General features: G+C 36.5%; 1 protein-coding gene and 2 pseudogenes across 4 annotated transcripts; 1 reads left to right on the forward strand and 2 right to left on the reverse strand.

Moving 5' to 3' along the window:
* Nucleotides 1-23,067: 23,067 nt before the first annotated feature.
* Nucleotides 23,068-28,940, reverse strand: LOC109791500 (disease resistance protein RGA2-like). 3 transcript variants are annotated; one of them, XR_014430504.1, is made up of 4 exons: nt 25,395-28,940; nt 25,208-25,319; nt 24,645-24,707; nt 23,068-23,938 (listed from the first exon to the last, which is right to left on the reverse strand). XR_014430504.1 is itself a non-coding variant. In XM_029269893.2 (3 exons), the coding sequence occupies exons 1-3, from the start codon at nt 28,726-28,728 to the stop codon at nt 24,695-24,697; spliced, it is 3,459 nt and encodes a 1,152-aa protein (XP_029125726.2). In that variant the 5' UTR covers nt 28,729-28,940; the 3' UTR covers nt 24,368-24,694. The 3 variants fall into 3 exon arrangements, 1 of the variants encoding a protein (XP_029125726.2); XR_014430505.1 differs by lacking the exon at nt 23,068-23,938 and adding an exon at nt 24,368-24,423; XM_029269893.2 differs by lacking the exon at nt 23,068-23,938 and having other exon boundaries at nt 24,368-24,707.
* A 2,252-nt stretch (nt 28,941-31,192) lies between these two features.
* LOC145952998 (plastidal glycolate/glycerate translocator 1, chloroplastic-like) lies at nt 31,193-40,483 on the forward strand (annotated as a pseudogene). Its single transcript, XR_014430506.1, has 6 exons — nt 31,193-31,845; nt 31,995-32,115; nt 38,324-38,433; nt 39,160-39,336; nt 39,518-39,647; nt 40,038-40,483. The product of XR_014430506.1 is annotated as a plastidal glycolate/glycerate translocator 1, chloroplastic-like (transcript).
* A 207-nt stretch (nt 40,484-40,690) lies between these two features.
* On the reverse strand, nt 40,691-43,290 carry LOC145952997 (disease resistance protein RGA2 pseudogene; annotated as a pseudogene).
* Between the last annotated feature and the right edge of the window lie 13,331 nt (nt 43,291-56,621).

The following is a 56,621-nucleotide window of genomic DNA, read 5'->3' on the forward strand; positions in this document are numbered from 1 at the left end:
AAGCTCGGCTGACATCTTATACTGGAAGACTTTCGAGCAGCTCGGCATCCCCGAACAGGAATTGACACCTTACGATGAACCTTTGGTGGGATTCTCAGGTGAACGTGTGGACACAAGGGGAACAATAGACCTGTACACCTATTTCGGAGACGACCAGCAGAGACGAAGGATCAAAGTACGGTACGTTGTGGTGAGTGCTAACACGTCGTATAATATCCTCTTAGGTCGACCTTCCTTGAACAGGCTGAGAGCCATCGTCTCTACCCCCCACTTGGCAATGAAATTTTCGTCTGAAGAAGGCAAGATCATTACACTACATGCCGATCAAAAGACAGCCCGCGAATGTTACCTTGCCAGTCTCAAGGTACAACCGACTCCGAAGACGACCCGACGCCGAGACGTCAACGTCATTGGAGATACTGGTCAATACAAGATGGGGGGCTTAGAACTTGATCCCAGAATAGAGGACGAACATAGGGTCGAGCCGACGGAAACAACAATCCCGTTCCAGCTCGGAAAAATGGAGGATCAAGTCACATACCTAAGTTCCCAATTGACAGATGATGACGCAGAGGACATTAAGCGAGTCTTGCTGAGGTATTCCGACTTGTTCGCCTGGACAGCAGCTGATATGGCAGGCATCGACCCTAGCTTCCACTACCACCGACTCTCGGTTTGCCGAGATGCCAAGCCGATTGCGCAGAAAAAGAGGAAAATAGGGGGAGAAAGATCCCAAGCAGTAAAAGAAGAAATGACTAAACTGCTACATGTAGGATTCATTAGGGAAGTCAAGTATTCAACCTGGTTAGCTAACGTAGTGATGGTCAAGAAGGCGAATGGCAAGTGGCGAATGTGCACCGACTACACTGATCTCAACAAAGCATGCCCAAAGGACGCCTACCCCCTTCCGTACATTGACGCGTTGGTTGATGGAGCAGCCGGTCACCACATGTTAAGCTTCTTGGATGCCTACTCAGGGTATAATCAGATACCCATGTACCCCCCGGACGAGGCAAAAACTGCGTTCATCACCGATTCGGCCAACTTTTGTTACAGGGTAATGCCTTTTGGTTTGAGGAACGCAGGAGCGACCTACCAGCGCCTCATGGACAAGATTTTTCGTCGGCAGATTGGGACATGTTTAGAAGTATATGTGGACGATATGGTGATCAAGTCCACTTCAGTCGGCGATCACCTAAAAGACCTCAACACGATATTTGAGGAAGTAAGGCGTCACCATATGCGATTAAATCCGGCAAAATGCACGTTTGGGGTAGCTGGCGGAAAATTTTTGGGATTCATGTTGTCAAAAAGAGGTATAGAGGCCAACCCCGACAAATGTCAAGCTATTATCAACATGAAAAGCCCTCGCAACATAAAAGAGGTGCAAAGGCTGGCTGGACGCATCGCTTCATTGGCTCGTTTTCTCCCCTGCATGGCCGAAAAGTCAAAGCCCATAATGTTCCTACTAAAAAAGGCTACCAAGTTTTAGTGGAACAAGGAATGCGAGTCGGCTTTTCAAGACTTGAAGACAACACTAGCAACTCCACCGTTGCTGACCAAACCAGACCCTCAGTTGGACATGATCGTATACATATCGGTCTCAGACAAAGCCATCAGCTCTGTCTTGGTGCAAGAAAAAACAGAACAAATGCCGGTATATTTCGTTAGCCGAGTGCTACAAGACGCCGAGACGAGATATCAACACCTCGAGAAGATGGTCTTAGCTCTTGTTCACACTACTAGACGCCTCCGACACTACTTCCAAAGTCACCGGGTGCTCGTCCAAACAGATAGCCCCATAACTAAAGTCTTGCGCAAGCCGGAATTGGCAGGACGAATGGTCACATGGTCCATTGAGCTGTCACAGTTCGACATTCGTTTTGAACCAAGAGGACCAATCAAAGCGCAAAGCATGGCCAATTTTGTAAACGAATTCACCCCACAAGCGCTTCCCGAATCCAACCTGTGGACCCTGCATGTGGACGGATCGTCAAACCAGCAGGGTAGCGGTGCCGACATTATCTTGGAAGGCCCAGGCAAATTAGTGATCGAACAGTCACTACGGTTCGGTTTCAAAACGTCTAACAACCAGGTAGAATACGAGGCCCTCCTGGCAGGATTGAGACTGGCAAACGATTTGGGCATTGCAACAATCCAATGTTTCAGCGACTCGCAAGTGGTGACAGGGCAAGTCAACGACACTTTCCAGGTTAAAGAACCGACGTTGCTTTTGTACTTCCATGCCTTCCAGAAACTAAGAAACAATTTCAAGGACGTCCAAGTCACATACATTCCCCGGGAACACAATACCAGAGCCAACCAGCTAGCCAAACTGGCTAGCACCAAAAAACCAGCCATTTGCGAAGTATGATACAGCAAGAGCTTCCGAGCCCGAGCGTTAACGAAGTTGAGTGTCTACAGGTCGAACCAAGAAACCACTGCTGGATGGATGCCATAACACATCACCTTCAAACTGGAGAATTACCCGAGGATCCTCTCGAAGCTAAAAAATTGAGAGTTAAGGCAGCACGATACACCTTAATTGCCGGAGAATTGTATAAGCGAGGATTGTCGACACCACTGCTGAAATGTCTCACTCCCGAACAAGCACACTACGTTCTCCGAGAAGTCCATGAAGGCGTGTGCGGAACTCACTCGGGAAGCCGAACCCTCGCAGCCAAAATCATCCGTGCAGGATACTATTGGCCGACCCTAGCCACTGATTGCACCGAATTCGTTCGGCAGTGCCAACCATGCCAACAATTCGGTCCGTTAACACGTCAACCTCCAGAAGAGTTGCATTCTATCGCCACTCCCTGGCCTTTCTCCATTTGGGGCATGGACATATTGGGACCCTTCCCACCAGCCAAAGGACAAGTGAAGTTCCTCATCGTAGTGGTAGACCACTTCACTAAATGGATTGAGGCCGAAGCAGCGGCCACCATAACGGCCAACAACGTCCAGAAGTTCTTTTGGAAAAACGTGGTCACACGCTTCGGCATCCCGTACGCTTTGATCACCGACAACGGTTTACAGTTCACCGACCGACGCTTCAATGACTTCCTTTCAGAGTTAGGCATCAAACACAAAATGACTTCAGTTGAGCATCCCCAATCCAATGGACAGGCCGAAGTTGCAAACAAAGTTATCCTCAAAGAATTGAAGCGACGACTCGGGCAAGCCAAGGGCTCATGGCCGGATCACCTACCAGAGATTCTATGGGCATATCGCTGTACTCCCCAAAGTTCTACCAGAGAGACCCCATTTCGGTTGACTTATGGTACCAACGCCATGATTTCGGTAGAAGTCGGGGAACCTTCACTTCGACGACAACAATTTGAAGATGATACCAACAGAGAAGCTCTCAACATAGAACTGGACCTAGTTGATGAAACACGCGAGTCGGCCCTGGTCAATATGGAAGCTTGCCGAACTAGGGCAGCTAGGAAGATCAGAACGAAGGTAAAACCTTGTCAGTTTCACGCAGGGGACTTAGTATGGCGAGTTGTTGAGAATTCCGTTGAAGTACTTTTATTTATAATTATAGATTAGGTTACTTCCCTCAACGGACTCAAACACGGCAAGTGTACCGGCCGTACAAGTAGTAAAAATATCGTATCCACAGGGATTAGAAGGTAAACTAAGCATTCATTGGCTACTTGTGACTTGAGAACAATCCCAATAAATATGAATGTGAATTTAAGAACAAAACTACTGGAATTGTTAAAACACAAATAAATGGATTAGAAATGAAATGAGGTGAGAAATGGCAAAATGGACACTTGAAGTTGTGGGGGTTTGATTTCACCAAAGAAACACTAGTGAATCCTATGTCTCTTGTTACATTCATTGTTCAGTCAACCATAAATTTACTCAGACCTAATTCCTTAGAGAAAGAGCCTAGGTGCAAAATATTGAATATCAATCCCTTGAGTACTCAATACCTCCACCTGCATTACCGGTTAGGGTTTTAAGACTACTAATGGGTCAAGCCCTATCCCTAGGTACAATTCCCACTAGGCACATGTTCAAAACTAGTTTCAAGGATATTTTCCAATACTCAATGAAACCTTAAATCATGCAAAGGGTGATCAAGCCAAAGCAAGCATTAAGCATGGAATCATACACAACAAGGAATGAAACAAAACATATATAACATTAAACACAAAGGGATTACAATAGAGTTTGTTGGTTACATCAAAACCCCAATACAATGGATAGAACCTCTCAAAACAAAGAGGGGAAAACTAAAATAGAGATGGAAGAGGAAAGGAAGAACCGAAGGAATGATCCACCGTGGGAGGCTCCCGAAGCCTGAGAATCCCTCCTGCAGAGCTCCTGGAGGCGCCCCTGGGCGAATGAGGGAGAAAACCCTCGACATTTTCCTTTTATGCAGCCCGAGGAGACAAATTAGGGTTATTGCGCCCGGCGCATTACACTTCGCGCCCGGCGCGGGCTTCCCCTGATGCTCAATGTGCTCTCGGCCTTGAATTGCGCCCGGCGCAATTATAAATTGCGCCCGGCGCGAGGTTCCCAAAGGCTGAGAGTACTCTATTTTATGCCCGCCCGGCGAGATTAATACGGCGCCTGGCGCGGTTGCCTGCTCTGCTCCTTAATTCTTTTGTTTTCCACTCCTTTAACCCTTTTTTTCCTCAATTCTCTACTTGAATACCTGCATATACAAGAGAAACCAAAATGAGAACAATTATATGCAATGATACAAAGAATGGAAGAATTTGATCATTAAATCTTGTATAAGTCTCATCCAAAAAGAGGTAAAATTGAGACTTAACAACTCCCCCAAACTTAGAACCTTGCTTGTCCTCAAGCAAAAGGTAATTAATCAAGCAGATAACAAGCAATGCATGTGTGTCAAATTCCTTATTCTTGGTTCACTTACAATTTCATTTCACAAGCATGAACCTTAAACGAATTTTCAGCCACAATTATTGCAATGGAACATGACAATGTGCAAACAAAAGTTTCAAAAGAGATCAAAGAACTGAGAAAAGCTAATGACTATCTATGAATGCATCCTCACTAGGAAAGTGTTTCTCTCATATGCACACTAGTGTATAGGGGTGAGTGTTTCTCTCATATTTACTACTCACGCCACAGGATTCAACTTTGCTCTTCGTTTCCAAATGAAACCAATGGTAATACACATGCAGGCACTTATCACAAGGGCTTTATTAGGGCAATTTAAGGTAATTAGGGTCAAGCATAGCGGTTTCATGGTTTTTCAAGGAATAAGGGTGCTATAGCTTAAGAGAGTACTTGAAATTTCTTCAATAATTTCTTTCTCCATACCCCAATGTATCATTTTAGCACATGCCCTCAACCAATTCCAGCCATTAGCCTTTATATGATGCATCTGTACACTTTTGCATCTTATTTCATTTTTTTTTTTTTTTATTTTTTTTTATTTTTTTTTTATTTTTTTTTTTATTTTTTTTTTTTATTATTTTTTTTTTTTACTGACCACATACTTCTTCTTTCTCAAATTTCTTCATTCTTCAACTCCCCCAAACTTATTTGATGTCATCAATATACTCTCTTAACCAAAACAAGGATTTATGGTTAATTTTTCAAAGTTGGGATAAGTGGAAGGTTGAGTGTTTAAGCTTAGGAAGATATGGGTCAAAAGAAAAATAAATATGGCTTTTTGGCTTAGGTGGTTATCAAAATATAGAAATGCCTTGATCATGTAAATACACTACACTAGCAAACCACCCGGGAAACTCAAGCAAAGTCTATCATGCAACATAAGTGTAGTTTCTCTCATCAGTATTTAGGCTCAGACCTCACTCGGTTGGCATCCACAGATTATCACACTCAGCTCAGTCTATGATCAACATTGAAACCCGTATGCAACTAATCATGAACTAAAGCTCTAGTATGACTTGAAAATGTCTAAAGTACACACACCATAAACATTAAGCAAACCTCAATCCAAAATTGATCACATACAAAACAAGTATTCAACAAGATTAAAAACCATGCTCTAGCAGGATATTCAAAAAGATGTACCAACCAGAGTAATCCAAAAACAATTAAAATACTGAAAATAACAACAGAAGAATAAATTGCAAACAGAGGTGAACTAAGGTGAGCTTCATCTATTTCCATCAAATTTGGTCATCTTCCTCAGTAAGTGCTCAACCGCATCTGCATCAGCAGCTCCACTCCCCCACATTTAGAAGCCTGGTCCCCAGGCCAACCAGTATATGCCTGCAAGTCCTAGTAACCAGAAGTTGTGAAAGAGTATAATCATGAAGAACATGGTGAGCATTGTATACAATGATGACCATACAATTATATCAAAAATGAAGAACAACCTTAGACCAAAATTAACCACAAAGAAACATGCTTGAAAACAGAGAAATATAGGTTCAGGAGAGTGCTCGCGCCGGGCGCAGCACAAACTCGCGCCGGGCGTCATATCAGTAAAAGGCCAACGAGGTTCAAATTCTGATACCGCGCCGGGCGCAGCACAAACTCGCGCCGGGCATGGTACTCTGAACTGGTTACATTTTGCCTAAATTTGCTTTGAAGGGAACCTTGTAACCAACCAGAACCAGAATTACCTCATATCTCACACTCCAAACAAAGTATAACCTATATTTACTCATTTCAAACATGATTCACACACTTAACAAATAACACAAACAATACATAACACAAACAACATATAACACAAAACATATTTACATATAAACAAACAAGTCACAAATAACTATAAATACTCAATTTGCCATTCTAATCCCCGGCAACGGTGCCAAAAACTTGTTGAGAATTCCGTTGAAGTACTTTTATTTATAATTATAGATTAGGTTACTTCCCTCAACGGACTCAAACACGGCAAGTGTACCGGCCGTACAAGTAGTAAAAATATCGTATCCACAGGGATTAGAAGGTAAACTAAGCATTCATTGGCTACTTGTGACTTGAGAACAATCCCAATAAATATGAATGTGAATTTAAGAACAAAACTACTGGAATTGTTAAAACACAAATAAATGGATTAGAAATGAAATGAGGTGAGAAATGGCAAAATGGACACTTGAAGTTGTGGGGGTTTGATTTCACCAAAGAAACACTAGTGAATCCTATGTCTCTTGTTACATTCATTGTTCAGTCAACCATAAATTTACTCAGACCTAATTCCTTAGAGAAAGAGCCTAGGTGCAAAATATTGAATATCAATCCCTTGAGTACTCAATACCTCCACCTGCATTACCGGTTAGGGTTTTAAGACTACTAATGGGTCAAGCCCTATCCCTAGGTACAATTCCCACTAGGCACATGTTCAAAACTAGTTTCAAGGATATTTTCCAATACTCAATGAAACCTTAAATCATGCAAAGGGTGATCAAGCCAAAGCAAGCATTAAGCATGGAATCATACACAACAAGGAATGAAACAAAACATATATAACATTAAACACAAAGGGATTACAATAGAGTTTGTTGGTTACATCAAAACCCCAATACAATGGATAGAACCTCTCAAAACAAAGAGGGGAAAACTAAAATAGAGATGGAAGAGGAAAGGAAGAACCGAAGGAATGATCCACCGTGGGAGGCTCCCGAAGCCTGAGAATCCCTCCTGCAGAGCTCCTGGAGGCGCCCCTGGGCGAATGAGGGAGAAAACCCTCGACATTTTCCTTTTATGCAGCCCGAGGAGACAAATTAGGGTTATTGCGCCCGGCGCATTACACTTCGCGCCCGGCGCGGGCTTCCCCTGATGCTCAATGTGCTCTCGGCCTTGAATTGCGCCCGGCGCAATTATAAATTGCGCCCGGCGCGAGGTTCCCAAAGGCTGAGAGTACTCTATTTTATGCCCGCCCGGCGAGATTAATACGGCGCCTGGCGCGGTTGCCTGCTCTGCTCCTTAATTCTTTTGTTTTCCACTCCTTTAACCCTTTTTTTCCTCAATTCTCTACTTGAATACCTGCATATACAAGAGAAACCAAAATGAGAACAATTATATGCAATGATACAAAGAATGGAAGAATTTGATCATTAAATCTTGTATAAGTCTCATCCAAAAAGAGGTAAAATTGAGACTTAACAACTCCCCCAAACTTAGAACCTTGCTTGTCCTCAAGCAAAAGGTAATTAATCAAGCAGATAACAAGCAATGCATGTGTGTCAAATTCCTTATTCTTGGTTCACTTACAATTTCATTTCACAAGCATGAACCTTAAACGAATTTTCAGCCACAATTATTGCAATGGAACATGACAATGTGCAAACAAAAGTTTCAAAAGAGATCAAAGAACTGAGAAAAGCTAATGACTATCTATGAATGCATCCTCACTAGGAAAGTGTTTCTCTCATATGCACACTAGTGTATAGGGGTGAGTGTTTCTCTCATATCTACTACTCACGCCACAGGATTCAACTTTGCTCTTCGTTTCCAAATGAAACCAATGGTAATACACATGCAGGCACTTATCACAAGGGCTTTATTAGGGCAATTTAAGGTAATTAGGGTCAAGCATAGCGGTTTCATGGTTTTTCAAGGAATAAGGGTGCTATAGCTTAAGAGAGTACTTGAAATTTCTTCAATAATTTCTTTCTCCATACCCCAATGTATCATTTTAGCACATGCCCTCAACCAATTCCAGCCATTAGCCTTTATATGATGCATCTGTACACTTTTGCATCTTATTTCATTTTTTTTTTTTTATTTTTTTTTATTTTTTTTTTATTTTTTTTTTTATTTTTTTTTTTTATTTTTTTTTTTTTTTACTGACCACATACTTCTTCTTTCTCAAATTTCTTCATTCTTCAACTCCCCCAAACTTATTTGATGTCATCAATATACTCTCTTAACCAAAACAAGGATTTATGGTTAATTTTTCAAAGTTGGGATAAGTGGAAGGTTGAGTGTTTAAGCTTAGGAAGATATGGGTCAAAAGAAAAATAAATATGGCTTTTTGGCTTAGGTGGTTATCAAAATATAGAAATGCCTTGATCATGTAAATACACTACACTAGCAAACCACCCGGGAAACTCAAGCAAAGTCTATCATGCAACATAAGTGTAGTTTCTCTCATCAGTATTTAGGCTCAGACCTCACTCGGTTGGCATCCACAGATTATCACACTCAGCTCAGTCTATGATCAACATTGAAACCCGTATGCAACTAATCATGAACTAAAGCTCTAGTATGACTTGAAAATGTCTAAAGTACACACACCATAAACATTAAGCAAACCTCAATCCAAAATTGATCACATACAAAACAAGTATTCAACAAGATTAAAAACCATGCTCTAGCAGGATATTCAAAAAGATGTACCAACCAGAGTAATCCAAAAACAATTAAAATACTGAAAATAACAACAGAAGAATAAATTGCAAACAGAGGTGAACTAAGGTGAGCTTCATCTATTTCCATCAAATTTGGTCATCTTCCTCAGTAAGTGCTCAACCGCATCTGCATCAGCAGCTCCACTCCCCCACATTTAGAAGCCTGGTCCCCAGGCCAACCAGTATATGCCTGCAAGTCCTAGTAACCAGAAGTTGTGAAAGAGTATAATCATGAAGAACATGGTGAGCATTGTATACAATGATGACCATACAATTATATCAAAAATGAAGAACAACCTTAGACCAAAATTAACCACAAAGAAACATGCTTGAAAACAGAGAAATATAGGTTCAGGAGAGTGCTCGCGCCGGGCGCAGCACAAACTCGCGCCGGGCGTCATATCAGTAAAAGGCCAACGAGGTTCAAATTCTGATACCGCGCCGGGCGCAGCACAAACTCGCGCCGGGCATGGTACTCTGAACTGGTTACATTTTGCCTAAATTTGCTTTGAAGGGAACCTTCTAACCAACCAGAACCAGAATTACCTCATATCTCACACTCCAAACAAAGTATAACCTATATTTACTCATTTCAAACATGATTCACACACTTAACAAATAACACAAACAATACATAACACAAACAACATATAACACAAAACATATTTACATATAAACAAACAAGTCACAAATAGCTATAAATACTCAATTTGCCATTCTAATCCCCGGCAACGGTGCCAAAAACTTGTTGAGAATTCCGTTGAAGTACTTTTATTTATAATTATAGATTAGGTTACTTCCCTCAACGGACTCAAACACGGCAAGTGTACCGGCCGTACAAGTAGTAAAAATATCGTATCCACAGGGATTAGAAGGTAAACTAAGCATTCATTGGCTACTTGTGACTTGAGAACAATCCCAATAAATATGAATGTGAATTTAAGAACAAAACTACTGGAATTGTTAAAACACAAATAAATGGATTAGAAATGAAATGAGGTGAGAAATGGCAAAATGGACACTTGAAGTTGTGGGGGTTTGATTTCACCAAAGAAACACTAGTGAATCCTATGTCTCTTGTTACATTCATTGTTCAGTCAACCATAAATTTACTCAGACCTAATTCCTTAGAGAAAGAGCCTAGGTGCAAAATATTGAATATCAATCCCTTGAGTACTCAATACCTCCACCTGCATTACCGGTTAGGGTTTTAAGACTACTAATGGGTCAAGCCCTATCCCTAGGTACAATTCCCACTAGGCACATGTTCAAAACTAGTTTCAAGGATATTTTCCAATACTCAATGAAACCTTAAATCATGCAAAGGGTGATCAAGCCAAAGCAAGCATTAAGCATGGAATCATACACAACAAGGAATGAAACAAAACATATATAACATTAAACACAAAGGGATTACAATAGAGTTTGTTGGTTACATCAAAACCCCAATACAATGGATAGAACCTCTCAAAACAAAGAGGGGAAAACTAAAATAGAGATGGAAGAGGAAAGGAAGAACCGAAGGAATGATCCACCGTGGGAGGCTCCCGAAGCCTGAGAATCCCTCCTGCAGAGCTCCTGGAGGCGCCCCTGGGCGAATGAGGGAGAAAACCCTCGACATTTTCCTTTTATGCAGCCCGAGGAGACAAATTAGGGTTATTGCGCCCGGCGCATTACACTTCGCGCCCGGCGCGGGCTTCCCCTGATGCTCAATGTGCTCTCGGCCTTGAATTGCGCCCGGCGCAATTATAAATTGCGCCCGGCGCGAGGTTCCCAAAGGCTGAGAGTACTCTATTTTATGCCCGCCCGGCGAGATTAATACGGCGCCTGGCGCGGTTGCCTGCTCTGCTCCTTAATTCTTTTGTTTTCCACTCCTTTAACCCTTTTTTTCCTCAATTCTCTACTTGAATACCTGCATATACAAGAGAAACCAAAATGAGAACAATTATATGCAATGATACAAAGAATGGAAGAATTTGATCATTAAATCTTGTATAAGTCTCATCCAAAAAGAGGTAAAATTGAGACTTAACACGAGTCACAGGGGAAGCGCGAAAAGATAAATCTCAGGGGAAGTTAGCACCCAATTGGGATGGACTGTATCGGATAAGGCACGACCTACAGAACGGGGCTTATAAACTAGAAGAACTCAATGGGAAGGTTATACCCCGCACTTGGAATGCAACACACTTGAAACATTACTTTAGCTAACATATCATGTAATTTTGTTTCGGTGTACTCTTTTCCTTTTCTGGGTTTTCTCCTCTTAGAAAAATGTGAAAAGAGGTTTTCCTGAGAAAAGGTTTTTAACGAGGCACCATATCAATGAAACAAGCTCCTTTTTGAGCAAACTTTCACTTGCCCAGTTTAGTCACAAGTTAAAATCACGAAATCCCTCCCGAGCAATCTCGCTCGGTCAAGGATGAAAAACACTTCCCTCCCGAGTACCACCTCGACCAAGGATGAAAAAAGAATTCCCTCCCGAGCACTCCCACTCGACCAAGGATGAAGACTTCATTACCTCCCGAGTACCATCTCGGCCAAGGTCGAAGTAGCAATCCCCTCCCGAGTACCACCTCGGCCAAGGATGAAAAAGAATTCCCTCCCGAGCACTCCCACTCGGCCAAGGATGAAGACTTCGTTACCTCCCGAGTACCATCTCGGCCAAGGTTGAAGTAGCAATCCCCTCCCGAGTACCACCTCGGTCAAGGATGAAAAAAGAATTCCCTCCCGAGCACTCCCACTCGGCCAAGGATGAAGACTTCGTTACCTCCCGAGTACCATTTCGGCCAAGGTTGAAGTAGCAATCCCCTCCCGAGTACCACCTCGGTCAAGGATGAAAATGCTTTCCCTCCCGAGTACCATCTCAGCCAAGGTTGTACAAGCAATCCCCTCCCGAGTACCACCTCGGTCGAAGATGAAAATGCTTTCCCTCCCGAGCACTCTCACTCGGCCAAAGATGAAGACTTCATTCCCTCCTGAGTATTAATACTCGCCCAAAGAAGAATATACCATTCCCTCCCGAGCACCTCGCTCGGCCAAGGTTGAAAACTCAAATCCCTCCCGAACACCCTTGTTCGGCCAAGGATGAGAACTCGGTTCGGTTATTTAAAGAACTCCAAGCAAAATTCAAACAAAATTCGATACATAACCACATAGCAAGAGAGAAGGTAATATCCAAACGAGAAACAAACGAAATTCATTAAAGGCTCTTTGGCCAAAACGGCTATAACGGCCGAAGGGTACAATGGTTCTATGGCCCAAACGGCCAACAATAATCAAAAAACAAAAGTATACCCTATATCTATACATCATAAACAAAATAGATGTACGAACAAAAAGCAACAAACAACAAAAACTGCCTATTCGGCATTAGTGGTTTGCTCAGTCTCCTCGTCATCATTCACGGTGGTCCCTGGATCCTCTACGGGGGCCGACCGGGGCGATGCCGCTTCATCCGGCTCAAGGTCATCTGGCGCATTAGCAAAGTCCATGAACTCTCCTCGAAAGAAGTCTTTGCTCAGCGCAAAAGAAAAGTCTGCGGGAAAAGTGCCGAAATGGTTGGCTTGCCGAACCGCATGCCAAAAGCCTTCCTCATGTTCCCTCACGATCTTCTCTCCACATTCAGCTCGGAAGGATTCCATCGCAGCATCGACTTCGGCCTTTGCTCGTTTAGCTTCAGCTTTGAGTTCCTTCACTTTCTCCACCCGCATACGCTTAGCATCTTCAGCCGCCAACAGTCAGCCTTCCAACTCCCCGTAAGCCTCCTTCCATCGGGCAACCTCGGCCTCCAATGATGACCTTTCGCCAGATAAAGCTTCTTGTGCCGATAGGGATTGCTGCAGAGCCGACTTGGTATCCTCCAGGCTCTTCTGGAGATTGTGCAAATCGCCCATTGGCTCCAAAGCCATCTTCCGGAATATGGCGGTGGCTCTCACATGCAGTTCGCAAGCCATCGCCCATTGAGCTGAAGGAGTGGCCAAGTCAAGCATGACATGCCCTTGGGCCGATAGAAGGTCCCACGCCATCATCCGGGCCGGCCGAATCTCCTCCGAAAGGAAATCTTTAGCAACAATGGCCGAAGGAATGGCCAAGTCCGTAGAAGGACCCTCTACCCTTCGTTGCTTCGGCCGAGACACTTCTGTACCTGAGGCATCGGTCCTCCTCTTCCCTTTGTCTTTTCTTTTTCTACTCTTGGGATCAGGAAGGGTGATTACCCGGAGGGTTGGCCGAGGAGCGTCCCCGACTTGTGGTCGTTCGTCAATCACCACGCTGCGATGATCTTCGGCGGAGGTCCCGGCAGGGGCTTTGCCCCTCATCAATTGCCGATAGGACAGTCCCAAACCTTGTTGCGCCATCCAACCTGCAAAAATCAAATAGTCACACATCAACTTAACAAGAACAATCAATCAGAAATAACAAAACATACCCTCTAAATCAAAACGAGGACGAGATGACTTGGGCAGCAACACCAAAAACCGAGAGGGGATACATTTCGGCAGTCCCGTAAGAACGTTTAAAGCCGATAACTCGGCTTCGGTCATCATATCCTCCGGAAAGTCATCGTATTTCCGAGGCTGTCGGGTCCAGTAAAAAGGAAAAAGGGGCTTCTGCTCGGCATCATAAAAATAATTCCGACCGGCTACAGGGTCTATGATCACTTTCACAAACCCCGATTTAAAACCCTTAAAGGACGAGGTGAAGGGCGTCAAAAGTGGTCGGTCGGGATTCCGAATTAAGGAGAGCCACTTCACAGTCTTATTGGATGGATGCGTACAAAAAAAATGTAAAAATAAACCTACGGTTGCCTCTATGTAATGGTATTTACATAACACCCTGAACGCTTGCATGTAAGCCCATGCATTCGGGTGCAATTGGGTCGGGGCCACGTTCAACACGCGAAGGACCCCCATCTGAAATTCGTCGAAGGGGAGCGACATCCCGAGCTCTCGGAAGAAACACTCGTACATGTAGAAGAAATCTCCCTGACCCTCCCGCTTCGCAAGGAAAACCAGATCAAGTTCCCCTGGGCCTTCGGCCCGACACCGACGCAACATAATAGGGTAAGGATCCCAACATTCGCATCGGCCCATCGTGCAGAGACCGAGAAGACGTATCACGGCAGCCCTCTCATGAAAACGAGAGAAGTACGCCGCCACCTCACCATCAACCCAATCGTACCTGGGGATTTCGCACGGAGGATACTTCTGCCTATAATCCCCAAGGCTCATCTCGGCGTCAGGCAATTCTGACCCGGATGAAGAGCTCCCCGTTCCCCCACTACGGTCCGGACCCAACTCACTGGGACCCCCAACTACTCCCACCTCAGCGTTGAAAGCCAACATCTCGGCTTCGGCATCTTGCGCCAACACCCTATCACTGGCCGAAGACCCTGACGACAATGTGACACCTTCGGTGGCCATTATCACAAAAATGGATCAAAGACAAAAAACGAACCTTTGGGAAGTATTCGGCTCAGAGAAGAAAGGCTACGAGGGCAATGTAGAGAAGGAGTGAAGAATGAAGCCCCACTTCAACACCTTATATAGACCATGTACGGCAACCCAAAAGTCTTGTAATAAATGCCCCGAAAGGCGAATAGACATAACTCTAGGGCACGAAACCCAAAGGCGGCCATGGCATGCAACAGTCACTATCAAAACGACACACCTCCTGAAGAACACGCCTCCCCAAAAAACCCTAAAAAATCCCGAACCATTTCAACACATGAAACCCCTTCGTCTTTCATCCTTGGGCTCGGGGGGGTAGTGTACTGGTAGGCACCTCTTCGGTCAGACAATAGGCCGAAAGGAGTGCCTGAACCGATAAAGCACCCCAATTAACACCCCTTCGGTCAGATAAAAGGCCGAAGGGGGTGCCCGAGCCGATGAAACCCCCCCCCTTTCGGCTAGAGGTTGGGCCGAACACCTTAGCCACCGCCAAGGACGAACCAAGTATCCTTTCGGTGTTAGGCCAAGCAGCACTTCCTCGGCCTTGGGGTAGGCCGAACACCCCTTCGGCCCTGTACCTGGCCGAGGACTTCAACAAAGACCTGCTCATGAAAAGAAGTGAATACCCAACAAAAACTCCTCGGCCCCAAGCTAGGCCGAACACCCCTTCGGCCTTGTGCTTGGCCGAAGACCCACAAAGAAGGAATCTGAAACTGTTCAAGAAACCCCTCAGCAAGGAACTTAGTTGAACACCTCCTCGGCCCCAAGCTAGGCCGATTTCCCCTTCGGCCTTGTGCTTAGCCGAAGACCCAAAGAGAAGGAGAGCTCATGATAAACACGTGGCAAATTACATACTTATTATGCACTAATTACTAATTACCATGCAAGATTAAGAAGAGATTAAGGTTGATTACATATTACCCATCTCTCAAGACTGAAGGCCCACCAGGCCCAATTGTGTCACTATAAATACACAGGTGATGTGACATAAATGAGGTACTTATTTATCCAATATAAAAGCACTTATTGCTCTACACCGAATACTCACTTGATCGTTGGAGTGCCTTTGCAGGTACCCTCCCCACCCCTCGGAGACGTATTCGGTCGGAATGAAGACTCAGAAGATCAAGAAGGAAGAACGACAAGAGGAGTGTTTCTACGCAGGAACAATGCTTAATATTGAACAAGTTCTGATGCACATGTTGATGATAGGATGAATTATATTCGACGAGAAGATAAATAGAATAATAAAACAAGATAAATATTTTAGGATTGAAAAAATGTGCATTGAAATGAAAAATAGTATTTTAGAATTATATCATTACAAGTTAAAAGAAAGAAAGAGTATGAGGAGCATGATTTTGCATGCAGCATTCGTGCGTGGGCTCTGTGGGATACAATTGCTGAGGAAGATTCTGATTCTGAGGTATTGAATTCTTGCTTTTCCTTCATTGAGACAGCTTTTAATTTATACAATCTTACATAGCAGCAAATAAAGCTTCTAGAGATTTGGAACTTTCAAGTAACTAAAATTGATCCACAACAAATCAGAGCACCACCAAAACAAAATCACCGCCATATCAATGTTTGTCTTATTTTTCAATTTCTGTTAATCCTCTTTTGTGTATCAATTTTACATGTTCAATTGCAGCAATTGAAGTCACCAAAAAAGAGGTCGCGACATGTTCAATTATTTGTAAATGAGACCACCATGATACTTAATTCATTTATTTGTCCTGCTCCAAGCTTTTATATAATATGCTGCTTTCTTGTGTATTGTTTGTTAATTTATGATATGTATGTCTTAAAAAAACCAATTAACGAATAAATCGCGTTTAATGTAGATCAGTTGTCCAAAAACTTGTGAAATCATAAATGGTGAATTCAAAAAATTTTAACAATTTTTTATTCATGTACAAAGTTAAAACTAATTAAATATATTATTAAAATATTAATTAATAAATAAATTAATATCTACTATCACTCTATATATAAGATTCAATTACTTAATTCATCGAAATTAAAGACAATATTTAGTATGGTTAAACATAATAAAATGTATTGTCTTATTTAATATTATTAATATAAAATAAATTTATAAATAAATTAATATGTTAAGTTTTTAAAAGGATCAGATCAAACTTATAAAAAATTTACAACAAATAAATTAACAAACTTAGACTTTAATTTTATAAAACAAACTTGACATGTATATTTGAAATCTAACTTAATTTAACATATATTCTCATATCTAATTACAATAACAACATTAAAGTTCAAGCCTAAAATCATATTATTGATAGTTGATTATTTTAGTTGATGGAAACAATAAACCCAAAAATAATAGTTAAATCAAATGATTAATTTATTTTTAATAAAAAAAAGTGTTTGCTTCATTTTCTAAATATTCAAGTTTTCTCAACACAATTGTTAAAAGGCATAAATTAACTTTGTATAATTTAAGAATGAACACACTGTTATTTACGATAAAAATAAACTGACTTCATTTTGTTAGGGAGAAAAAGAAAACAATTGATCCACTAAGGGACGAAGATGACAATAGCTAGCTGTGTAAAATTTGTTTCTGCTTTATGTTTATAGAAAAATAGCCTTTTATACAAACACGTCTAATTAATTAGAACACGAAGTAGAGATATTTGAATCTAAATTAATCCTTATTACTTAACATCCAGCCAACAGCTATTGAGGAGTCAAATATTTTATCAAACTGAAGACAAATCCAATGAATGTATGACAAGAAAGGAACAATAATGAGTCACTGGATGTTAACAATATTTGCACACATTGTCCACTAAAACATGCCATGACCTCCAAATATTATCAACATTGATAAGATTTGGCCTTTGGTATATGAGACTTGAGCTCCAGGGCGTATTTGATTTCATGGTGCTTCACCTTGAATGCGTGAGAGTGGGATAGGCATTCAATTTGCCTTGGAAAGTGAGATTTGCGTAAGACAAACAAACACACTTAGCAATTGCACCATATGGTCTGGTTCTTCCAACCGGGCTTTATGTTCATTCAGAGATGGCTCCCTCTGTTCTATATTCAGAGAATATGATGAAGCATATTCTCTATTGGAGATCCTTAATGAGATGACCTGTATATAATTAAAGAATAATCTTTCTCAAGTTTAAGCTAGGTTGATAATTCACTTTTTAACATAATATTAGAGTCTAGTATCATTGACATTAACTAGTCATGTTATCGGGCCGTTATTAGATTACCTACGATGTTTGTTCTTGATGTGAGTGAGTGGAGATCAGAGTGTGATTAAATATGAGCTTTCAAAAAAAGATTTTTAGGTGAGAAATTGACTGGTGAGTAGCACAAAATTGTTTTAGAAATGTTTTTTTTTAATAAAAAATTGGAAAGTGAATCAAACATGCCCTAAATGTTTGTTACGATTTCATGATGAGAGTTGAGACTTGTTAATCTTGTGCAGTTGGAGGATGGCTAGCTACACTTTGTGTGGCTGGTTTGACCGCTATAGGTGTAAGGAAAGCTGTGAAGACAGAATTGTTAGATGCTGAGCCGATGGAGAAGCCCTTTATATATCGTATACGATTACGAGCTTGTTGGTTTTAGATAAGAATCATTGCAAAAGCTAAAATTGAACGTTATGAGGCAAGTTTTATCAAAAGGAAAAAATCTTCCTTGTGTCCCAACATTGTTTTTGAAGCAGCATGGTAAATCAAATGAGAATCAATTAAATTTAGAATAAATTTGTTTTTTTCTCTCAAATTTAATATTTTTTTAACCTTGTAATTTGAAAAAAGCTTATTTAGTCCTTCTACTTAAATGTCCTTGAAGAATCTGTTAAATAAATCTCTCTCACTCAAAACTTACTTGAATCATTGTTCGCAAAAATATTATATAAAATCTGATTGATGTTGCACAATTAACTTAATTTACTTAATTTTTCCTTGTCAGTGGTATTATTAGGAGGTCCTGGGGATTAAAACAAGTTTTTCTTTTTGAAATTACAAAATCTACGAATATCAATTTTAAATTTAGGGACTAAAATAAATTTATTTTAAATTTAAAAGATTGAAGAGTGAAAACAAATTTAAACATGTGTTACTATAAGCTTTTTCCATTCTAAGTCATGTTCAAATGTGATTAATCATAAACTTAGTATGACAATTGATTATTGGAAAATGTTTAATCTGGAGCAAAACTCACCTTAATTTGTTTGATTTATGGTCTGGTAACAACATCTATCTATCTATTTATTATATATAAAAAATTGAGTTACATTCTATTACTTCGACATGTTATTATAAAATTAATTTTATATGTTGTCATGTTAGTATATTTGTTTGTGACAAATTCTTTAAACTTTTATCTTCTATCATATTTTTCCTTTACTTTTTATATATTACATCTCTCTACATTTTATCTAATTTATTTCTTATGCTTTTTGTTTAATTTTCATTTCACATAATAATCTTTGTCAGGTACTACTTTTTTCTTCTTTTTTTTATATTACTATTCTCAATTTGTCACACATTTTATCTATAATAATAAAAACATTTTTTTGGTCAAAACAATAATGTGTGATGATTTAAAATTACGTTTAATATGTCATTATATATGAATTAATGATTTTATTAATTAAGAGATTAAATTTTGTTAAATTTTCAATTCCAAAGAAATTAATTTTAATTATAAATAAAAATAAAGCAATATTAATTAATATTAATTGTAGATTAAAATATTCAATCATTAATTTACTATTTAAAAAATTTAATTTGATTAAATTCTCTGTTTCAAAAAAATAATAAATATTATAGTAATTAATATTAATATTAATGTTATAAATCATTATTTATTTATATATAAAAGTTGAGTCACATTCTATTACGTCGACACATCATTATAAAACTAATTTTAGGTGTTGTCATGTCAACATATTTGTTTATGTGACAAATTCTCTAAACTTATTTATATATAAAAGTTGAGTTACATTTTATCAGGTCGGCACGTCATTATAAAACTAATTTAAGATGTTGTCATGTTAGCATATTTGTCTATGTGATAAATTCTCTAAACTTATTTATATATAAAAGTTGAGTTATATTCTATTACGTCGTCATGTCATTATAAAACTAGTTTTACATGTTAACATGTTAGCATATTTGTCTATGTGACAGATTCTCTAAACTTCTATCTTCTATCATATTTTTTCTTTATTTTCTATGTATTACATCTCTCCAAATTTTATCTAATTTATTTCCTACCTGCTTTGTTTAATTTTCATCTCACATAATAATTTTCGTCAGGTACTACTTTTTTTCATCTTTTTTTTTTCTCTCACTATTATCTATTTGTCACACATTTTATCTATACTAATAAAAATATTTTTTCCACAAAACTATGATAATTTAAAATTACGTTTAATATGTCATTATATAAGAATTAATGATTTTATTAATGAAGAGATTAAATTTTGTTAAATATTCAGTTACAAACAAATTAATTTTAGTTATAAATAAAAATGAAGCAATATTAATTAATATTAATTGTAAATTAAAATATTCAATCATTAATTTACTATTTAAAAAATTTAATTTGATTAAATTCTCCATTTTAAAAAAATATTATAGTAATTAACATTAATGTTAATTACAAATCATTATTAGAAAATTGCTTTTTGTCAAAATATAATAATTATTATTAATTGACATTTATATTCATTAATATGAAAAATAATAATTTTTTTATTAATATTAATTTTAAACAACAATTAAAGAAACTGACTTACATATTTGAAAATAATGGATATATGTAAATTTTTTATTATTAATTTATTAATTTGATAAAATATTAAAGTAGATTGTTTTGTAATTTAGTTATATATAAAAAATATTTATTTGGATATATTACCTTTAATTATGTACTTTTTAAAAGATTATTTACTTGAATCTTTTATTTTTTAATTTAAATCTAAGAAAAACAATAAAGGATGAAATATTATATAAATATAAATATAAATATAAAAAATATTTATAATAATATTTTTTCTTTACAAATCCTATTACAAACAATAATAAATTTATTTGTAGTAAAAAATTAATATCAAACTTATGTTACATAATTAAAAATTATATAAAATTTATTTATTAATTAACAAAATAATATTTTTTAATTTAAACAATTTTCCTTTTATCTCCACGGGTCTATATCTAGTTAATGTAAAATTGTGGCACTAAATGGTTTTCCCTTTTATTTTGCTGAGTGTGGTGCAAATCTTTCAATAGACACTAACATCTATGTAATTACTCAGTTTTGATATAATTTTGTTGATTCTTCTTTCGACATTCATAGGATATTACCTTACAAACTCATCGTCTAATCCTGGAGCTGGTGACATTCTAACGGGATTTTTGGGATCTGTTATTCTATCATTTGCCTTCTCTATGTTCAAACAAAGAAAGGTACCCATCTAGATATGTAATTATCACTAGATAAAGCCTATAATGCATAAAAAAGTAAAGCAAACAAAAACAATATATTCTCATTACTTTGCAGGCTGTTTCTTCTGATTTTTGTCAAAGTTAGGCAAGTTGCTATCAACCTTATTCCTGGCCAATGCTTGATATGTTATTTCTGAGTTGTGAATAGTTAACGATGTGCAATAGCAATTCAGTAATAGTGTGTTTGGATCAGAAAATTCAAAGAATTTTAAATTCTTGATATTTAAATTAGTTTGATTTTAATTTTTATCATTTTTAAAATATTTTGTTTGAAAAAGTTAATTCAAATTTTTAAATTTTAAATTGTTAGGTTGGATATGATAATTTAATTCCACCATGATAAAATTGATTTTAAAAATATATTTTATGTTGAGATTTTTAAATTAAATTTTATAAAAATAAATATTAGCTAATTTTTAAATATTTAATAATTTTAAAAATTAATATTAGATAATATTTATTAAGTTTAAATATATTTTTAAATATTCAATAATTAAAAACATGAAGAGATAAGAATAGGATAAAATATATAAGTGAAATAAGAAGAAGAAAAAATGAGGAATTTCAAATTCTTACTCTTTTGGGAGAATTTGAAATTCTACTATTTCAAAGAATTTCACAAATGCTTGAATTTCAAATTCCTTATAAATTCTTCATCCAAACAAGGTATTTCACCTCAAAGAATTTGAAATTCTTCAAATAAATGAATTACTCCATTTAAATTTCCTATCCAAACACACTATAAGTGAATTGAACATATTTTCCATGCCAATAACTTTTCTCCCAATTTGTCCCCAATTCCTAATGGGGCGTTTAGAAAGGGAGAAATTTTTTCATATTCAAGAATCATGATTTTTGAGAATTACAATGATTCTTGAGAATAGCTAAAATATTTTTAATTACTCATAAAAATATCTGGCAATAATCATATAGGATTTTTGAAAATTAAAAATTTTCATATTTAGTTATACTACTATATTCCTGAGAATATAGATATATTTTATAAAAATATCCTTTATTAAAGTAAATTTATTAGATATATTTATTTACTCAAATCTTATAATAAATATGACATTAAACTATTTTTAAAAAGTTGAAATTTATAGTTAAAATTATTTAAATACAGAATTCAACAAAAAAATAAAGAAATAAAAATGCTCCATAATAATTAAGAAGAATAAAAAAAATATATTTTATTTTGTTCAAATAAATAAATTAAAGTATTAACAAATACTATTAAATTATAGAAACAAAACAAATTTTAATAATATTACTATTAAATTTAACAAGGTTAAAAAATAATGAAATACAAGAAAGAGAGAGAAATAAAGATATGAGAGAGAGAGGGAGAGGAAGAGAGAGAGAGGGAGAGGACGAGTGAGAGAGATAGAGATGCAGAAGGAGAAATAAAAATCAAAATTGAGCAAGAAAGAGAAAGATTTTATGTTTTAAAAAAGGATATTGTAGTATTTTTATATGTATTAAACTTTCTCCCTAATTCGAGAATATTGAATTCCCACCCTTCCTCATGAGAATGTTTTTGTGGGAAAGTGAGAAAAAAATGATTTCTAGAAAACTACGTTCCCAAGAATCTTTTTTTTTTTATTATTTAAAAAAAACAACTACCAAACATAAAAAAGATTTTCACTTTTAAGATTCACATAAATGTAAAATCATTCCGCTTATCAAATGTTTCCTAAAAAAAAAAAAGAATGAAAATGCTTAGGATGAAATAATGATAATGAGTTCATTTTAACGGATCTAATAGCATTTGAAAACTTGAGAACAAACACCGAATAAATTAATATTATTATTATAATTATACCATGATACTTGCTTCAATGAGTTCAATCTGCTATTTTCAGTTTGGCTTGCTAATCCAACATTTTGCATGTAGCCAAGCGGGCATCTCTCTTATCTGTTCCTTGTTTCCAAATTTGGAAAGACCTTTATAAGGTTTATAGGATAGTCATTTTGCAAATTACTTCATAGAGTTTGATCGTACTCTGCATGTCTTGTTTTTCGGTGCACCAAATATTTAGATTATCATCCATCAGCATGATATGTAGCCAAAGTCCCAAATACAAACTTCGCTTCCTCATCCTTTTAATTAACAGATAATGGTTAAAATCCATTAAAGCATTAACTAATGATTTATCTACTGTGTTCAGCTTGTAAAAAGGCATGCAGCTGAGATTTTCACCTCTGTCGTCGTCTCTACCGTATTCCCATTGTACTCAACTGCCCTCGTTGGACGTCTAGTTGCTTTAGAACCATCTTTGACTGTATCAATTATACCCGGATGCATAACAGTGGCATTGGCTCTCAGCATTGTGTCTTTTTTTGAAGTTAAGTATCGTGTTTTGCATAGCTATTTATCATAATCATTATGTATACAGTGAATCTAAATTGGAACTAATGCAATAAATGAAGAGGTTACATAGTCTGAATCTGAAGTCCTAATTTGTTTATTGTCTACCAAGCAAAAGAGAGATTATTTGATCTTTGAAATTTTGCCATGTCAGCAGGTGCCAATGCATCTGACACAGCAGCAGTGGTTGTGGTAACTGGTCTGGTTGGAGCAAATTTTGTACAATCAACACTAGATAAACTTCGACTTCATGATCCAATTGCTCGTGGAATAGCAACCGCATCTAGGTATATTCTGCAATTCATAGATCATTTTTAACTTAGATATCATCATCTCTGTTGTCCAATCTTCAATTACCATGGTAATGAAGAGTCTTTGCAACAAACTCTGACTTAGATTTATGAAATAAAATGTGAGATTCATTAACTTTTATAATTTTTAATAAATTTCAACCCATAAAAGAGAAAGAATGCATTCAAGAGAGTATGCCAGAAAGTATGTTTCTAGCATTTCTCCCATCAATAATTAATGGTTGTTGAGATTTGGCAGTGGTTCAGTGCGCTCTGTCAAATTTAGGTGAGTTGTAGTTTGGATATGGAGAAACAGTATTCCTAATGGTTATTAAACGTAAAATAGAATAGAAAATAATTACATAAATTGTCTCAATTACTTGATCTTTTGATGAATTATTAATTCATATCCCAATGAAATGAGATTAGATCATGAAATAACAGTAGGATAGATGGATGCCCATTGCCCATGTAAGTCCGAAGATGAAACTTGTACAACACAGATAAAAGGGAAGGTTCAGCAATCTCATCTTGAACAAAAGACGTATCAATGTAACTTTGCTTTTACATACTTTAAGTTCTTTTTTTTTTCTTTTTTTTTTTACAAAATTACATACTTGAAGTTGAAACTAATATCTAACAAGGAGATATAAAAGGCATGCAGAAAGTAACCAGCTATCCATTTGGCATTTATAAAGATTCTAACATACCTTCCATGGCAGTGTTACAGTTTTCCATGAATACATATGATAAATAAAATTCACTCAATCCACCTGAAAGTAAAATCATGGTTACAGAGAGTAAAAGGTAATGGATTGGAAACAACAACAAAAAATTGAATACAAAGGAATAGTTATTGGTGAATCACATTAATGATAGAGTGGGGAAAGGAATTAGGTGGTATGTGGTAGATCATTGTTATTTAGTGTTAGGTTAATCTCAATTCTCAACCTTATAGTTTTATGGCTTTGTCTATACATTATACAAGTTAAAATACAATTATATTTAAAATTAAATTTTATAAATTTAATTCAATACATATTTAGTCTATATAAAATAAAATTGTTTTAGTTTTAATTTTTTTATTTTAGTTCTTTCAAATTTGTATTATTTGGTTTTGGAACTTTTAATTTTTTAGTTTGATTATGTAAAAAAGTAAAATAAAAAATGTAACGACATAAATACCTTGATTAAACTTGAAATTAGATCATTAATATTTTAATAAAATATATTATTTAAAATAAACTGCTTGGCAATTTTGGACATAACTTACTCAATAATCCTGTCAAATTGACCTGTTAGAGTATTATGTTGCCAAAACCAATAGTCTATAGCAGAGCGCATTCCAGTGGTGTTGTAGGTTGTCCAGGGGGATCGGATTCTGTCTGCATGCAATATTTAAACATAAATCATACACACTCTGCATGTTTAGGAGACAAAGAAAAGGCTCATGAATTTACCATAAAGTGTGCAAGTCTTTCTTTTCGGGTGGGAGATCACTTCCAGCTGTGGAATGTGAGCTATGAATTGCCAATCTTCCCCTCTTTCCCTCTTGCACCGCTTCTCCAACTCAGGACAAGATGCAATACGTAATCGACTCAAGTTGGTGAGGCGTTGAATGCTACTTGGTAGTGACCTCAACTCCGTGCCATTGTAAATTTTTAATACACTCAAGTTGGTGAGCTTTTCAATGCTACTTGGCAGTGACCTCAACTCCCTATTTCCAGATATTTCTAATTCCTTAAGAGAAGTCAATTCTCCCAACCACTCTGGCAATGAACTACAATCGTATATAATCAAACTTTGCAGGGAGAGGATACCTTGTAAGCACTCTACTAATCTACCGCAAATCATCACTTCCCGAAGAGCAGTTAGTTGGTTCATGTTGCTTGGTAGGGCCACCACCTCTGGACATGAGCAAACACAAAAAACCTCAAGACAAGCTAAATGCCCCAAACCTTCACATAACCATTTTAATTTCTTACACCTATAAACTTCCAATCTTCGAAGACAAGTTAGACCTTGCAACACATGTTCCGGAAAAGACTCAAGTTCATTACAACCTGATATGAATAAATCCTGTAGTGCACCAAGCCTGCCAAATTGTTTCGGTAGTACCTTCAGTTTGCTAAAGGAGTTAATGGTTAGGGACTTAAGACAAGGCAAATTTCCCACAACCCCTTCCATGAAGGAACCCTCGTTCTCGATGTCACCAGCATAAAGTTTCTCAACAGATGGAAGACTTGGGAATTGAAGTTTGGAGACACCGACAATGTTTAATTTCAAAAGACGAGGGAGCATCTCTACTCCTTCATCTCTCAATATCCTCTCCAAATTTGGTAAATCCCTCACAATGAATTCCTCTAACGATGGAAAGGCCTTCTCCTCCACGCCATCGTATGATTCACTGTCTATGTGCTTTACATCTTTCATTCCATGTACATATAGCCTTTTTAAATGTGCTAGCTTACCAAGTGGGGGAAGCTCTTTACAGTTCACGCACTTGTACAGTATAACGTCTACCAAGTCTTTCAGAACCCAAGGGTTTCTCATCCAACAAGATAATTGTATTCCTTTGTATCCACTCATCCCAAAACTTTTAAGTGTTGAGGGAGGTTCAAGGGCTTCCAGTACTTGCTCAGCATTAACATTACTACCTTCAAAACGACCCCATGACAAGTATAAGCGATTCAGCTCCCTCTTACTAATCAAATTTGCTTCTTTAGCATCCCCTTCACTTGGGACATTCTCAAGGCCTCTGATATGCAACTTGCCTCCCAACTTTAAGCTATGTAACTCTTCCAACCCAAATCCCGACTTTGAACCCACAATGAAACTGCTCAATGTTCTTAGATGCCTTAACTTGCCCATTTTGGGAGGCGTCACTAGTAATGAGTAACATCTATTGATCACAAGATGTCTTAGATCTTGTAATTGTGTAAGGTCTTTGGGCAACCTAAGAAGGCACTGACATTCTTCTAGTTTCAATATTTGCAATTTCTCCAACCTACAAATAGAACTAGGCAAGCATGTGACAAGACTCCGACGCAGATATAAGTACCTCAAATGTGTTAAATCCACGAGAGGTGACATCTGACGAGAAGATAGCTTTAATGCTCGGAGACTATTGTTTAATGGAAACATAGGAACATTTCTATCGTACCAATACAAATCATCAAGAAAAGTTCGCAAGGATTCAACTTTATCTAAGGAAGCTTTATTGACTGACTCATACTCATTAGATTTGAACAAGTGAAAATGGTGAACTCTACTTGACAAATCAGTCAATCTTGTTTTCTCATAAACCACACATTCTTCTCCCACAACGGACTGTGCAAGATCATGAAATAGATCATGCATCTTGAAACTTGTAATGATTCCAAGCTTATCAGTCTTTACTTCCTGAAAAAATGATCTACAGTATAATCTTTTCCACACCTTATTGCCAACATTCTCCACTTCTAAATTTCCTTCAGATTTAATAAATCCATTAGCCATCCAAAGATGAATTAGTTCTTCCTTGACAATTTCAGAACCTTTAGGGAAAATTGCACAAAAGGAAAAACATCTCCTTAATGATAAGCCTAAATTAACGTAGCTTAGTTTCAAAGCACCCAAGATAAAATTTTCCCCTCTTGTGGGAGAACTTTCCTCCTTTATATCCCAAATCTCACTTTCCTTTATGTTCTGCCATTGTTGTACTTCACTTTCACCACGCAAGAGGCTTCCCAGTGTTTTGATTGCAAGGGGTGAACCAACGCATTTCCTCACTATATATTTGCCAATTGCAACAAGCTCTTCACTCTCTTCTCTGTCATGTCCAAATGCATGATGTTTGAACAATGACCAACTGTCATCATCAGATAATTCTATTAAACGATGAACAGGGCACGCTTCCATGATGGATGCAACTTGCTCAAGCCGAGTGGTGACCAAAATTGTTCCCATTGCACACTGCAACACCCCCTTCAACTCCTTCCATTTCCTTTGGTCTTCATTCCACACATCATCAAGAACAAGTAAATACCTCTTGCTCTGCAACACTTCTTGAAACTTTTTTTGCATTGCTTCTAAAGTATTGAGATTGGGATTTTTTCCAGTGATACATTCTATGATGGATTGCAGTATTATCTTTGTATTGAAATCATTAGAAACACAAACCCAGATTTTCAAGTCAAAATGTTTGCTTACCCGGTCATCATTGAAGATCTGTTTGGCAAGTGTGGTTTTCCCAAGTCCACCCATACCAACTATGGTATAGATGGAGAGGTCTTGGCTGTTGCTTGCATGCCGCAAAAGAAACTCCACAATTTGCTCTCTGTCTTGGTCTCTACCATAGATTATGGGTTCAGTAATGACAGAGCTAGTTTGGCGCCATTGATCATCATCCTCTGCTTGCTTGTCAGTGACACCAGTACTGAATTGAAACATGCTCCTTTCTTCATGAATGTCATGAAATCTTTGGGTGATGTCATTCATCCTCTTGCCAATATCACGACGAAAGAGAATGTCCTTAGGGTGGAGACGGGATAAGCATGAACTTTTTGGGTGCATTGAACATTCATCCAAGATATCGTCCAACACATATGCTGCATCTGTGAGTTTCTGAAGCCAATCCTTCACAGCTTTACTTGTGATTTGCTTTTCCTCAGCATCTTCGAGGACAGCGCGAATTGCAGTGAGATAGCTGGAAAGCTTCTGAATCTGTTGGTGAACACCCAAAAACGTTGCAAGTTCATCTTGGACAAAAAATCTCAAGTTTTCAATCACAATTCCTAGCCAAGCCTGGGCCATCTGCAGAAAGAAGATCTAGATTGAAAGAAACCTTGGCGTTGACTCTGATTCTGGATAAGGAAATATGATAAGAGTAGTGAATAAGAATTTCACCGGAAAGATGCTTTTGAGGGCAAATACTACGCCTAAGTTGAGGTAGTTGAAAATGTGATACATGAATGAGTCATGAATTTGACCGGTGATAACAGGTTCCCCAACTTATTAATTTTGCAAAGAAGCCTTAAAATGTTTTAGTTGATCAGAATTTGAAAGTTATATAGTAGCAAATACAGTCCTTTATCATAATATAATATTACATGTTGCAGCGATGTGTGTTGTGTGAAAATTATGTAATTTTGTTACGATTTTCATTCTGCAGAAAATTTAATTCTGGAGTTGATGTACATCAGATGGTTTTTATGTTGCAATCGTTTTTTGTTGTTGTGATTATTGATGAGATTAAGTAGCTATAATTTGTGCTAAATTTTTTTGTCTTTATTATTAATGTGTGCTTAATTTTTATAATTTGTTTTTGCTGGACACTAACACATTTTGATATTGTTATTTTTTTAATATGTATTAATGTCATTACTGTATTTAAATATTTAATTTTTATAAATTTAATTCAAATAAATATTCAGTCTTTATAAAATACGATTGTTTTAGTTTTAATTTTTTTTTATTTGTAGTTAATTTTATTTTAGTTCTTTCAGAATTTTATTATTTCCGTTTTGATTTTTTTTTAAATTTTTTTAGTTTGATTATATAAAAAGTAAAATAAAAATATAACGACATAAATACCTGGATTAAATTTGAAATTAGATCATTAACCTTTTAATAAAATATAGGCTAAATACCTATTTTGGTACCTTATAATCTTTTTTTGTTTCAATGTAGTTTCTCATTAATTTTTTGTCTCAATTTGGTCTCAAACTAATTAATTAGTTTCAATTTAGTCCCAAATTAATTAATTGGTTTCAATGTGGGACTTCCGTCCAAATTATTTAAACGGAGTTAACTTTTGGCCATGTGGATGCCACGTGGATGCATACGTGGATGCCACGTGAATGACAATTTTGTTGGAAACACCTGGACTCAAAACGGCCCGTTCTGAAACCGAAATGGGCCGTTCTGGTTGCACTTTTGGTGTGTTAATTTTGCATCCGGAACGGCCCGTTCCAGGTGCAACATTAACACACTAAAAGTGCAACCAGAACGTCCTGTTCCGATTTCAGAACGGGCCGTTCCGGTTTATTTGTTTTATATATAAAATATTAATAATTTTATAAAATATATATTATTAATTATATTTTAATTATGTTGTTATATCTAATAAAATAAATATATTAATATTTTTTTATATTTTATTTTATTATGTTTATCTTATTAATTTTTATCATTTTATTCCTCTAATTTTAAATAAATTGCAAAAAATTATAAAGTGATACTTAAATATTTCTTCAAACAGAAAGAGAAAAAGAAAAAATTATTACTCTATTTATAAGACAATTGTATTTTATAAAAATAAGTAATGTTAAAATTTTTACCATAAAAAAATATTTTTCAAAATTATTATATTTTTTAATAAAATTAATAAAGAATATTGGTTTAATTGCATTTTTTATCCCTCAAGTATTACAATTGTGCAGTTTTGATCCACAAGATTTTAATTGGGTAATTTTAGTCCTTAAAGAATTGCAATTGCGCGATTTTGGTCCTTCAATTTTTAATTGAACAATTTTAGTCCCTCGAATATCATAGTAGTACGATTTTAGTTTCTCCCATTAAAAATTAATAATAAATATATATCATTTAATACATTAAAAAAAATTATAATATACGTTAATTTAAATAAGCAAACAATTATATAGTTTTAAAACATTATATATATATATATATTAAAATTTTAAAATTATTAAATTTTTAATGAGAAAGACTAAAATTGCACAATTATGATATTTGAGATATTAAAATTGTTCAATTAAAAATTGTGAGACTAAAATTACACAACTAAAATCTTTTAAAGACTGAAATTACTCAATTAAAATCTTAGGGATCAAAATTGCATAATTATAATACTTGAGCGATCAAAAACACAATTAAGCAAAGAATATGCTATTCTCAGTTTTGGAACGGGCCGTTCTGAAATCAGAACGACCCGTTCTGATTTCAGAACGGCCCGTTCTGCTGCACTAGTGGTGTGTTAATTTTTGCATCTGGAACGGCCCGTTTCAGTTGCAAAATTAACACACCAAAAGTGCAACCAGAACGGACCGTTCTGGTTCCAGGTGTTTTCAAAAAATTGGGATCCACGTGGCATCCACCTATGCATCCACGTGGCATCCACCTATGCAACAGTTAACTCCATTAAAAAAATTTAGACGGAAGTCCCACATTGAAACCAATTAATTTATTTGGGACTAAATTGAAACCAATTAATTAGTTTGGGACCAAATTGAGACCAAAAATTAATGAAGGACCTACATCCACTAATGAGATGACCTTAATAATGTATATAAGTAAGAATTAATCTTTCTCAAGTTTATGTTAGGTTGATAATTCACTTTTTTAACATGATATTAGAGTTTATAATAGCTAGTGTCATTGACATTATCTGATCATCTGTTATGGTCGTTATTAGATTACCTACAATGTTAGCTCTTGACGTGAGTGAGTGGTGAGCAGAGTGTGATTAATATGAGCTTTTAAAAAAAGATTTAACTTGATAGATTTTAGGTGAGAAATTGACTAGTGAGTAGCACAAAATTGTTTTAGAAATGTTTTTTTTTAATAAAAAATTGGAAAGTGAATCAAACATGCCCTAAATGTTTGTTACGATTTCATGATGAGAGTTGAGACTTGTTAATCTTGTGCAGTTGGAGGATGGCTAGCTACACTTTGTGTGGCTGGTTTGACCGCTATAGGTGTAAGGAAAGCTGTGAAGACAGAATTGTTAGATGCTGAGCCGATGGAGAAGCCCTCTCCATTTTCTTCCATTGAAGTGTGGGCATGGACTGGGGTTTTCCTTATATCATTTGTTGCTTCATTGTTTTACCCAACATTACTGGGGACAAGAGCCATAACATACCTTCCGTTCTTGCATGCTTCCACAGTGTTAGGCTACATGATTGGTTCTGGGTAAAGGTTCCTTTTCCTCACTTCATGTACACATTGAAAATTACTATTTACATGGCTGTTTCTGTGGACAATTACTTATTCTCATGGAACATGATATGCATTTTATAATATAACTATAGTTTTGCCTTTTCTTGATATTTTGTTTTCAGATTTTGCCATCAATTGTGAAGAAGATCTTCCATCCAATAATTTTCTGTGCAGTATCTGCTGATCAGCTAACAGCAGTTGCTTTTGGGTTTCTTTCCAAGTCAGGGCTTGATGCTATTCTAGGTATAAATTAATAATTAGAAGTTAAATATTCAACTCTATATATTGTATACGATTATGAGCTTGTTTGCTTTACATAAGAATCACTGCAAAAGCTAAAATTGAACGTTATGAGGCAAGTTTTATGAAAAGAAAAAAAAAATCCTCCTTTTGCCCAAACATTGTTATGAAGCACTTGCATGGTAATCCAAATGAGCACCAAGTTGTTCTTTGGTTGCCAACTTTAACAAGGAAATATAAATTTCTATTTTGACTATAGATATCTTATGAGTTATGTTTTAATATGTTCTTAGTCCTTTTAATTTTGGGTATATTTGTTTTCTATCCTTAAATTTAAAATTGATTTTTATATAGTCTTTTTATTTAAAAAATTTTTATTTTAGTCTCTCTACATAAATGTTCTTAATGAATCTATTAAACAAAACTCTACTATATGAAGCCTACCTACTCTGCCATTGTTAATAAAAGCATCATATAAAATTTGTTTGGTGCTACATAATTGACTCAATCTACTTAATTTGTCCCATTCAGTGATATTATTGGGGGATCCTAGTGATTAAAACAAGTTTTTTCTTTTTTTTTTTTGTTTAAACAACAAATACTACAAAGATCAATTTTAAATTTGAGAGACTAGAAATAAATTTATTACAAATTTAAGAGACTAAAAACATATTTAAGTCTATGAGTTATTATAAGCATTTAAAGTCTTTTTCCATTCCAAGTCAAGTTCAAATGTGATTAGTCATTAATTAAACTTGGTATGACAATGGATTACTAAAAAAATGACTCATGTCAAGTTAATATTGTTAGGAAAAATTACGCTGATCTTTCCCGTAACTTCAGATTTGAGAATGGAGCAAAAATAATTGTGGACTAATAGCACACACAATATTGATAACGGAGTTCGGCCAATACTGCCTACGTCTCCGGGCTGCTGCAGATATTTTACTGAAAAGGGAAATATAAACAGTGTTTACAAAACACTCACAATCTCTCGAAATACTCACAACCACTCACAACCCACGACCCAACTACACCCAGAAAAATTAAGAGCTTCTCTCTTTCTCAATTTTCTTATGTGTTTATGCTTTCGTTGGATTCATAAAATGAACGGAGTGGCTTGCTATTTATAAGGAACGATTGCAGTGTGAACGCTCCAAATTCGGTGCCTCCAATTTGGAATTCGGTGGTCTGCCTGCCAAATTTGATTTTGCATTCTGCCAAGCCTCCAATTTTGACTTTTCAAAGTTTGATTTCTGCCAAAATTGATTTCTGCTTTCAGCTGCCAATTTGGACTTTTCAACAATCTCCCACTTGAAGACTGATTTCAATCTGTCTTCACACTTTAATCAATACAGCAGCCTTTCCTGGTCTGTTACTCTAGCAGGCCAACTGAAGTTGAGCACAACTTCAGTTTGTCAATGGTCACCACCTTTGTCAACATGTCTGCTGGGTTCCTGCTTCCTAAGATCTTCTTCAATGTTAACACCTCATCCTCTAGCAGAGATCTGATAAAGTGATAACGGATATCGATGTGTTTTGTCCTAGAATGAAATGCTGAATTCTTTGCCAGATGTATTGCACTCTGACTATCACTATGCAAAACACTCTTCTCTTGGATGAATCCCAGCTCTGTTAACAAACCCTGAAGCCATATCAATTCTTTACTGGCTTCTGTCACTGCTACGTACTCAGCTTCTGTAGTGGATAAAGCGACAATTTTCTGTACCTGCGACATCCAACTAACAGCTGTAGTACCAACAGTAAAAATGTAACCGGTGGTACTTCTTCGGTGATCGACTTCACCTCCATAGTCTGCATCTACATATCCTTGCACCTTTATTTTGCCTTTACCAAAGTGCAAACATCTTTCTGTGGTGCCTCGTAGATACCTCAAAATCCATTTAACTGCTTCCCAATGAGCTTTTCCTGGATTCGACATAAACCTGCTAACAACTCCCACTGCATGGCCAATATCTGGCCTTGTACAGACCATTGCGTACATCAAACTTCCAATGGCTGAAGCATATGGAACTTTAGCCATAAAATATCTTTCTTCCTCCGTCTGAGGAGACTGATCCTTGGATAGGCGAAAATGACTAGCCAAAGGTGTACTAACTGGCTTGGCGTCGCCCATGTTAAATCTTTGCAAAACACGGTTGATGTACTCTGCTTGAGATAACTGCAAAATCCCTCTTTGCTTATCTCTCGTGATTTGCATTCCAAGAATCTTCTTTGCAGGACCTAAGTCCTTCATGTCAAATTCTCTTGACAATCGCTGCTTCAAGCTTCTTATCTCATCCATATCTAAACCAGCTACTAACATATCATCAACATAAAGTAGCAGAATGATATAACTGGACTTATATCTCTTGAAGTAGCAACAGTGGTCAGCATTGCACTTATGGAAGCCTTCTTTGTGCATGAAGCCATCAAACTTCTTGTACCACTGTCTTGGAGCTTGTTTCAGACCATACAAGCTCTTCTTCAACCTGCACACCATATTCTCTTTTCCTTTCTCTGAGAAGCCTTCTGGTTGGTGCATGTATATCTCCTCATCTAGATCTCCATGAAGAAATGCAGTCTTCACATCTAACTGCTCTAGGTAGAGCTCTTCACTAGCAACAATGCTCAACACTGTTCTGATTGTATTGAGCTTCACAACTGGAGAATAAATCTCTGTATAGTCAACTCCTTCCTTTTGCTGGAATCCTTTGACTACTAATCGAGCTTTGTATCTTTTGGAGCCATCATGCTCCTCTTTTACTCGATACACCCATTTGTTGTGAAGTGCTTTCTTATCTCTGGGTAACTCAACTAGTTCCCACGTCTGATTTGAGATCAAAGACTTCATTTCGTCCTTCATGGCATGCTCCCACTTGCTGGCATCTGTGGCCTGACATGCTTCATCATAATCTTCAGGCTCACCTCCATCAGTCAGCAACATATAGTTCATGTATCTCCTGTTAGGTACATGAGGCCGGGATGATCTCCTCACAGGAGCTGAAGTTGAAGGCTCTGGTGTGTCTGACTGTTGTTCACAACTTTGCTCTGTTGATTCCTCTGGCTGAGGAGTTTCAACTATAGGACTTTCTGGGACATCATCCACCTCTGCATATACTGGCCTACTCTTTTCTGAGTTACTGGCATCAGTACTATGTCTGTCCTTGTACATCACTCTCTCATTGAAGATTACATCTCTGCTGCGGATCATCTTTTTGTTTTCATTATCCCATAGGCGATAGCCAAACTCATCTTCACCATAACCGATGAGAGTGCACTTCTTCGATTTGGGATCAAGCTTATTTCTGCCTTGATCACTGATATGCACATATGCTACGCAACCGAAAACTCTAAGATGTGTGAGTTTTACCTCCTTTCCGCTCCATACCTCTTCTGGTATTCTATACTCCAATGGTACCGATGGACCTCGGTTGATCAAGTATGCTGCTGTGTTGACTGCTTCTGCCCAAAACTGTTTTGGTAAGCCTGACTGCATACGCAAGCTTCTGGCTCTCTCAGTCAACGTTCGGTTCATCCGCTCAGCTACACCATTGTGTTGCGGTGTACCAGGCACGGTTCTTTCCATTCTGATTCCGTGCTCATAGCAGAACTTCTTGAATCTGGTGTCTTCATATTCACCACCATTGTCGGTTCTGAGCTTTTTAATCTTCAATCCTGTCTCATTTTCAACCATGGCTTTCCATATCTTGAAAGCCTCAAATACATCTGACTTATGTTTTAGAAAGTATACCCATACTTTCCGAGAGTGATCATCAATAAAAGTCACGAAGTATTGCTTCCCACTAATAGATGAGACAGTCGTTGGACCCCACACATCGGAGTGAACAAGCTCGAGTTTCTCCTTCTTTGGGGTTCTTCCACTTGTCTGAAAGCTGACTCTTTTCTGCTTTCCAAGTATACAGTCTTCACACATGTCAATTTCCACTGACTGAAGACCTGATAATTTTCCTTTAGAGTGCATGATCTTCATCCCTTTCTCACTCATATGGCCAAGTCTTTGGTGCCATAAATTGGGATTGTCATTTGCTGCAACTGCAATTAAATGACACGCTCCTGCTGTTTTGTAAAGAGTACCACTCTTTTTACCACGAGCAATCGTCATTGCACCCTTGGAAATCTTCCAATCATCACCATGGAAGGTCGTTGTGTAGCCTTCACTGGCCAACTGGCCTACTGAGATTAAGTTCTTCGTCAGGTCGGGAATATGTCTGACATTCTTCAATTCCCATACAGACCCTTTTAGCTTAATCTTCACTACACCTTTACCAACAATCTCACAAGATTGTTCATTACCAAGGTAGACTTTACCAAGGTTTCCGGGAACATAATTCTCGAAGAATTCTCTCTGCGAAGTAGCGTGGAAAGATGCTCCAGAGTCTAACACCCAAGACTCCTCCTTGCTCTCCAAAGAGCATATTAATGCATCATCTCTTCCTGAGGTAGAAGCAATATTTGCCTCTGCTTTCGCCTCCTGATTCTTCGGTGCATTCTTGCACTGATTTTTGTAGTGCCCCGTCTGCCCACAATTCCAACACTTGATAGTTTTTGAGTTGTTAGAACTACGATGATTTCTGGATTTGGACCTATTATCTCTTGATTTTCCACATCCATTTCCTCTGGTTGGAGCCCTTCCTCTTGACTCTGTATGTAATACTGAAGAGGTTGAGGATTCACCCGACTCTCTCCGTCGGATCTCTTCACTGAGAACCAGATCACGAACATCATCTGATTTCAACTTATTGCTTCCCGATGAGCTACTCACAGCTGTGACAGTAGCATTCCAGCTTTCTGGTAGAGAAGACAAAAGTATCAATGCTCGTACTTCATCGTCAAATTCAATTCCAACTGAACTCAACTGGGTTGTGACTGTACTGAGTTCATTTAAGTGTTGCGCTACTGATGCGCCTTCCGCCATCCGCAAGTTAAACAACCGCCTCATCAAGTGAACTTTGTTTGAGGCTGACGGCTTTTCATACATACTGGAAAGAGCCGTCATAAGACCCACTGTGGTCTTTTCCTTTGCAATGTTGAAAGCAACATTACGAGATAATGTCAAGCGGATAACTCCAAGGGCTTGTCTATCAAGAAGGAACCATTCATCATCCTTCATGCCCTCTGGTTTCTTTCCTTCGAGAGGTTGATGTAGCTTTTTCTGGTACAGATAATCTTCGATCTGCATCTTCCAAAAGCTAAAGTCCGAACCATCGAACTTTTCAATTTTCACCTTTCCTTCATCTACCGCCATTGCTCCCACTCAAATCTGACTTCTCGGATCGCTTCTGCCGACAAATTGGTAACGCTGACCAATTTACACTATTCACTATTAACGTGAATAGTACTATTCACAAAATACTATTCACATGAACAGTATTCTCTCCAGCAATTTCGATGAGCTATTCACTATTCACGTGAATAGTACTATTCACGAAAAATACTATTCACATGAATAGTACTCTTGCCAAAGTTTAACAGAAACAACCAGCTCTGATACCAGTTGTTAGGAAAAATTACGCTGATCTTTCCCGTAACTTCAGATTTGAGAATGGAGCAAAAATAATTGTGGACTAATAGCACACACAATATTGATAACGGAGTTCGGCCAATACTGCCTACGTCTCCGGGCTGCTGCAGATATTTTACTGAAAAGGGAAATATAAACAGTGTTTACAAAACACTCACAATCTCTCGAAATACTCACAACCACTCACAACCCACGACCCAACTACACCCAGAAAAATTAAGAGCTTCTCTCTTTCTCAATTTTCTTATGTGTTTATGCTTTCGTTGGATTCATAAAATGAACGGAGTGGCTTGCTATTTATAAGGAACGATTGCAGTGTGAACGCTCCAAATTCGGTGCCTCCAATTTGGAATTCGGTGGTCTGCCTGCCAAATTTGATTTTGCATTCTGCCAAGCCTCCAATTTTGACTTTTCAAAGTTTGATTTCTGCCAAAATTGATTTCTGCTTTCAGCTGCCAATTTGGACTTTTCAACAAATATTGGGCTAACCTCACCATATTTGGTTTGATTTATGGTCTGATAACAACATTAATGTAAAATTGTGGCACTAGATGGTTTTTCCTTTTATTTTGCTGAGTGTGGTGCAAATCTTTCAATAGACACTAACATCTATGTAATGACTCGGCTTCAAAATAATTTTGTTGATTCTTTTTTCGACATTCACAGGATATTACCTGACAAACTCATCGTCTAATCCCGGAGCTGGTGACATTCTAATGGGATTTTTGGGATCTGTTATTCTCTCATTTGCCTTCTCTATGTTCAAACAAAGAAAGGTATCCATCTAGATTTGTAATTATCACTACATAAATCCTATAATGCATAAAAAAAGTAAAGCAAATAAAAACAATATATTCTCATTACCTTGCAGGCTGTTTCTTTTGATTTTTCTCTAAGTTAGGCAAGTTGCTGTCAACCTTATTCCTGGCCAATGCTTGATATGCTATTACTGAGTCAGTGAGTTGTAAATAGTTAACGATGTGCTATAGCAGTTCCTTAAAGTGAATTGTACATATTCTTCATGCCAATAGCTTTTCTCCCAATTTGCCCCCAACCCCTAAAAGAAAAGAATGAAAATGCTCAGGTGGATTAATGATAATGAGTTCATTTTAACAGATCTAATAAGCATTTGAAAACTTGAGAACAAACATAGAAAATTTTAATATTACTATTATAATTGTACCATGATACTTGCTTCAATGCGTTCAATCTGTTCTTTTCAGTTGGCCTGCTAGTCCAACTTTTTACATGTGGCCAGGCAGTAGGCATCTCTTTTATCTGTTCCTTGTTTCGAAATTAGGTTAGACCTTTATTAAGGTTTATAGGATAGTCATCTCTGCAAGTCTTGTTTTTCTGTGCACCAAATATTTAGATTATCATCCATCAGCATGATATGTAGCCAAAGTCCCAAATACGAAACATGTCTTCCTTATCCTTTTAATTAATAGATAATGGTTAAAATCCATTAAAGCATTAACTAATGATTTATCTACTGTGTTCAGCTTGTAAAAAGGCATGCAGCTGAGATTTTCACCTCTGTCATCATCTCTACCATGTTCTCATTGTACTCAACTGCCCTAGTTGGACGTCAGTTGCTTTAGAACCATCTTTAACTGTATCCATTCTACCCAGATGTATAACAGTGGCATTGGCTCTCAGCATTGTGTCTTTTTTTGAAGGTAAGTATCATGTTTTGCATAGCTATTTATCATAATCATTATGCATCAAGTGACTCTACATTGGAAATAATGCAATAAATGTAGAAAGGTTACTTAGTCTGAATCTGAATTCCTAATTTTTTTATGGTCTACCAAGCAAAAGAGAGATTATTTGATCTGTGAAATTTTGCCATGTTGGCAGGTGCCAATGCATCTGTCACAGCAGCAGCGGTTGTGGTAACTGGTCTGGTTGGAGCAAATTTTGTGCAATCAACACTAGATAAACTTCGACTTCGTGATCCAATTGCTCGTGGAATAGCAACCGCATCTAGGTATATTCTGCAATTCATAGATCATTCATTTGACTTGGATATCATCGTAATGAATAGTCTTAGCAACAACCAATCTAACTTATGAGAGATTATATTAAATAAGGTGTAAGACTCACCAAATTTTATGATTTTTAATAAATAACCAATAAAAGAGAAGGAGTGCATTCAAAAGAGTATGTCAGAAAATATGTTTCTAGCATTTCTCCCATCATAATTAATGGTTGTTCAGATTTGACAGTAATTCTGTACACTTTGTCAAATTTAGTTGAGTTGTTGTTTGGATATGGAGAAATAGTATTACTTTAGGAAATATGGCATTGAGGTAGATAAACTATTTTCTTCCTCAAGCATATATGCTTAATTTCCTTTCTCTTGAATCAATTTGTACAGTGCTCACGGGCTTGGAACAGCAGCTTTATCTGCCAAGGAACCTGAGGCTCTCCCATTTTGTGCCATTGCTTATGCTCTGAATGGTATATTTGGATCTATACTTTGCTCAATTCCAGCAGTTAGACAAAGTTTGCTTGCAATATATAATTGGCTGAAATTGTTGGCACGATCCATCTTATACTCCTAAGGAAGGCTATACAAGTGTATAGCAATATTAAGAATCTGTTTTTGGTGCAAAGCAATGTTTAGTAGCACCATTTCTTATATTACTACTGCAAATCTTGTATATTTTGGAATTCATATCTTGGAAGTCAAGAGTTCCACACAACATTTTTTTTTTGGCAAAATTGGTTAGTTCAACATAACTTAATGTCATGTAACATTTTAAATACATTAAATAGAAAGTGTACTTCTCTTGTCTGGCCATGATTGTATAAATGATCCTTCTTGATGAACTTTGTTTTCCCCATCATTCTTCAAGATGTAAAATGGGGCCTCAAATTTTTAAATTATATGTCCAAAATATTGAACATTAAATTATATTCAGAAGCAAAAACTTTGAAAGATACTATAAATATAAAAACTAAAGCATAACTTGAAATATTAAATATTGTAGAAAAGGTAAATTCTTTTCTAAAAATATGGATAGCGTATAAATTTTAAATATTCATTTTACCATTCATTTCAATAGGATGAAAACTTTCAAAATTAAAGTTAATAATTCCTCTAATGATGGAAAGGCCTTCTCCTCCACACCATTGTATGATTCACTATCTATGTACTTCACATCTTTCATTTCACGTATATGTAACCTTTTTAAATGTGCTAGCTTACCAAGTGGGGGAAGCTCCTTACAGTTCACGCACTTGTACAGTATAATATCTACCAAGTCTTTCAAAACTGAAGGGTCTCTTATTCATCTGGATAACCGTATTCCTTTGTATCCATTCAACCCAAAACTTTTGAGAGTTGAGGGAGGTTTAAGGCCTTCCAGTATTCGCTCAACATTAACATTACTACCTTCTGAATGACCCCACGACAAGTATAAGCAATTTAGCTCCCTCTTATTAATCAAATTTGCTTCTTTAGCGTTCCCTTCACTTGGGACATTCTCGAGGCCTTTGATGTGCAACTTGCCTCCCAACTTTAAGCCATGTAACTCTTCCAACCCATATCCTGACTTTGAACCCACAATGAAACTGCTCAGTGTTCTTAGATGCCTTAACTTACCCATTTTGGGAGGTGTCACTACTAATGAGTCACATTCATTGATCACAAGATGTCTTAGATCTTGTAATTGTGTCAGGTCTTTGGGCAACCTAAGAAGATTGTAACATGCCTCTAGTTTCAATGTTTGCAATTTTTTCAACCTACAAATAGAACTAGGCAAGCATGTGACATAACTCCCACGCAGATTTAAGTACCTCAAATGTGTTAAATGTGTTAAATCCATGAGAGGTAATACTTGACGAGAAGATATCTTTAATGCTCGGAGACTATTGTTTAATGGCAATAGAGGAATATTTTTATTGTACCAATACGAATCATCAAGAAAAGTCCCCAAGGATTCAACTTTATCTAAGGAAGCCTTATTGACTAACTCATTCTCATTAGATTTGAACAAGTGTAAATGGTGAACTCTACTTGACAAATCAGTCAATCTTGTTTTCCCATAAACCACACATTCGTCACCCACAACAGACTGTGCAACATCATGAAATAGATCATGCATCTTGAAACTTGTAATAATACCAAACTTATCGGACTTTGCTTCCTGAAAAAATGATTTACTGTATAATTTTTTTCACACCTTATAACCGACATCCTCCACTTCTAAAATCCCTTCAAATTTAATAAACCCATTAGCCATCCAAAGATGAATTTCTTCTTTGACAATTTCAGAACCTTTAGGAAAAATAGCACAAAAGGAAAAACATCTCCTTAGTGATAAGTCTAAATTAACGTAGCTCAGTTTCAAAGCACGTAGGATAGAATTTTCCCCACTTGTGAGACAACTTTCCTCCTTTATATCCCAAATCTCACTTTCCTTTATGTTCTGCCATTGTTGTACTTCACTTTCACCACGCAAGAGGCTTCCCAGTGTTTTGATTGCAAGGGGTGAACCAACGCATTTCCTCACTATATATTTGCCAATTGCAACAAGCTCTTCACTCTCTTCTCTGTCATGTCCAAATGCATGATGTTTGAACAATGACCAGCTGTCATCATCAGATAATTCTATCAAACGATGAACATGGCACGCTTCCATGATGGATGCAACTTGCTCAAGCCGAGTGGTGACCAAAATTGTTCCCCTTGCACAATGCAACACCCCCTTCAACTCCTTCCATTTCCCTTGGTCTTCGTTCCACACATCATCAAGAACAAGTAAATACCTCTTGCTCTGCAGCACTTCTTGAACCTTTTTCCGCTTTGCTTCTAAAGTATTGAGGTTGGGATTTTGTCCAGTGGTGTATTCTATGATGGCTTGCAGTATTTTCTTCATATTGAAATCATTAGAAACACAAACCCAAATGGTCAAGTCAAAATGTTTGCTTACCCGGTCATCATTGAAGACCTGTTTGGCAAGTATGGTTTTCCCAAGTCCACCCATACCAACTATGGGATAGATGGAGAGATCTTGGCTGTTGCTTGCATGCCCCACAAGAAACTCCACAATTTGCTGTCTGTCTTGGTCTCTACCATAGATTATGGGTTCAGTAATGACAGAGCTAGTTTGACGCCATTCGTCATCATCCTCTCCTCGCTTGTCTGTGACACCGGTACTTAATTGAAACATGCTCGCTCCTTTCTAAATGAATGTCATGAAATCTTTGGGTGATGTCTTTCATCCTCTTGCCAACATCACGACGAAAGAGAATGTCCTTAGGGTGGACACGAGATAAGCATGAACTTTTTGAGTGTATTGAACATTCCTCCAAGATGTCGTCCAGCACATATGCCGCATCTGTGAGTTTCTGAAGCCAATTCTTCACGACTGGATTCGTGATTTGCTTTCTCTCAGCATCTTCGAGGACATCACGGATTGCAGAGAGATTTCTTTTCAGCTTCTGAATCTCTTGGTCAACGCCCCAATACCTTGCAAGTTCATCATGGATAACAGATCCCACGTTTTCAATCACAACTCCTACCAAAGCCTCGGCCATCTTCAGAATGAAAGAAAGTGTGATTGTGGACAAGGAAATATGATAAGAGAGAGTGAATAAGAATTTCAGTGGAAAGATACTCTGGTTTGGACAAGGAAGTATGGATAAGAGATAAAAATTGAATGGATTGGAATGTTATTGGAAAGATATTTTGTAGTGATTTAAAAATTTATTAGTTTGGATTGATTAACTATTGTCGGAAAATAACTACGGTTTATTTATTTGAATTGACAATCGATTAATACGTGCCATGGCAAGAAAAATAGTAAATTTCATCTTTTGTTCCTCGGCCAAGTGGTCGCTTTTGGTTTTTGTTAACCAGGAGGAGGGGGTGTTGATCCCACGAATCAAGTCAAGCTAGGAACCGAGGAAAGGAAAGGAAAGAAGTTTCTTTTCTAATCTTAGTAGCTCGGGTCATACTTTTTGATGGTATACTGGAAAAATTAAAAGCAAAGAAAACCAAAATTAACTCATATCCTGAAGTAATTGAGTAAATACCATTCTTCCCAGGTCTCCAAATACAAAATCACGAATAGAAGATGAGATGTTGCACTTGCATGGCTTTCAGGCTCTAAAACATGGATACTCCTAAAGTCATGTTATACTTGAACTCAGTCTGTATGCATTGATTACTCAAACATACCTACTAGTTATCTTTTCTATTTTCATTTTATAATATCCATGATTTTGTAATATTAAGTCTTCTTGTTTCTTAATTTCTTGTCTTTGTTCCTTGAGCCATCCATGGTAACCGAGCTTGGCACTTGGTTTCTTGGAATGTATTGGCCTCGCCAAAAAAGCTGGTGGTCTGGGATTGGTAGTATGGCAGATAGTGAGATTGTAAACACAACTTTTTCAAGCAAGATTGTTTGAAACATTGTCAACGATAAAGATTGTATGCGTGAAGGTTTTATCACAAAATTAGTACCTCTCACTAATGGCTCCATGTTGTGTTGAAGATGTTTTTCACTGTCTTTGATTGTCCTCTCGTGCTATAAGGTATGGTTTAAAAGTTAAACTTGATTCTTAGCTTGAGTTGACTGTCAGAGTAACAGTCGTGGTTAATGAATGACCAAAATCGAGAAACAAACAACTAGGTAAAGGAAGGAGACAAGAAGTACATCACATTTCATGCCATGTCTCGCAATTAACTGTCAATTCAAATAAATGATGTCAACTACTTTCCAACTAATAAACTTGGATTTAAATCATTCCAGTAAGATTCTTATCCGCCCATTTTCATATCTTTTATTCATACTTCATTTTTATCCAGAACTGTGACAGACCAAAATGAAGTTTTGCCATTGATATAAAGAAATGTTGAGTGTAATATTTCAAAGGGCATGCGAAAGTTGGCTTGATGTGAGAGTTTTCAAGGGGCATTGCCACTTGTTTTATTTATTTATTTTAAATTATTTCTATCATGTATAATTTTGTACTTTTGTTGATTCTCTGTATGGATCTGAATGATAGTATCAATTGTTTTGTTTTGAGTCATTTGTTGGTGTTGAAAGTCCTATGTTGTGGAGCAAGACACTTTAAAATAATATTCAGAGTATTATTCAAATAATTGCTCTATTTAAATATCAATAGTTGAAATCATAACATGCTCTCTAATTTGGATTAAGAGTTTGGTTTTATTGGGATATAAACAAGTCTCATATCGATAAAATAAGAAGAAAAATAATAACTTATAAAAATAATACTTATAAAATATCTTCTCAAACAAATATTATAAAATAATTTCATACCTCACAGTTTTGGTTTTTGTTATTACCTAAAAAGTTTCTCAACCATTGGAGTATATGTGTACTTTATAAATTATTATTTCTTCTCTTATTTTATTAATGTAGAACTTATTTGTATCCCAATATTAACTTATACTTTTAAAATCTTGACTTCCAACAAATTATCTGATTATAGGTTTATGCCTTTGTTTATTTTATTATCATACCTAATCTTATGCTACTTTTTTGTGCTTCACATGTCATGGCAAGTTGTATAGTGGTAACTTAATTTATTTTTTATTAATTTTGGATTATTAGTAAAAGATAAAGAAGAAATAAGTAGTTCATTCAACTTAATCTTTTTTTAAAAAAAAATTAGTCCATTTATTTAGTGTTAGAGGACAAAAATGAAACACAAGTTTTTTGTTTATCTCATTATGAAACTTAATCTGCAGCAATTCCCTACCATGAGAAATGATAACTTATTGTTTAGACACTTGGTTTATTCGAATTCCATCATTCCTTGACCCATATCTGCCCCCAAGTCCCTTTTTGTCACTCATCATATTTATTTTTTCAAACTAGTCTCTCCTAAGTTTCAATACAGTAAATTCACGGAATAATTAACATACACTCAGGTTCGATTCCTATCGATATTAAAATAATGCTTAACATTGAACAAAGTTCTGATGCACATGTTGATAATGGGATGAATTATATTCCAACAAGATAAATATTTTAGGGTTGAAAAAATGTGCATTGAAATGAAAATAGTATTTTAGAATTATATGATTACAAGTTAAAAGAAAGAAAGAGTATGAGGAGCATGATTTTGCATGCAGCACTCGTGCGTGGGCTCTGTGGGATACAATTGCTGAGGCAGATTCTGATTCTGAGGTATTGAATTATTGTTTTTCCTTCATTGAGACACCTTTTAATTTATACAATCTTACATAGCTGCAAATAAAGCTTCTAGAGATTTGGAACTTTCAAGTAATTAATTATTAAATCTTTTGGACACCTTTGGATTTTGTCATCCTTCTCCAATCTAAAATTGATCCACAACAAAGCAGAGCACGACCGAAACAAAATCACCACCATATCAATGTGTCTTATTTTTCAATTTCTCTTAATCCTCTTTTGTGTATCAATTTCACATGTTCAATTGCAGCAATTGAAGTCACCAAAAAAAGGTTTTGACATGTTCAATTATTTGTAAATGAGACCACCATGATACTGTTAGTACCAGAAAATGAATTCGGAGACACTCGAAACACAAGGGTGCTCGAAAGTCCTAGATGATCGAGAGAAGTTTCTAAAGAAGGTCTACAAAGCTCGAAGAGAATCAGGAGATACGTGAAGACATTTTTTGTGAAACTCTCGAAGGGTGCTGCTCGGGAAAAGGGCTCGTTGAGATTTCCGTTGAAGTACTTTTGTTATAATTGAAATTTAGTTTAATTCTATCAACGGTCTCAAACACGGCAAGTATACCGGCCGTTCAAGTAGTAAAAATATCGTATCCACAGGGATTAGAAGGTAAAATAAGCATTTAATGACTATTCGTGACTAAAGAATGATTCCAAATTGTAGTTCGTCATGTATATGAATCGAAGAGCATGACTACTGGAATGAAAGCTATAAATAAATAATGGTTTGTGAGTGGAAAAGGGTAGAAATGGTAATGGTTTTGTGAGGTTGTGGGGTCAGATTTCACCAAACGTTACACTAATGAGTCCTTAATCTCTTGTTAAATTCATTGCTTAGTCAACCCATAAGTTTACTCAAACCTAATCCCTTAGAGAAAGAGCCTAGATGCGGATATTGAATATCAATCCCTTGAGTACCCAATATCTACACCCGCATTACGGGCTAGGGTTTAAGACTACTAATGGGTCAAGCTCTATCCCTAGATACAATCACCACTAGGCATATGTTTCAGAACTAGTTTCAAAGGTTATTTTCCAATACCCATGGAACCTTAAATCATGCAAAGGGTGATCAATCCAAAGCAAGCATTAAGAATAGAAACAAACACAACAACGAATAAAACAACATGTATATATATCATTAAAACCGTAAAGATTACAATAGAGTACGTTGGTTACATCTAACCCCACAAAATGGGTGAAACCACTCAACAAAGAGGGCAAATACAAAATAGAGATGGAAGAGGAAGTGAAGAACCGAAGGAAAGATCCGCACACGGACGATCCCAAGCCCTGGGAATCCCTTCCGCAGCTCCTGGAGGCGCCCAATGTGAGAATGGGGGTTTCTCCCCCGAAAATGGCTTCAAATACGAGCTTGGGGAGTCAGATTAGGGTTTCGCGCCCGGCGCATAAGTCTTCGCGCCCGGCGCGGGGCCTTCCAGATACTCTCTGCCTTAGGACAAGCCCGGCGCAATTCACATTACGCCCGGCGCAATGGCTCCCAGAGGTGAGATACTCTGTTTTGCTCGCCTGGCGCGGATCACCTTGCGCCCGGCGCAGAACCTCTTCTCTGCTCCTTAGCTTCTTAGATTTCCAATCCTAAGAGTCTTCAACTTTCCACTCTTCCTCAATACCTGCACAAAAAATGAGGTGGATTAAGGTATTGTTAGATGAATTTGGGTTAGTTATATCTGCACACAAAATGAACCAAAAAGAGAACAATTATATTGCAATGGTTCAAAGGATGAGTGGAATTTGTTCAATAAGTCTCATCCAAAAAGAGGTAAAATTGAGACTTAACACTCAGCCTAGCAACCTCTCAAAGTGCAAGCAGAATCAGGAAATATTCAAGTGTAGTTTTCGTTGGTTACTCGAAATCCCAAGAATCCGGACATATACGAATACACTTCATAACCTCTCAGAATGGAGAACTTAAAGGAGACACGAATTAGGAGCGGTTGAAGTAACATGGGATAAGTGTCAAAGGCTGCAGAACGGTTTGGGGAAGTTAACAAGCAGTTCCAAGAATTATCCAGAGACGGGCCCGGGAGCAGGCCACTACGTGGAAGTTTAGAACGGTTATGCACTTCCGGGGTGCGTCAGAAACAGTTATTTTTTCCTAAATCTTTGTCTATAAATTAAACGAGCCATGCTCGTAGCAAGGGGTCAGAAATCTAATTCCCACAATACCTCACACGCACTCCATAGCCTGCGCATAAGGCATACTGTGCATACGAGACAGCTTTGGGTACGATTTCTCGACCACTTTTCTTTTTCCTTTTTAGGAGTAGCGTAGCATAGCATAATCTAGCCTAGTGTAGTCATTTTGAATATGTTTCGTTATCCTCACGAATTATAATTCTGTTACCATTTAATGAAGAATATGATTTCTGCAGTCAATATACATGTCATCTGTTCAATTCACGTAAATTATTACATGCATGAATTTGATTGTACAATTAGCATAGATCTTCTGATGTGCTGAAACAAGCATAGATCTTCTGAAGTGCTAAAATTGACATAGATCTTCTGACGTGCTTGAAATAGTGAGCATAGATCTTCTGATGTGCCAAACCAGCATAGATCTTCTGAATTGCTCGAAATAATGAGCATAGATCTTCTGACGTGCTGTAACAACACCCTAATTTAACTCTATTTGTTGCTTGTACGAATATTCTTTCACGAAAAGTCTTCGATTCTGTCATGTCATGAATACGCATAAATTGAAACATGAACTTGTGCTAGTTCGAACAAAAAGAACCTACGAACGAAATCCTCCACAAACAGATACTTAATTGATTTATTTGTCCTGCTCCAAGCTTCCATATAATGTGCTGCCTTCCTGTGTATTATTTGTCAATTTATGATATTTATGTCTTAAAAAATAGCTAACTGTGTAAAATTTGTTTCTGCTTTATGTTTATAGAAAAATAGCCTTTTATACAAACACGTCTAATTAATTAGAACACGAAGTAGAGATATTCGAATCTAAATTAATCCTTATTACTTAAGATCCAACCAACAGCTATTCAGGAGTCAAATATTTTATCAAACTGAAGACAAATCCAATGAATGTATCACAAGAAAGGAACAATAATGAGTCGCTGGATTTTAACAATATTTGCACACATTGTCCACTAAAACATGCCATGACCTCCAAATATTATCAACATTGATAAGATTTGGCCTTTGGTATATGAGACTCGAGCTCCAGGGCCATGCAAGACATTTAAGGCCGTGTTTGATTTCATGGTGGGATTGGCATTCAATTTGCCTTGTCATGTGAAGAAGGTCTTCCATCCAATAATTTTCTCTGCACCATCTGCAGAGCTAACACCAGTTGCTTTCCAAGTCAGGGCTTGATGCTGTTCTTGGTATAAATTAATAATCAAAAGTTAATATTCAACTCTATATTGTATACGATTACGAGCTTGTTTGCTTTAGATAAGAATCACTGCAAAAGCTAAAATTAAACGTTATATATGAGGCAAGTTTTATCAAAAGAAAAAAAGTCCTTTTGCCCAAACATTGTTCTGAAGCACTTGCATGGTAATCCAAATGAGCACCAAGTTGTTCTTTGGTTGGCAACTTTAATAGGGAAATATAAATTTCTATTCTGACTATAGATATTTTGAGTTATGCATTTACTATGTTCTTAGTCCTTTCAATTTATGATAAATTTATTTTTGATCTTTAAATTTAAATTTGATTTTTATAGTCTTTTAATTTTTAAAAAAAATTATTTTAGTCTTTCTACATCAATGTTTTTTAGTGAATCTATTAGACAAAACTCTACTACACGAAGCCTACCTACTTTGTCATTGTTAGTAAAATCATCGTATAAAATCTAGTTGGTGCTACATAATTGACTCAATCTACTTAATTTGTCCCTATCGTGATATTATTGGGGGATCCTAGTGATTTAAACAAATTTTTTTTTTCATTTTTTTAAATAAAAAATACTACAAAGATCAATTTTAAATTTGTGAGACCAAAAATAAATTTATCTCAAATTTAAAGGACTAAAAGCATATTTAAGCCTATAAGTTATTATAAGCATTTGAAGTCTTTTTCGATTCCAAGTCAAGTTCAAATATGATAAACCATTAATTAAACTTGGTATGACAATGGATTACTAAAAAAAATGACTCGTGTCAAGTTAATCTTGGGCTAACCTCACATATGCTGCATCTTCGAGGACAACGCGGATTGGTTGGGATTATTTCATGGTATTTGTCTGAGGGGATATTTTATGAGTTATTTTTATATGGTTATTATACAAGAATACTCTACAATGATGAGATATTGTCCGCTTTGGGCTTAAACTCTTACGGTTTTGCTTTTGGTCATCGTCCAAAAGGCCTCTCTATCATTTAAGTATTTTTGTGCTATATAAGTTGTTATTTCTTGTCTTATTTTATCGATGTGAGACTTGTTTGTATCCCAATAGCGTTTAGTCTGATTTTGGTCAAAGAAATATGACAAGAGTAATGTATAAAAATTTTACTAGATAGATGCTTTTGAGGGGAAATGCTACGCCCGAGGTGAAGTAGTTGAAAATGTGTTACATGGATGATTCATGAATTTGACCGGTGATATAAGGTTTCACAATTTATTAATTTTGCAAGGAAGTCCTTAAAATGTTTTAGTTGATCAGAATTTGAAAGTTGTACAGTAACAAAATATAATATTAGATGTTGCAGCGATGTTTGTTGTGTGAAAATTATGTAATTTTGTTACGATTTGCTGGAAGCCTGGAACTGTTCTGCGGTTGACAAACATCCTTGTTTTATTCAGTTGTCCATTTTGCGAGAAGAGTGACACCTTCAGTCCTAGTACCTGGTATCGAATTCCAAAGTGTGCCTATAAACCTCTTGTATGCATGTTCTATCTTCATTTCCAACTTGCATAACTCCATGGAAACGTCATCCCCAATAAATTCTGAATAATTTCAATTGTTTTGTAACAAACTTTTGGAAAAATTGTAAATAAGTCTACATATTCTTAGCTGTTGTCATTGATTTTTTTTTTAAATTATTAGTTGCAGCATCTTTGGTCTTGTTCTGCAATGTCCTTCTAAATTTCTGACCATTCCTTGTACATGGAATTGATCTTGTAATGAAAATTGGACTTATGAAGTGTATTATCTAGGTTGATTTTGTTTATTTCTGTTCCGAGAATTTTAATTTGTGTGACCTGCAAGTTATGTTTCATTCGGCAGAAAATTTAATTCTGGGCTTGATGTACATTGGCTGGTGTTTATGTTGCAGTTGTTGTTTTTATTATTATTTTTTTGCTATTATTGATGAGATTAAGTACCTATAATTATGGTTTGGTAGTTTTTCAACTTTGTTTTTCATACGGTTTGTTGGCTTGTGTTATAAGAGTAACATGACATATTTCATTATTTCAATTCTAACTTGCTTTCTTATAGCAATTCTTTTTATATTTAAAATGTATAGACCAGATACTGAATCCAAATTTCAGAGCATATTATGATTTCAGTTGTGGATATTTAAATGGGGCAATTATTTTAATAGCAATAATACTCTGAATATTATTATTTTTTACTTTAATTTAATAATATCATCAGAAGAAAACTGTTAATATATTCATCATTTTCTTCTCCTGTAAGTTACCAAGAAATTTATTGAAACAAACTCGATGTAATGTAATATAAATAGGAACTTGTATTTAAAGGTTTTGTAATGCATTGTTGTCTTCCTAGGCAAGGTGAAGAGGATGAAGAAAGTAATGAGAATGAGAGAAGTCGTGCTGAAATAGCTTTAGTAATTAGTTGAGAATGTGATGGCGGAGCCTGAGGTTACAGCTGGAAGATGCTGAACTTAATAGACACTCAAGAAGTTGTCGTAATGCAATTTCCTGAAGACCTACCTTTTGTCTTCAACTGTTGTATTATAATAATTACTTGTTTGGCATGTTTACTTTATACAATCTTACAGGCAGCAAACAAAGCTTCAAGAGATAGGGAACTTTCACAGTAAGGCCTGTATAATATATTACTATTAGTTGAGTAGTTACTAATATATACCATGTGTGTGTCTGCAATTAATAATTTAATATTCACATCAGCAACTACTGCTGGAACATTAAAATTTAATTTGTTTAGGGTAAAATGTTGCTTCCCTAGATTTTTAAGAATGTGCAGCTGCAAGATTGTTTATTTCTAGGGTTATGGAATGACTGAGTCAACTGCAGTAGGAACACGTGGCTTCAATACTGAAAAGTTTTGCAGTTATTCTTCAATAGGGTTATTGGCTTCAAACATGGAGGCAAAAGTACTAGACTGGAATACTGTTGCATTTCTTTGCCACCAGGCAGCAGTGGTGAGCTTCGGTTGAGAGGACCTTCAATTATGAGAAGTAAAACTGCTCTGTTTTCCGGAATTTGTATGAAATAGAAAACATTAAGCTTATTCATTTATTGCCATGTATAAAGTATTGGGTTGCTTCACTATGAAATTGTCATATCAGTTTCAAAGTATTGTTATTTACAATAATAATTCAGTATCACAGTTTATTATAAGCTTATCTGATACAGTGTTTCTAGCTTTAAATATGTGAATGGAGCAAGTAATTTAGAGCATGTTTGGATTCATTTAAATTTTGGTTGGATGTGGACCGATGGAAGCAATAATTAGTTTCTTTTACATCAATTTTAATGTGATTCTTACTTAAATGTGAATCATGGATGTGGGACCAAACATGCACTTAGTTTTAGTTTTAGTGGGTATTTGGGAACAACTTATTTCTCAGAAATAATTGCTTATTTTTTCTCTAAATCTTTATGGGAAATTGATAAAAATAAGCGATTATTTCTCAAAATAACCTGAACCAAACATTCATTTACGTGTTTTAGTTCTTACAATCAGATGTTGCTGTCATTGGCGCCTGTTCAGTTAAAAGATACCTCTAATGTCCTTGCCACTAAAATGTTACAAAGAAGCTTCCGTTTATTAGCTTAGAGAAAAGTGAATTAAAATTTCTCTTCAAGGCAACTGGTTAAGTTTGTTGCTTTGACTTCTTGTTTATGTAATTTTCCTATATTAGAGGTGTGTGTGTTCCTTTGTTCCTAAACCTAATCAAGGCAGCCTACATCTACTAATACTTCCTTGTTGGCCTATTTCATTGCTATTTTAATTGAAATGATTTAGTTTGAATGTTTTACTTAACTTCTCAAGATACTTGAATAATGAGGAAGCTAAAATATCAAAAACTGATAATGATGGTTGGCTACATACAGGAGACATGCGGTGACATGGTCCATGTGGTTGTTGAGCAACAAAATTGTTTTCTCTCAAGACCCTTTTGTTTTTACCAAATTGCTGGATTTTATAGAGGTGCAATCTTGGTCTTGGATTTCTGCTTTCATTGGTAGAAATTCTTTGTCCTTTTTAGAATGGTGCAACAATCCTTTAGCATGTATCTCTATTGCTAGCTCTGTAAAATAACTCCCCGCATACATATCCTAGTAATGATGAAAGCAATCCTTTTCAGATTCTTTTTTAGAGTGGATTAAAGGTGATGCTGAAATTATAGTTATGGGGTGTTTAGAGGGACGTAATTGTATTAAGTAAGTTAAGGCATGACTACAACTAGATTCTTTTTTGTTTTGTACAATTTTCCTGATTAGGAACAATTGTTTTTCACTCTATTTTTACTTGGTAGCTTGTCACAATGTATTGGACTTTTCATCGTGGACTTAGCATCTCTTGTGCTAATGTTCATTTTCAATAGTAATAAGATTTTATTTGCTAATAAAAAAAAATACTAGAGATGTTGTTTATTTTGATCATGATGTATATTTACATATATCTGACCGCTTGAAAGATATTATCAAATATAAGGGCTTTTGGGTATGTATTTTATTTTGGATTAATAATTTTTTAATTTTTAATGTAAAAAAGAAAAAATAATTTTGACTATAACAACCTTTGCTCATGCATATACACATACACTTATATAAATAAGAAACTGTTCCCTTGAGACAGCTGTAGTTTTTGATAGGATTGTGGGACATGCAATGAGAGTCTGTAGTTTCAAACCTCACCCCCTCCTCCCTGTTCAGTTTGGTTCTTCTCCCTTGGACAATAAATAAATACATTCAGAAGTTGACAAAAATGCACTCTGTATGGAACTATACTTGTGTCTACTAGTAAATTTAATAATGTACAACAAATACCAATAGGCTTTCTTTATTTAGTGCACAGTGGAGCAGCTGGTAGTAGACCAACTGACCAACTGTATTTTGAGATAGATTTTGTAACGACCCGGCTGGCCACTACACTTCCAACTACCGCACACCGGAAACACTAGACAGAATAGAACGAGTATATAATTATAGGGTCTAGAATATAAATATATACAGAGTTCCAATCTAACTAGAATTAGAGAGTGTACAAAAGAAATTACAATCAAATGCTATTATCCCAAGTAGCTACACAACAAAAATCATAAAAGCGATCAACTCTACTGGTCCGCCGAAGACTCATCATCAGACGCCCACCTATCCCTGCTCTGCTCCCATACATAGTATGATCATTACAGTCCAACACCATGGAGACAACAAAAGGGTAAGCTAGTGTAATTAAAATTCAACATACAAATATATATATATATATATATATATATATATATATATATATATATCATTAAAAATAACAATAGATACAGTTATCAGTACACTTGTTCAGCTTATAAAAAACTTGTTGAGATTTCCGTTGAAACACTTTTGTTTTAATATTTGTAAATTCGTTTAATTCTATCAACGGTCTCAAACACGGCAAGTATACTGGTCGTTCAAGTAGTAAAAATATCGTATCCACAGGGATTAGAAGGTAATATAAGCATTTATTGACTATTCATGACTAAAGAATAATTCCAATTTCATAGTTTGTGTAGTGAATTCAAAGTTGTGACTATTGGAATGAAAGCTGTAAATAAATATTGTTTTGTGAGTGAAAAAGGTAAGGAATGGTATTGTGGTATTGTGAGGTTGTGGGGGTCAGATTTCACCAAACGTAACACTAATGTATCCTTAATCTCTTGTTGAAGTCATTGCTTACTCAACCCAAGAGTTTACTCAAACCTAATCCCTTAGAGAAAGAGCCTAGATGCGGATATTGAATATCAATCCCTTGAGTACCCAATATCTACACCCGCATTATGGGCTAGGGTTTAAGACTACTAATGGGTCAAACACTATCCCTAGATATAATCACCACTAGGCATATGTTTCAGAACTAGTTTCAAAGGTTATTTTCCAATACCCATGGAACCTTAAATCATGCAAAGGGTGATCAATCCAAAGCAAGCATTAAGAATAGAAACAAACACAACAAAGAATAAAACAACATGTATATATATCATTAAAACCGTAAAGATTACAATAGAGTACGTTGGTTACATCTAACCCCACAAAAATTGGGTGAAACCACTCCCAAAAATGAGGGCAAATACAAAATAGAGATGGAAGAGGAAGTGAAGAACCGAAGGAAAGATCCGCACACGGACGATCCCAAGCCCTGGGAATCCCTTCCGCAGCTCCTGGAGGCGCCCAATGTGAGAATGGGGGAGAAGTCCCCGAAAATGCCTTCAAATACGAGCTTGGGGAGACAAATTAGGGTTCATGCGCCCGGCGCATAAGTCTTCGCGCCCGGCGCATGGCCTTCCAAATGCCCTCTGTCTTCAGGACACGCCCGACGCAATTCATATTGCACCCGGTGCAATAGCTTCCAGGGGTGAGATGCTCTGTTTTGCTCGCCCGGCGCGGATCACCTTGCGCCCGGCGCATAACCTCTTCTCTGCTCCTTAGCTCCTTTTAGTTTCCAATTCTATGGATCTTCAATCCTCAAGTCCCTAGCTCAATACCTGCACAAAAAATGAGGTGTATTAAGGTATTGTTAGCTAAATTTGGGTTAGTTATATCTGCACACAAAATGAACCAAAAAGAGAACAATTATATTGCAATGGTTCAAAGGATGAGTGGAATTTGTTCAATAAGTCTCATCCAAAAAGAGGTAAAATTGAGACTTAACAACTCCCCCAAACTTAGAACCTTGCTTGTCCTCAAGCAAAAGATAATTAATCTAGCAGATAACAAGCAATGCAAGTGAGTCAATTTCTACATCCTAGTTCACTTATATTTTCTTTTCTCAAGCATGAACCTCAGATGGATTTCCAGGCACAATTATTGCAATAGAACATGAAAAAGGGCAAACAAAGGTTTCAAAAGAGATCAAAGAACTGAGAAGAGTAATGACTATCTGTGTATACATGCTCACTAGGAAGGTGTTTCTCTCTATGCACACTAGTGTATCAGGGTGAGTGTTTCTCTCTAGTCTACTACTCATGCCACATGATTCAACTTTTCTCTTCGTTTCCAAATGAAACCAGTGGTAAAACAAATGCAGACATTTATCACAAGGTCTTTATTAGGGCAATTCTGGGTCAAGCAGTAGCAGTTTTATGGTTTTTCAAGGATTGAAGGTGCTATAGATTAAGAGAGAAAATAAGATTTTACCATGATGTCCCTCTCCATACCCCATTACACATTTTTGGCACATGCCCTTTACCGGATCCAAGCCATTAGCCTTTTTGTTTTTGTTTTGTTTTTGTTTTGTTTTTTTTTTGTTTTTTTTGTTTTTTTTTATTATTCTGTAATGACTGACCACATACTTTCTTCTTCCCAAATTTCCTCATTCTTCAACTCCCCCAAACTTATTTGATGTCATCAATTTGCTCT

Source organism: Cajanus cajan, chromosome 11, assembly GCF_000230855.2.
Source record: "Cajanus cajan strain Asha chromosome 11, NIPB_CcT2T_4, whole genome shotgun sequence".
Taxonomy (NCBI): Eukaryota; Viridiplantae; Streptophyta; class Magnoliopsida; order Fabales; family Fabaceae; genus Cajanus; species Cajanus cajan.

Bases quoted from the DNA above. Each gene is read 5' to 3' on its own strand.
- LOC109791500 (XM_029269893.2), bottom strand. From the start codon at position 28,728: ATGGCCCAGGCTTGGCTAGGAATTGTGATTGAAAACTTGAGATTTTTT. The intron at 25,320-25,394 runs GTAAATTCATGA...TATTGCATGCAG, and splicing joins AAAGACTTGCACACTTTATG to ACAGAATCCGATCCCCCTGG.